We start from the raw sequence: 69,697 nt of genomic DNA, 5'->3' as shown, positions 1-69,697 counted from the left end.
AAGTTACCTACTACAGGACAGGCCCAGCAAAGAAAATAACAAAATGCCACTAGCCATCATCTTCAGCCCCCAACTAAAACCTCTCTAATGCATCATCAAGGATCTACAACCTATCCTGAAGGACGACCCATCATTCTCACAGATCTTGGGTGACAGGCCCGTCTTTGCTTACAGAGAGCCCGCCAATCTGAAGCAAATACTCACCAGCAACCACACGGCACACAACAAAAACACTAACCCAGGAACCTAACCTTGCAACAAAGCCCATTGCCAACTGCGACCACATATCTATTCAGTGGACACCATCATAGGACATAATCACATCAGCCACACTATCAGAGGCTCATTCACCTGCACATCTACCAACGTGATATATGCCATCATGTGCCAGCAATGCCCTCTGCCATGTACATTGGCCAAACTGGACAGTCTCTACATAAAAGAATAAATGGATACAAATCAGACGTCAAGAATTATAACATTCAAAAACCAGTTGGAGAACACTTCGATCTCTTTGGTCACTCGATTACAGACCTAAAAGTGGCAATTCTTCCATAAAAAAACTTCAGAAACAGACTCCAACGAGAGACTGCTCAATTGGAATTAATTTGCAAACTGGACACAATTAACTTAGGCTTGAATAAAGACTGGGAGTGGATGTGTCATTAAACAAAGTAAAACTATTTCCCCATATTTATTCCCTCCCCCCCCTCACTGTTCCTCACACGTTCTTGTCAACTGCTGGAAATGGCCCATCTTGATTATCACTACAAAAGGTTCCCCCCGCCCCTCCTGCTGGTAATAGCTCACCTTACCTGATCACTCTTGTTACAGTGTGTATGGTAACACACATTGTTTCATGTTCTCTGTGTATATAAAATCTCCCCACTGAATTTTGCACTACATGCATCCAATGAAGTGAGCTGTAGCTCACGAAAGCTTATGCTCAAATAAATTTGTTAGTCTCTAAGGTGCCACAAGTACTCCTTTTCTTTTTGCGGATACAAACTAACACGGCTGCTACTCTGAAACTCTGGTTAGTAGCTTTAGTCCTCTGGTTATTAGATGTGTAGATTGATAACACTTTATGATCATCTGGTGCCTTTTATCCAGAAGGATTTCAGTGCTTTACACATGGTATTATTTTATCCTTTGCTGAATTGCAGCCAGCCCTTGGATGTCACATGTCCATCAACCTTCACTACATGTGGGGTGAAGCGCAGAGTAATCTATCTATTTGAGACTGCTGTGTGGGCATGAGTGTATGCTTTCCTCCATTAGGCTTGTTTCATTCTTGTGAGCAAAACCCATAATTGGTGGTGTATTCTTGTATTGGGTTTTGTCACGTTTGTGATGGAGCACACTATGAAACCGAGTACAGCAGTGATAAACTTTCTGTTATTACTAGGGCCCTACCAAATTCACAGTCCATTCTGGTCAATTTCACGGCCACAGGATTTGAAAATAAGACAATTTCACATTTTCGGATGTTTACCCCTGAAATTTCAGGCTGTTGTAATAGTGGGGGCCCCAACCCAAAAGGGGATGGGGGAGTGTTGCAAGGCTGCTCTAGGGGCATTGCAGGATTGACACCCTCACTTCTGTGCTGCCTTCAGCAGGGATGGAGACCCCCTGCATCCAGACCTACCCCCACAGAGCCCCACCCTCTGCATCTGGATCTGTGCTGAGCTCCTCCTCCCTGCATCCAGACCCGTGCCCTGACTAGCCCCCTGCACCTGGACCATCCCAAATGAGCCCCCCATCCCGGTGAGCCCCCCAGCACCTGGAACCCCATGCTGAGTCCTCAGCACCCAGACTCCCCTGCTGACCCCCAACCACCTTCATCTGGACCCCCTGCACAGTCCCATTCCCCCTGCACCTGGAACCCTCACTTCTGAGTCCCGGCCTGCGACCAACACGCGCAAACTAGGGCCCGCGGGACCGGCCTGTCCAGCCTGCCTGAGCTCCCGGCCAAGGAGGCAAGCCCCGGCCCCTGCCCAGTCCGCCCATCTCCGCCCCATCCAATGCCCCCTGCTCCCTGACTCCCCCGTGACCCTCTGCCCCTTATCCAATCCTGCCCCCGCTCGCCGGAGCCGGTCCCGCCGCTGCAACGCTGCGCGGCAGGAGCAGCGGGCAGAGTGCGAGCGGCTGTGGGGGAGGGGCCGGGGTTCGCTCACCGGCCAGGAGCTCAGACGGACCGGACAGGACGTGGGCAAACTACGACCCACGGGCCACGTCGGGTCCGCAGGACCTGTCCAATCCCCGGCCCCTCCCCCGCTGCCTCCCCTCCCCCGTAGCCACGCTGCTCATGCTCCGTTCCGCTGCTCCTGCCAGAGAGCGTTGCAGCGGCGGGACCGGCTTCAGCGAGCGGGGGGCAGGATTGGATAAGGGGCAGGGGGTCGCGGGGAGAGTCAGGGAGCAGGGGGCGTTGGATGGGGTGGAGACTCGGGGGAAGGGCGGACAGGTGAGGGGGGGTTTCGGGGGGCGGTTGGGGCTGGGGTGTGGATAGGGGTCGGGGCAGTCAGGGGACAGGGAGTGGTTGGAGAGGCGTGGGAGTCCCGGGTGGCCTGTCAGGGGGTGGGGGTGTGTGGACAGGGGACAGGGAGCAAGGGGGGTTGGGTAGGGGGTTGGGTCCCGGGGGCAGTTATGGTGGGGGGGGTCACTAGAGGGGGCGGTCAGGAGACAAGGAGCAGGGGGGCTTAGATGGGGGGGTGGAGTCCTGGGGGCAGTTAGGGTTGGGGGGGTCTCCAGACGGGCGGTCAGGGGACAAGGAGCAGGGGGTGTTGGAGGGGTTGGGGATTCTGAGGGGGGCAGTCAGGGGGTGGGAAGTAGGAGGGGGTGGATAGGGAAGGGGGCCATGCTATTTGGGGAGGCCCAGCCTTCCCTACCCGGCCCTCCATACCATTTTACAACCCCATGTGGCCTTGGGCCAAAAAGTTTGCCCACCCCTGCCTTAGTGACACAGTGGGCCTGGCTAGTGGCTCTGAGAGTGAAGGAGCGGCCTGGCCAGTTGGAAACTGGTCCATGAGATCTCTGTGCTTCTCTGAGCCATGTGGCTCCTGATCATCGTCAGCTCTCAGACACGCCAGCATGACCCCCGGTCTGAGTCCTGTAGGCCGAGGAGAGCGCCAAGCCCCTGCTGTGCCCAGTGATTCTGCTGCAGAGAATGACAACCTCCGGCCTTCTCAATGTGGCTCTCCCCTCTCCTGCCTGGGAGCTGACCCATAAAGCACGCTTCCCTGGATTTGTATTAGGCGTGTTTTGTAGATTGTGAAACCGAGGCACAGAGAGGCCAAATGACGCTCCCAAAGTCACAGAGGGAGTTGGTGGCAGAGCTGAGCATGAAAACCTGGAGTCCTGGTCCCCTGCTCACCAGGGGAGATGGTGCTCCACAACCCCCGGTGTCTTATCTGGTTTGACCTACATGGTTCCAATGAAGGCCTGGCTGTTCACCTGCCTTTGTAGGGGCAATGTGCATGAAAGGCCAGGATTCCCTGAGCCTGGGAGGAATCTGTTACCCTGAGTAATGGTGGGGCAGAAGGGGATTGAAGGCCAGAGCCTGAGAGGTGAGAGTCGAGAGGCTGCTCCCCTGTGTCCACTGCTAACTCTCGCCTTGAGCGTGTTGCTTTGGGCCAGGTCTGGCAGAGTTGCAGCCAGTTCTGCACTCTGCAAGGGCTGGGCGAGCGACGGGTGTGTGATGCGATGAAAACCCTCATCTAAGCTGACAGTGCCCAGGAGACAGGCTCTGCAGCACCAACTGACTCCCGGGCAACCTCAGCTGAGTTGTTCCCCTCTGTCACATGGGGCCAGTCATCCCCCCAGGAGGGGCACTGGGGCTGAGTAGCTGGTTTGTGGTGGGCGTGGCATCTCTGATGAAAGGCCAAGTATTAATAACAGGTGCCCACCATATTGGCGAGCTGCCTGAGTGCCAGCGTCACAAGAGTGCTGCTGCCTAGCTCTGCTGTGGGTCCAGGGCCAGGAAACGTGCTAGGGAACGGGCACTCGTGCAGCCCGCGGAGCTAACCTAGGGGCAGCTGTGTGTGAGAAGCCCAGCTTGGCTGTGCCAGGCCCCCTGTGTCCTAGTGCATGTGCAGCAATGCGGATGCACTGACAGCCAGGTGAGAGCATAGCCTGGGTATTCGGGCTGCTGCTCACAGCTGGTGTGGACACGCTGCCTCCTTTGCTATGCGAGAGACATGCCTGGCACTTCCCAAGCCAGACGCCCTGCGGCAGCTCTCAGCAGGAGCTCTGCCTTTAGACCCTGCTGCAGCTGCATTTCCTGCTCCTGCTGCTGCTGTAAGGTCAGATGCTGGTTCCTGATGGGGAGCATCTGGCAGTGCCCGTTCTGCTGGTGCCAGTCACCAGGGCAAAGTGTACTTGGCAACGAATTGAAAAGAGAAAATGGCAGAATGAATGCCAAGCCTGATACCAGTGCTTCTGGGAATGCCAGCCTGGGCCCCCAACTCCAGCTAAGGAGAGTGGCAGATCTCCTGCCTTCAGAAGCCTGTCTGTGGCCAACTCCCGCTTCTGTCTGAACAGCGGCATGCAATGCTGTCAGCCCCTCTGGGGGTTCAGTCAGCGTCCATCTCACAGTTGTCTTGTGGCCGATCTGCCCAGTGTGGGGGCTGCTTCACTGGGGTGTTGAGTTCCTTCCTTTGCCCGGCACCAGCTCTCACTAAGGCTGTTGGCCCTCTGGAGCATCCTCCTTTGCATCTAGCTTGCAGCCGAAGGCACAGACCTTGTGCACAGGAGCAAGTTGACACCTCACTGCCTCCCACCGGGCATTGCCATCCTGTGCAGGGGTGAGGTCACTCCCTGAGCAGTTCTCCTCACAGGTCGCTGCTCCCCACTTGGAGTCTCTTTTTCACATTGCCCTTCTCAGCTAATGTGTTGTGTGTGGACACAGCCCCTAATGTGAACAAAGACCTGGACCCTGCAGCTCCAGGCCAGGCCATGATTGAAGAGATGCCATCAGTGTGGGGCTCGCACCAGCTGCTGGGCAAGAGGAACCCTGGCTTTGATCCCACCTGGCAGTTCCTGTGGCCCTAGACAGCAGCAGGGGCAGGTTCAGGAGGCTGGGTGTGCTGCACTTGTCAGACTCTGCACTGAGCTCTGGGAGCGGGCGGGGAGAGTGGGTGGGTGAGTGGGGGGGCGTGCAGGAGGGTATGTCTACACTGCAGTGAAACTCACAGCTGGCCTGGGTCAGCTGACTTGGGCTGAGGGGCTATAAAACTGCTGGCTGGGGGACCTGTGCTCTGCTTCCCTGCAGAGAGGTGTGGGAAATCTCCTCCTCCGTTGCTAGGTGTGACTGCCCTGGCTTTTGGGGCTCCCCTTGTGTTTTCAGATCCTCCACTGACATGGGTCAGTTTCAACCAGTCCTTAATGACCCATTCATTCAACTTCAGACAGCGTGACCCAACACCTCTTAAGAACGGTCATACAGGGTCAGACCAAAGGTCCATCCAGCCCATATCCTGTCTTCCAGCAGTGCAGAAGTGCTGGAACTAGGAGTGCTGGGGGTGTGGCAGAACCCTCTTGCCTGAAGTGGTTTCTCTCAGAAACTGCATTTAGTTTTGTTCAGTGGCTTTGAGCACCTCCACTATAAAAATGGTGCCAGTGCCCCTACAGCAATGGCCAGTGCCAGATGCTTCAGAGAGAATGACCAGAAGAAGGCAATTTCGAGTGATCCGTCCCCATCATCCAGTCCCAGGTTCTGGCATTTGGTGGTTTAGGGACACCCAGAGCATGAGGTTGCATCCCTGACCATCTTGGCTAATAGTCATTGATGGACCTGTCCTCCAGGAACTTCTCTCATTCTTTTTGAACCCAGCTGTATTTTTGGCCTTCACAACATCCCCTTCCAATGAGTTCAACAGCTTGTCTGCGCATTGTGTGAAGAAGTACTTCCTTATGGTAGTTTTAACGCGCTGCCTATTAATTTCACTGGGTGGTTCTTCTGATATGTGAAGAGAGAAATCACATTTCCTTCTTCATTCTTTTCACACCACTTGTGATTTTATAGACCTCCCGTCGTTGTCTATTTTTCCAGGCTGAAAAGTCCCAGTCTTTTTAATCTCCCCTCCTACGGGAAGCTGTTCTACCCCCTTCATCATTTTTCTTGCCCTTCTCGGTACCCTTTCCAACTCTAATATATCTTCTTTGAGATGGGTCAATCATCTGCACATAGTATACAACTTGTGGGCATACCATGGATCTATATAGAGACACTATGGCATCTTCTGTCTCATTATCTATCCCTTTCCTAATGGTTGCTAACATTCTGTTCGCTTTTTTGACTGCTGCTGCACATTGAGCAGATGCTTTCAGAGAACTATCCACAGTGACCCCAGGACCTTTCTTGAGTGGTAACAGCTCATCATTGATATGATAAACCCCCCACATTTTATATGTATTGTTGGGATTATGTTTTCCAATAAGCATTGCTTTGCACTTACCAACATGGAATTTCATCTGCCATTTTGTTGCCCAATCACCCAGTTGTCTGAGATTCCTTTGTAATTCTTCACAGTCTGCTTTGGACTTATCTGTCTTGAGTAAGTTTATATCATTTGCACATTTTGCCACATCACCTTTTACCCCTTTTCCAGATCATTTATGAATATGTTGAACATCACTAGTCCCAGTACAGATCCCTGGGGGACACCGCTATTTACCTCTCTCCATTCTGAATATTGACCATTTATTCCTATCCTTTGTTTCCTGACTTTTAAGTTACTGATCCATGAGAGGACTTTCCCTCTTACCCCATGACTGCTTACTTTGCTTAGAACCCTCACCAAAGGCTCCTTGTCAAAGACTTCCTGAAAGTCCAGGAACCTCATGCCCCATGAGCATTTTAACCCTTCTGGACCCATTGGGTAACAGTGTGTACTACAGAGGGAAACTGAGGCATGCAAAGGATTAATTAAAAATATTACAGAAAATTCCTACTTTATTACGCTCTGGTAGGTTTTAAACCTGATGCTGCAAATGGAAATGTGTCCAACTGTCTCTCAGGCATGGGCCATGCCCCTTGTGTGCTCCTTTCTCACCAATATCACACTTGTGACAGAGTGCTCCCAAGCAGGACACAGCTGGGCACCTGGGAACAGAGCTGAGCCTCCCCTGAGCACAGCCAAGGTCACTGACTCTCAGGAGAACTGGTGGCTTTCTTAAAGTCCCAGCTCGTGGAGTCATGTGAATTTGTGAAAATTCCAGTTTTTGCTTAGCCAATGAAGTCAGTGTCTAGCACTCATGGCTGGGGAGCACAGTCCAGCAGCTCCATGGAGGGATGAATAAAGAACCCAAACTGATCGGTTTTGTAATCCCATGATTTTGGGGGCCTCACTTCTGAGCTCTGAAGCTGGTGACGCTGCATAGATGGTGGGCTCTATGTGCCTATGAGCTCCAAAGTACGCTAGTAACAAGCAGCACAGAGATCTCCTCTGAAGTAGCTGTCACTGTTAATGAGGGGAGCTGCAAGGCTTAGCTGAGCCACTGGGTGGGAAAGGGTGGGTTGTGGGGTGGGATGCTGGGTGGGGCAGGGCAGGCTGGAGAGAGTGAGGTGGCAAGTGGGAAAGACTGACTGGGCGGGAGGGAGGGAAGGCTGGCTGAGGGTGGCAGGGAAGGCTTGTGGGGAAGGGGGTGGGGCGGCGGCAGCAGCAGGAGCTGGAAGGAGGGTGGCAGGCACTGGGTGGGAAATTGAGGGGGTGTTGATTGCAGGAGGCTGGGTTGGGGGAAGCAGGTGCTGGGTGGGAAATGTTGGGGGGCTGGGACATGGGGGACATGGGCGGTGGGCTAGGAGGGGCAATGGCTAGGCTGGGATTGGCAAATGCTGGGCAGGGAAGGCTGGGCTGGTGGGGTGGGGAAGGCCACGGGCACTTTGCTTGGCCTTTCCACACAGCATCTGTCTGTCCAGCCCTCTTATCAGGGCGTGGCCTCGCTTACTGATCAGTCTTCAGAGGCTGTTGCTGCAGTGCAAAGGCAATCAAGAGCTGGATTAACCTGACTGCTTCTGCCCCATGCCTCAGTGGGCACCCTGAATGAGAGCCAGCAGAGGGACCCTTGCGTCCTGAGCAAAGCTCCCTGCCAAGGGGTTCTCCCAGGCAGCCTTTCCTTCTGTGCCAGAGCTTTGGGGTGAGAGGAGATGGCTGCCCTGGCAGGAATCTGGGTCCCATTGATCCCATTGATCCAACACCCTTTGTCCCTTGGGTGGCTGTTAACAGCATCCCGGGCTCATCTGTGAGCCTGTGTGGGATAGAGGGTGGCTGCTGTTCATTGATCCCTCACCCTCGTTATCTGTAGCCTCTTCCTGGTAGATAAGGGGGCTACAGGGTGAGGGCAGGGCTGGGCCTGGAGCCTGAGCTTTGGCAGCCTGCCACCGACTGCCATGCCGGTGTTACGGTAACACCAGGACTCTGATTTGAACTCTGCTTCATGCTGTCACCTTGGGCCGGGAGCTTCGCCACCTGGCGTTCGCCTGAAGGTTGTGAGTGGTTTTATTTTAATGTTTTAGCCAAATCGGTGCAGCTGTTTGAGTCCCAAAAGGTGGGTCTCTACGCTGTGATGTGGAGAATGAACTCTGCGGGTGGGGCAAGGGCTCTGCCACTGGGGCAGCGGGGGCCTGCTCTCCAGGCCAGTTCTCTAAAGTCAGACTTTGTATCTTAAGAACATAAGAACGGCCACGCTGGGTCAGCCCAATGGTCCATCCAGCCCAGTATCCTGCCTTCTGACAGTGGCCGGTGCCAGATGCTTCAGAGGAAATGAACAGAACAGAGCAATGACCGCGTGATCCATCCCATCCTCCACTCCCAGCTTCTGGCAGTTAGAGGGTTAGGGCACCCATGGGCTGCCTCCCTGACCATCTTGGCTACAAAGCATTGTTGGGCATATTCTCCATGAAACCTTGGTGCTGCTTGTGCTCAGCGAGGCCTTGATTCTGCCTCTGAGCTCAGTGGGTGCTCTGTGGCTGATTCAAAGGGCACAGGGGCCAGCCCCAGACCCCTTCTCATGCTCACTGTGCTGCTCCTACCTGCAGGAGACAGGTGGCTGATTGGGGAAACCAGCTGGAAACCTTGCGATTGTAACACAGCAGGTGCTGCAGCTTCCAGTGCTTGGCAAGTCCAACTCCTCCACCGAGGTTTCCTGTGGTGAACTGCAGGCAGCAAATTCTGTGTGCGGTGGGAAGCGCTTGCTCTGTCGCTGGCTGGGGTGGAGCCCACCAGCATTGTGCTGCAGTTAGACGGTGGGGGCCTTGGCAGACGGAGCTGGCGACGTGCTGGCTGCGAGCGCTCATCCTAAACCAAGTCCAGGCAGAGCTAAATGAACGTAGCACCCGGGTTGCCGTATCCGTGCTCTGGAGATATTCCCATTACCCAGTGCTCCGTAGGATCTGACATGGCGACATTCACTGATGAGAGTCCAAGCGAACCTGTAACCTTGGTGGCGAAGCTTGTAGGGGAGAGGCAGGGAATTGCTGAAAGGGGGTGGCATGTCCACAGGTCTCACAGGACTGGGGCAGGGTATTGAGCAGACTCTGTGGTTGGTACCATGCACCACCTCCCTGCGTTAGCCCTGCCCATGTGCTGCCCAGAAAGGGGCTGGGTTGATAGAACACGCAGGGCTCACCGCATGTCCATCGTTGAGGCATTTCCTGGGCTGCCGTTGGGACCAAACCACAAATGAGGGTGGGGGTGAACCGGACAGTGGGTGGCCAGTGGAAGAGATGCCTGGGGGAGAAATGGGGCCAGGATGCAGAGGTGCAGGGTCCAGGAGCTGCCAGAGGTGGCAAGCTGAGATGGGACCCCCGGAGCAGGGCCCGCAGCACAGGGACATTGTCCAACTGGAGCAGGGGATGGGGAGCCCTGACATGGCAAGAGGGATGCAGAGATGCTGGCATGTCTGCAGCTCTGGGAGTGCATTGCTCTCTGCCTTGCCCACAGCTGACCTCGCCCAAGGAGCACAACTCCTGGGTGAGACCCTGGGGCCGTGGGGTGAAGGGTATGCCTGCAGAAGGAGCTACCAGCACATGACTGGTAAGCGTGGGCTGTCCATGGGCAGTGCCTTGTGGGGTGAGGGGATGGAAAGCTGGAGGAAGCCCCAGAGGCAAAGGGGTAACTGAGTGCAATCCCTGGAGAAATGCTCCCCAGTTCTGGGAACCCAGACACAGGGAGGGTGTGTAGTGGGGCGGGGAAGGCGGGGGGTGGGGGGTAGAACTTGCTGAGACCTGGGACTGCTGAGTTGGGCAAAGGAAGTGACTCTGTGGGTGGGGTGGGGTGGTTTGACAGCAAGGGGGATGCATGGGCTGTAGCCCCTCTGGGCACGGAGTGGGGGTTGGGTCTCTGCAGGCACCCACTGTTCTGTCCTGGCTCTGCAGCTCTCGGTTGAACCTGGGGGCTGCTTTTATCGGGTTCCTGCTGACCCTTCCCCCTCCCATGCAGCCGCTGCGCTCTGTGGGTCCACTAGCGCTGGAGGCCAGCGCAGGGAGGAGGCCAGCTGGTAGCTAACTGTGTAGGGCCTCCTTCCTGCAGCTCTGTGTTAAATGCTGGGGCTGGCAGGAACTTACCAGGAAACAGCAGAGAGAGGAGCAGGGGTGGGGAATAAGTGCACGGTGACGTCACCGCCGCTCTGCTGCATGGACTGGGTGCAGCCCAGTCGAACCCGGGAGCAGCTCACAGGGGAAGCTTTCCAAGGCGTTGGCACTGCATCCCATCACAGAGGCTGGGGCACAGGGAGACTGGTATTGTCCCCATGGCTGAGGGGTCTGCACTCTGCACAGTGCCGCGGCCGTGCAGCCCAGATCCCCAACCTGGGGGAGTGTGGGTCCCCCTGGGGCTGGCCGGCTGGCCCTGGGGCTGTGGCTCTCCTCCGATTTCCCCTCCTGGAGCCCTAGAGGTAGTGCCTTGGGGCTGAACTTTCTTGCACAATCTCCTGCGAGTGGAAGGGGGTGAGGGGTTCCCAGGAGTCAGTTCCCACAACTTCAGTTACCCAGGTTGAAAACATGACCCACGCCTGGGTTCCTCCTCCCAAAGCTTGCACACCAACCAGCCCCTGCTCCTCAGCCCTGGCTGCCAGACACATTGCTGGGCACTATCCTGATGCTTTCTTGCCTCTGCTGTGTCAATCCCTGGGACAGGGGAAGGGCTAAAATGGATTTCCCCAGTGGGCCCAGAGTCCAAGCTCCTTTCTCACCCTGAATAGCAGCTGGCCTGAGCACACGCATCCAGCATTGGAGCCAAGTTACTCCTGGGTGAACGGCCCTCCCTAGGGGACTGGTGCTGGCCCTGGCCCTCCAACAGCCTATCCCATGTGTTCCCTGGCCGGCCAGGGCTCTGTTGGCATCCCCTTCCCCTGAGACCACAGAGCTCTGCCTTGGCTGGCGAAGGTTAAGCTGTCCCTGTGTATTGCCGCTTTGCCTGCCCTGCCCGTGTGTCCAAGGTGCAGCAAGCGAGTTCCTGGTGAGGTCCTGGTGTGCAGCGAGAATGTCCTGCTGGAGCCATTTCAGCCCAGGGTCTGCGCCCGCACGGGGTGCTGGGGCAGGGCAGCATTGGCAGGAGAGGTTGCAGGGGCAGCACTGGCTATTGCTGCTCTTATGGAAGCCAACACAGCATGGGGGAGAACGTTACTAACGAGGGATTGGGGGGTGCGGGTGGGGTTGTCCCTCTTGGAGGGAATGAGTGAGTCTGTCTTATCACCCCCTCCTCTCAAGGAGCTGGCACCCCTCTTGGACATCCTTCCTCATCTGCCCCAGGCAACACACGGCCTGGGTGGCCTTAACTGGCCTCTCCCTGCGTACAATCTATCTCAGGGGTGGCCACCCTGTGGCTCCAGATCCACATGCGGCTCTTCAGAGGTTAATATGCGGCTCGTTGTATAGACACCAACTCCAGGGCTGGAGCTACTGGCGCCAACTTTCCAGTGTGCTACAGGGTGCTCACTGCTCAACTCCGGGCTCTGTCCCAGCCCCCAGCCCCACTCCACTCCTTCCCCCAAGGCCCCCGCCCCTTCCCCGGAGTCTGCTGCGTCCTTGCTCCTCCTCCCCGCTCCCCCCGCGAGCCTTCTGCACGCCACAAAACAGCGGATCGCGGCGGGCAGGAGGCACAGGGATGGAGAGTTAGGCGCTGATCGGCGGTGCTGCTGGCGGCTGGGAGACACTGGGGGCGGGGGGGGGGGAGCTGACGGGGGGCTGCTGACGTGTTACTGTGGCTCTTTGGCAAGGCACATTAGTAAATTCTGGCTCCTTCTCAGGTTGGTCACCCCCGGTCTATTTGCACAGGAGCTAGGAGGTTGCTCCCTAGCCAGGTGGAGAGAGGCACAGTTTTACACAAGCTGGCGCACGAACAATAGCAGTGTGGCCCCAGTGTGCGGGTGGCTGCCAGAGTACAATCCCGCTCACCCCCAGGGAACATACTCAGGTGGGAGTCAACCGGCTGCCGTGGCCGTGCTGCTATTGAAAGCAGGAGAACTCCTGTGTACCAGTTTGCCCATGCTGGGAGGCAGCCCCTGCGCCTCAGTACAGGCCTGACCCCCAGTGCCCAGCCCTGTCCTGAGCTGGAAATTGCCCACTTCCACAGTGCGAACTGGGACTCTCTCCTCCACACCCCACACTCTGCACGGCTGGCAGGGGCTTGGGGTCTGAGCCATGGTGCCTGTGTTCTTGGGCAAAGCATCTCCGGTCTGTGTCTGGTGATAGACAAGGTGGTGACTTGGAGGGCAGGTGCAGAGGGCCCATCTGCCCTGGAATGGGGTAGGGACACCACTGGCTTAGGAGGTGAGTGGGCAGGGTCTGGACTCTGCCTGGGACCTTTCTCCTTGGCAGATATCAAGCAGCAACACTCCTGCCCCGAACAGTGAGACTAGCATTGGTGGGGAGCCCCACAGGACCAGCTGCTCCCCAGGTGTGTCTGCAGTTCAGGTCAAGGGCAGTAGGGTGAGGATCAGTGAGGGAAGGGCCAGCCCCATGTTGCCCCTTGACCTGTGCTCCCAGCCAGGAGGTAACAGGCTGGCTGGGAGGGTGCTGTCTTGGGGAGGCGAGGTGGGGGGAATGGGGCCCTCTGTGAGGGAGGAAAACTATTGGGAGGGTGAGTAAGGAGATCTATGGTTCTGGGGGGTCATGGGAGCTGGGCATGGTGGACCCTGGCTTCCCCCAAAGGGCACAGCATAAAGGTCTCTGCTTGTTCTCAGGCACCTTTCTGGGACCAGGGCCGGGAGCAGACATGGGGCAGAGTGAGTCCGAGCCCCAGGATGAGCAGGAGGTAGGTGCTGTCTAGTTCCTTGCTGGGGCCCCTGGCAGTTTGTCCTCCGCAGCCTGGCAGTCGCTGGAGCAAGCAAGTTCCCAGCCTCTCAACCCATCGTGCTACCCCTACCACCCACGTTCAGAGAGCTCCCCCTTCTGGTGCTGTCCACTGACTGGACAAGGACCTGAAGAGACCCTCCCCACCAGCACCATTTCCTGGGGGCTGGGGACACTTCTCTAGTGCAGGGCACCTTGGCTGGCATCCCAGTCAGAGTCCTCCCCAGGACCTGCGCTTGCCCCAGCAAGGTGCCCCTCCCCTCTGACTTGGAAATGTTAAATCCAGCATCCAGGTCACGTTCCAGCTCCAAGGATCCCCCATTTCCCATGGGAACCTTCTTCCCAGATGTGGTCCTGGGTTTGGCAGAAGCCTCTCCAGAGCCCAGCAGCCCTCTGGGATGTGTCTGGGAAGGTGTAGCCTGCTGGGGCCTGCCCAGGACACAGTGTCCCAGGATTGCTGGAGACTTGCCCTTCACTTCAACGTCCTTTCTACTTATGTGCCCCTTGAACAGCTGTCAGCCTCACTCCAGTGGTGGCTGCATTTCAGTGGTGGGCCAGTGGTCCCTGCACACACTGCACACTCAGCAAAGCGTGTTGGGATGGAAGGTGCTATAGACAGACCCTTATGCCCAGATGCTGGGTGGAGCAGCCATAGGGCTGGGCCCATGGGCTTTGAGTAGATGGCCAGCCCTCTGTGGAGAAAGAGGTGGTTAGGGACTATTTAGAAAAGCTGGATGTGCACAAGTCCATGGGGCCGGACGAGTTGCATCCGAGAGTGCTAAAGGAATTGGCGAATGTGATTGCAGAGCCATTGGCCATTATCTTTGAAAACTCGTGGCAAACGGGGGAAGTCCCAGATGACTGGAAAAAGGCTAATGTAGTGCCAATCTTTAAAAAAGGGAAGAAGGAGGATCCTGGGAATTACAGGCCAGTCAGCCTCACCTCAGTCCCTGGAAAAATCATGGATCAGGTCCTCAAAGAATCAATCCTGAAGCACTTACATGAGAGGAAAGTGATCAGGAACAGTCAGCATGGATTCACCAAGGGAAGGTCATGCCTGACTAATCTAATCGCCTTCTATGATGAGATTACTGGTTCTGTGGATGAAGGGAAAGCAGTGGATGTATTGTTTCTTGACTTTAGCAAAGCTTTTGACACGGTCTCCCACAGTATTCTTGTCAGCAAGTTAAAGAAGTATGGGCTGGATGAATGCACTATAAGGTGGGTAGAAAGTTGGCTAGATTGTCGGGCTCAACGGGTAGTGATCAATGGCTCCATGTCTAGTTGGCAGCCGGTGTCAAGTGGAGTGCCCCAAGGGTCGGTCCTGGGGCCGGTTTTGTTCAATATCTTCATAAATGATCTGGTGGATGGTGTGGATTGCATTCTCAGCAAATTTGCGGATGATACTAAACTAGGAGGAGTGGTAGATACGCTGGAGGGCAGGGATAGGATACAGAGGGGCCTAGACAAATTGGAGGATTGGGCCAAAAGAAATCTGATGAGGTTCAATAAGGATAAGTGTAGACTAGACCGAATGGCTAGGCAGCAGTTCTGCGGAAAAGGACCTAGGGGTGACAGTGGACGAGAAGCTGGATATGAGTAAACAGTGTGCCCTTGTTGCCAAGAAGGCCAATGGCATTTTGGGATGTATACGTAGGGGCATTGCCAGCAGATCGAGGGACGTGATCATTCCCCTCTATTCGACATTGGTGAGGCCTCATCTGGAGTACTGTGTCCAGTTTTGGGCCCCACACTACAAGAAGGATGTGGATAAATTGGAGAGAGTCCAGCGAAGGGCAACAAAAATGATTAGGGGTCTGGAACACATGACTTATGAGGAGAGGCTGAGGGAACTGGGATTGTTTAGTCTGCAGAAGAGAAGAATGAGGGGGGATTTGATAGCTGCTTTCAACTACCTGAGAGGCGGTTCTAGAGAGGATGGTTCTAGACTATTCTCAGTGGTAGAAGAGGACAGGACAAAGAGTAATGGTCCAAAGTTGCAGTGGGGGAGGTTTAGGTTGGATATTAGGAAAAACTTTTTCACTAAGAGGGTGGTGAAACACTGGAATGCGTTACCTAGGGAGGTGGTAGAATCTCCTTCCTTAGAAGTTTTTAAGGTCAGGCTTGACAAAGCCCTGGCTGGGATGATTTAATTGGGGATTGGTCCTGCTTTGAGCAGGGGATTGGACTAGATGACCTCCTGAGTTCCCTTCCAACCCTGATATTCTATGATTCTCTGATTCTCTGATTCTATGATGGCAGAATCAGCCTGCCTGCTGGCGCTGAGGCTCTGTCTGCATCTCTCTCCACACAGGATGCAGCGCTCACAGCCGTGGTGCCCAACCTTAAGCTCTTTGTGGAAGATCGGCTCCAGACCAGCATGGTGAGGAGGGGGCCTGGGGGGTTATGCCTGGGAGTTGGGGCCAGGTGTGGTGTCTCCTGGAGGGATTGTGTTCCTGGGGGATATGGAGCAGTGTAGTGGTCCCTCCCGTGGCCAGTGGAAGTGCTGGCCCGCTGGTATAGCCCACGGTCCCAGGCCCAAGGCAGCACAGCTCCTGGTGGGATGGGAGGCTCTGGTACACCAGGAGGTGGGTGGAGGGGTTGATGGGGTCAGACACTGTTCTTGGACTGGGGGAGGGGCTGGGAAAGAATTTTCCCCTGGTTTGAGCTGTGGCGAGCCTGCTGGCTTCCAGTTCCTCTAGTGCTGCGTGTGGCTGCCCTGCCCCGCTCACACTGGTCCCTCCGCCAGCAGGGGTGGAGTGTGTGGCAGGCGGGAGTAGTTACTAGCTGAAGGGCAGGCTGCGGGGGGTTCTCCCTCCTCTCCCAAGACCTGGCCAGGGGCAGCCTTGCTGATGGAGCAGCCAACCCAGCTACTGTACAGCCCGGGCACCCTGCAGTGCAGCCTCCCTCCCTGTGGTGTGGCCCATGCGGTCGCAGCCTGTGCAGGTCAGGTGCTTGGCTTGTGGTGCTGCACTATGTGCTGGGACCGGTTGTTCCTAATTCACAGGGTCTGGGGTCTGAGCCGCGCCCTTTGCAGAGCATCCTGGGGTGAGCCCTATAATGCATCAGATCCCAGGGGTCACACTGTCTCCGCAGGGCAAGCCACACAGCCTCAGCACCTCTGAGCCTGGGCCTCTGGGCTCCAGCGTCCCCTGCTGCTAACAGTGAGCTCATGTTTGGGGACATTTTCCCTGTCAGGGATTGCTGCATAAGCTAGTACCTGCAGTGACACTGTGCGGCCTTTCCAGAGCAGGGGTAGTTACTAATCCCCTGCAGTAGGGTGTTGGGGATCCTTAGGTTAGCATGAGACAGGTGAGCATGGGACAGTTTGTCTTGGTGGGATCCAGGGCTGTGCCACATCCTGATCCTTTGAGCTCCATCCTCGTGGTCTCCCCATTTGGAGTCTCTTCTCCCAGAAGCACCCTGCAGCCATCTGTTCCCCTGCCCTCCCTTGGTCTCCGGCCAGGCTGCATGCCCACACCCAGCCTGCCTCGGCTTAACTGTGAACGGCCCAGTCCTTGGGGCTCTGTTGTCTCTTTGGGATCCTCCACCACAGGGGCAGGTGTGACAAAATGGGAATTTTTTGTAATATTTTTGAGTCCTGCTTGCCTCAGTTTCCCCTATATTTTGCATGGCTACCCAGTGGGGGAAAAGGATTGTTTGCTCTCAGGGCAGACAGAGAGACAAGAGGGAGGGGTGTGTGTGTCCTTGCTGTCTGAGCGGACTGAAGTGGTCATTAGACAGGACTGGCTGAGGCCGACCCATATCAGTGGAAAACCCCGGTCACCAGGTCATGGACAACTGGCAACCAGTGCCTCACCGCCTGTCAGCAGGAAAGCTGAGCAGAGACCCTGGCTTGAGACCAAAGGACTGGGTGGTGGGAGGTGGGGGGAAAAGAGTACGCTTCTGGAAGAGGCTGGGAGCTCTCACTGCTTGGCCCAAGGAAGGGAGTCAGAGACAGCTGGCATGGCGTTGCTCTGGGCTGGCGGGAACTGCCTGTGCTTTAAGGCTTATGGTGAAGCGGGCACTTCCCATGCTGGGTTCCAGCTGCCGAATCAACCCGCCTGGGTGAGTGTCTCTGGTGCAATGGTCCCTGCGGAGTGGACTCTGCCAGGAATCTCTCCGTTGGACTTGCTGAGCAGAGCTCAGGGGGTGAAGCCGGAGTGCTGCTGGCACCGCAGCAGTTCGGCCTCAGGAGGTGGTGAGGCTCCGTGGCCTGCCCTGGAGGAACCTTGGCAGCAGAGGTGACGCGTGGGGGTATCATGCCATACGCCCTGTGGGCTGCAGCACGGCCTCCCAGTCACTCACTGTGCCTTCTTCAGTGCCATGCAGGGCCACTTCCCAGCTCAGAGCCAGCTCCTGCCCGCCCCCCGCCCACCCTCCTCTGCCAGCCCCACCTTTGGCCGCAGGCTCCTGGTCCTGCCTGGCCTTTGTCCGCGGGATCCAGCTCCCCATGCTCTATTCCTGGCTCCGGGATGGACTCTGTGAGGTTGGACACTGGTGTTGGTGCAGCCCTGGCGCACACACGTGTCCACACAGCTGCAGGAGGTTAAATGCCAAGGCTTCCCCTTCTCTCTGGTGGGGGATCCCCACTTCGCTCCCAGCGGGGCGATGTGGCTTGCGATGCGCTTGGAGCCCCTCAGGGCTACACTGCTGGAGCAGGGCAAGCTGCTTGAGGGAGACACGCCCTGGGAGCCAGCCTCGGAGACCATCCCCGCTGCCCTGAGCCCTCCCGGATTTCTGCCGGGCAGAGGCAACGCCTTTCTGTAGCTTGGGCCGGGGCACAAATTAAAGGTTCTGGTGTGAACCCTGGTAGAAATCGCGGGGGGCGGGGGTGTACATGACTGCACGTGCCCCGCCCCCCATCTCTCCTGGGGGTCTCCACATTGAAGGGGTTCCTCCAAGAGAGTGGTCCAAAGCTGGGGGCCTAGCACTGATCCTGTGGCTCCCTGACAGTAGGATCGGTTCAGTTCATGTGAATGCTGGTCTCCAGGCAGGTGGCTTCTTGAGTCAGACGCTTTGTGCCTTCCCTTTCCCACTCACTGCATAGCAGGACAAAGCCCACAGGGAAACTGAGGCACACACTGCTCATAAAAATATTGCCTGAATTTCCACGTCCAAACAAGTGCTCCACAGGGTGAGGGCTACTCTCGCCTGCCCCATTCAGTCCTCCGGAGCATGGCTGGTGCTGCCTTGGACCCACCTGCGGCCTGTCTGGAAGCCGGGACTGGAACATGCCTCTTCCCATAGGTGCTGGGTGTCATGATTGGCGTTGGAGTTTCCATGTTGCTCATCGCCACCTTGACCCTGGTGCTGGTCCGTAGGCTGCGCCACAAGAGTAAGTGCCCATCCCTGCAGGGAGCAAATCTGATCCCTTTCGCAGCCATGGCTCAGGCACGCTGCTGCCCATCAGGCCATCTTGGGCTTAGTGTCTGCATGCCTGTATAGGCAGTGAGACCATAATAGCTGGAGCAGAGGGCTGGCAACCAGGACTCCTGGGTTCTCTCCTACTGACTCACTGCCCTGTGCCTCAGTTTCCCAACATACAAAGGGATTGTGAGGGGTATCCAGAGACTGGTTGGGAATGGCATAAACCTCCTGGGGTTCTTTGAGTGCAGCCCAGCTTCCTGGGGCTGGAGTGTGGGGGGGGAAGGCAAGACTCTACCATCTGTACCCGCAAGGCCTCTGCACCCCTCCCTGGGCTGGGAGGTGGGTTGCAATGGGGAGTGCAAGCAGGGAGTCAGATTGGTGGGGAAGGGGGCAGGCTCCAACCCTTGCTGGGATGGGGCCCTGGGTTCCCTGCACTGCTCGCCTTTCATGTCTTCCTCTCTCTCAGTGGTTCAGGCTCAGGAGATGCCCAAGTATCGATTCCGCAAGCAGGACAAAGTGCTGTTCTAAGGGCGGAAGATCATGCGCAAGGTATGGGGCTGGGGCAGAGCACCATGCGCTGGCCCAGGCTGGGGAGTCAGTGGGTGCTGGCAGTGAAAGCGTGGATGGCTCTGCCAGCTCCGGTGTAGTGCTCCAATCCCTGTCCCCTCCCTGCCCAGCTGAAGGGCGTCTCTGGGGGTAGTTCAATTTCACAGTTAGACACTGGTGTTGGACAGGGTGGTGGCTCCCGGCCAGTACGGCCAGGGGCTCTGAGCTGCAGATATTGTTCTGCCACAGGGTGTTGAGCCCTGGCCTTGGCCTGGTGCCCCTGTGAGCTGGCCCCATGGCACCGCCCCCAACCCTCTCCTCTCCTCCCACTGCAGCTGAGGAGTAAGAGCTCTAGCAGGTGAATCATTGCAGGTGGGCCTGATCTCCCGGTCATCTTCCCTGTCACAGAGCCACAGGGTCTAGCCTATGCCCCCCCCCACCCCATAACCAGTCCCTTGGGAGTGACCCCTTCAGTGTGATAGGTCCCAAGGACCACACAGTTACACAGGGTAGGCCCAAAACTTGGTCCTTAGATGCCAGCCCTGCCTGTCTGCAGGAAATTTGGCTGAGCCAGTGTGATGGGTTGGATCACAGAAACCCCCTTGGGGTTGCCAACTGATGTGCCAAGACTACTTCTGCCCCTGCTTTCCTGCCCTGGCAGCTTGGGACTTCAGTGCCCTACCCGGTTTGAGCCAGACCCACTAGCCTGCTGCAAACCTAGACCCAGGTCTGAACCACATCCCCTAACAGCTGTAGGCTCAACTGAAAACAGGTTAGGAAGTGTTCCTGTCTTTAACACTCAGATGCTCAACTCCCAACGGGGTCCAAACCCCAAATAAATCCGTTTTACCCTGTATAAAGCTTATACAGGGTAAACTCATAAATTATTCGCCCTCTCTAACACTGATAGAGAGATACGCACAGCTGTTTGCCCCCCGCCCCGCCCCGCCCCAGGTACTAATACATACTCCAGGTTAATTAATAAGTAAAAAGTGATTTTATTAAATACAGAAAGTAGGATTTAAGTGGTTCCAAGTAGTAACTGACAGAACAAAGTGAATTAGCAAGTAAAATAAAATAAAACATGCAAATCTATCTCTAATACAGTAATACAGCTGAATACAGATAAAATCTCACCCTCAGAGATGTTTCAATAAGTTTCTTTCACAGACTGGACGCCTTCCTAGTCTGGGCACAGTTCTTTCCCCAGTACAGCCCTTGTTCCAGCTCAGGTGGTAGCTAGGGGATTTCTCATGATTGCAGTCCCCTTTGTTTTGTTCCACCCCCTTATATGGCTTTGGCACAAGGCAGGAATCTTTTGTCTCTCTGGGTCGCTCCCCCTCTTCTAAATTGAAAAGCACCAAGTTTAAGATGGATTCCAGTAGCAGGTGACATGGTCACATTTCCTGTGAGACTCCAAGCCTTCATTCCTCCAGGCCTTCCTGTGAGTCAGGCTGGCCTGCAAACAGAGCCATCCACAGTCAACTGTCCTGGCTGATGGGAGCCATCAAGATTCCATTAATGGCTCACTCTTCGCATAATTACAATAGGCCCTCAGAGTTAGATTTCATATTTCTAGTTTCAGATACAAGAGTGATACATTTATACAAATAGGATGCCCACACTCAGTGGATTGTAAGCTTTGTAATGATACCTTACAAGAGACCTTTTGCATGAAGCATATTCCAGTTACATTATATTCCTACTCATTAGCATATTTTCATAAAATCATGGATAGTGCAACGTCCCAGCCAGACTCCTGCGGGAGGCCTGTGCTGTGCCCTTTGGGGCACTGTGCTCAGTGAGGCAGGAGCCTGTTCAAGCCAAGGGGACAGTTTATTACTCAGCTCAAGGGCTCTGAGAGATCCTAGCTTGGCACAGAGAAGAAAAAGTAGAGACCGAGTTCAGGCCTCCCTCAAGCCAAGCTGTTGTAGGAACCATTCCTTTCCCTGTCCCTTTGTCTGCCTCAGGTCAGCGCTGTGTGTCTGGGGACACGTCTACACTGCAATGAAAAACCCACCGCTGCGAGGCTGGGCCCGGGCCAATTGACTTGGGCTCACAGGGCTAAAAATTACAGTGTAGGCATTTGGGCCCAAGCTGGAGCCTGGGCTCTGAAACCCCACGAGGGTGGAGGGCCCCAGAGCACAGACTCCAGCCCGAAACATCTACACTGCAATTTTTAGCCCCGCAGCTTGAGTCAGCTGACCTGGGTCAGCTGGGGTTGGGCCATAGGTCTTTTCTTGCAGTGTAGTCATAGGCTCTCCCCCCAGCTCAGCTCTTCCCCCAGCCACCTGGTTTTGTTCTCCGGACCCAGCCACACTGTGCTCACCTGCCTCTGAACCAGGTGTCTGTCTCCAGGCACTGAGGGTCTGCTGCTCAGATATGTTGATTCCAGTCCAGAAAGTCCGAGCAACTCTGTCTCAGATCCCTGGCCAGCTCTCCCATGGCCTAGGGAGAGAATGAATTCTTTCCCCCAGCGGGTAGTGGTGCCAGGGTGCTAGGTGCAGACAGCTCATAAACACCTTCCAGAGCTTTGTCACACTAAGTAACAGCAGTGGGGTTAGCAGACAGGGCAGGGCATGTGGCTGTCTGCCCAGGCAGCCAGGAGCTGGGCCCTGCCTGGAGGGAGGGACAGGTTCAGCATGCGAGGGCCCAGGCACCTGCCCCAAGGGGACAGTCTGGCTGGTGACAGGGACCTATCCAGGCTCATGCTCCAAAGGTGGGGAGAGTGTTTTCAAAGCACTAACATCCCCAGCCTCTGCCAGCCCCTCTTCTCCCTGCTCCCCCCACCCACTTGGCTCTGCCTAGGGGCAAAGGGGGGGCAGTACTGGCCGAGACGCGGAGTGGGGGGTGTTCATGGGTCAGTTTGGGATGCAGGGGCGGGTCTCCTGGTGCTGGTTGTCGCTGCAGGAAGCAGTGAGGGTGAGCTGGGGCAGAGCTGGGAGTGGGGAGTGAACTCCAGCTGGGAGCAGTGGCGGGAGATGGGCTCCTGCGGGGGGCATGCTGCAGCCCAGCTGGGTCAAGTTGCCAGGACCTGGGGCACAGCAGCAGATAGCTCTGCCAGAGTCTGGGTCTGGGTCTGGGGAGGGTCCTGTGGGGTCACTAATCCCAGAGATGTGAGCAGAATCCCATCCCCACCACTGGGAGTCCTGTCAAGCAGCCCCCCACTGAGCTGCTTGCTGAGCAGATTGGGGTGAGGCAGTAGGGCTCTGGGCTTTCCCCAAGGCCTCTGCCCCAGGCCCATCATCTGACTGCCTGTGAGGATTCAGGGGGGCAGGGAACCAGGCACCAGGAGCTGGGAGGGCTGGCACTGGGGCAAGGTGACCTGCAGGAGAAGGCCAGTTCCATGAGGACTCCCGGACTGTGTCTCCTGCATGGCTCGCTGGCAGCACGTGGTTGGCTGAGTGCCGACTCTCCTCGCCCAGACTTCTGGCTCCAGCGGGTGCTGTCCATGGGAGTAGCTGGTGGCTTACCTGGGCTGTCTCTGTAGGTTTCCCAGTCCACCTTGTTGCCGGCACCCAGTGCCGAGAGGCTAAACAACAGCTGGAGTTGGTTTGCTACCCGGTGTGCTACACCCAATAATCACAACGGGGTGGAGAAGCAGAAAAGTTTATTTGCAGCTGCAAAAAGGTACAGGGAGAATAGAATCTCAAATCCTGCACACAGAGCAGGAAGTTACACTGGCTTTTATACATCCTTTTTCCCAGCATACCTATCCAATAGCAAGCTGCCCTAAGTATCCATATAGCCAGCCAATCCAGTTCCCAGCTAGTGCCCTTGTGCTCTGTAACATTTCTTAAACCATACATAAAGCTGCTTTATTTAGCATTGTTCTTCCATATCTGCCCTGTTTGGCCTTGCTTAGTTTTAGGCAGTTTGACTCTGCAACATATTGTTGCAGATCCTCAGCATAACTGCTGTGAGTGCCTCCAGGCGGGGGCGGGGGGGGGCAAGGACACTTGGGCCTAGTGCGAGGGGGCTTCATCGACACTCGTGGTCTTCCATCCCCTCGAGTTACCTAGTGGCCATGCCCCAGTGTCCCCAACAACTTCCTCCCTTGTGGACACAACCATCTCCAGCACCTCCCAGCCCCGCATGAAGAAGAAGCTCAAGATGTTGACCATTGCCAAAAAGTAAGTGGGTTCGCTCACCCTCCATGGTGTGAGACAACTGGGGCTGGCCCAGCCCTGCCATGAGGGGTAGTGGAGGCACCCATGGGCCCAGCCCTGCTGCGGGAGTGGGTCGTATGTTTCCCCCCTAAGCCATTAGCACTAACTCTGACCTCTCCTTGCCCTGCAAAGCAGCTGCACCCCATCCTGGACACCAGCCTTGAGAACCCACCCCCAGAGCAGTTGACCGGCACCAGACCAGCCTGCGGCTTGGTGCTGCTCAGCTCCCTGGCTGGGGCCCTTGGGCCTCAGGCCCCTGGCATGAGTGAGTGCCATGGCTCAGGAACAAGTCTTGCCTCCTTGATGCATGATGCAGATTCTTTCCTGCCCTGGGTGTGTGTGGGGGAATCTGCCCTTGCAGGTAACTCTCTGGTTGGCCCTGTCTATCCCCTACCCTGTCTGTCCCTGTGCCCAGGATCCTGTGCATCAAGAAGGAGCTGCCCTTCCTGCAGCTGAAGGAGTCGCCGCCTTCGGTGCTGGAAGCGGATCTGACTGAGTTTGATGTGGCCAACTCCCACTTGCCGTCCGAGGTGCTGTACATGTTGAAGAACGTCCGGTGAGTGCCCCCATGCCCCGGGGCCCCGAGCCCAGACTCAGCTGCAGCCACGTTTCCCCCTCCCCACAAGCAAGCTTGACTTAGGGTGGGCACCTCTGAGGTTCGAAATCCAGGAGAGCTGGGATGATCCTGAGCCCATGATCTGGCGAGCTGGCTATGTATAATGGAGCACTCTGTCCAACTGATTTCCCAGCGTGGTCCTGGGAAAACCGGGACAGGTGGCCTGGACACAGTGTGAGCCTGTCAGATCATCTAGTCCAGTGGGTCTCAACCTTTCTTCATGTTCAGATCTCTCTGGAAATTTTGAATGCAGGTGCAGACCCCTTGGGAAATCTTACATACAGCTGAATTCTGTTCAGTCTGTTTTTAACCTGTCCTTTGTGGACCCCTTAGGCATAATCTGTGGACCCCAGGGGTCTGCGGACCACAGATTGAGAACAACTGGTCTAAGTTGTGCAGGCTCCAGCCCAGGCAGACCATAGGTGGGAGAGTTGACAAGAATGCTCTGGAGCAGCAGGAATGGTGGCCCTGGTTCTCCAGTAGGGAGCACTCTTCCCTCTTGGCTGATACAGAGCTAGTGCTCCCCAGGGTAGGGCAGCTGGAGGCAGACTCTGTCGGGTGAGAGCAAATGCCCTTGTGGGCTTGTGGTGGGGACCCAGCATAGCGTTCGTCCTGAATGAGTCCCGGCAGTGTTGCTGTGGGGCTATTGCATCAGACAGACTCTTCCCCAGAAGTGGCTGTGTTTGGGGGCTGGGAGAGATCTCTGTCCCTAGGGGTGACAGCTTGTGGGCACTGGGATCCTGGAGCAGGGTAGTGTCACTGGAGACTTGACCATCTGGGGAGCTCCCACTCCCCCATGCATTGAGATGGGGGGTGGGGGTGTTGGGGACACTGGGGCATGGCCACTAGGTAACTCGAGGGGATGGAAGACCACGAATGTCGATGAAGCCCCCTCTCACTAGGCCCAAGTGTCCTTGACCCCCCCTCCCGCCTGGAGGCACTCGCAGCAGCTCTGCGTACTAGGCCCAAATGTCCTTGGCCCCCCCGCCTGGAGGCACTCACAGCAGTTATGCTGAGGATCTGCAACAATATGTTGCAGAGTCAAACTGCCTAAAACTAAGCAAGGCCAAACGGGGCAAATATGGAAGAACAATGCTGAATAAAGCAGCTTTATGTATGGTTTAAGAAATGATACAGAGCACAAGGGCACTAGCTGGGAACTGGATTGCCTGGTTATATGAATACTTAGGGCAGCTTGCTATTGGATAAGTATGCTGGGAAAAAGAATGTATAAAAACCTGTGTAACTTCCTGCTCTGCGTGCAGGATTTGAGATTTTATTCTTCCTGTACCTTTTTGCAGCTGCAAATAAACTTTTCTGCTTCTCCACCCCGTTGTGATTATTGGGTGTAGCACACCGGGTAGCAAACCAACTCCAGCTGTTGTTTAGCCTCTCGGCACTGGGTGCCGGCAACAGGGGGATGACTGACAGAGCCCGCACAGCCAGCTGGGCTCTGGGCAAGAGCTCTGGCCCATGTGATGAAGGAGCTTGGGCTGGGCCCCAAGGGCCCCTCATGACATGAGCCCCAAGTCCCTGCCATGAGTTGCTGAAGGCTTTGCTCCCTCTTCTGCCCACCATGACCCGCCCTTCCTTGCAGGGTGATGGGTCATTTTGAGAAGTCGCTGTTCCTGGAGCTCTGTAAGCACATGATCTTCCAGCAGTTCCAACAGGGTGAGTACGTCTTCTGGCCTGGCCAGCCTGACACCAGCATCTACGTGGTGCAGGATGGCAAGATGAAGCTCTTCCTGACCCAGCAGGTGAGGGGGGCATGTCCCAGCCCACCCTGCCATGTCCATCGGCTGGAGGCACCTCACTGCTCAGCAGCCACCAGCAACCCCTCCTGCCCCAAGACAGCTGGGGAAGCTGGTTGTGGCCCCAGTGCTCTGCACCGCTTGGCTGGGTAGTCCCCTGCACCTGGGGACACCTTGGGGCAGAGGGGCATGTGGGACACAATGGCTGAGGCCATCTGTCAAGCAGCTCTGCCCTTCGGGATCACTGTGGCTGTCGGCATGGAGGCTCCCCTGGGGCTGCCTCCCTTCCAGGGAGGGGCTCATGGAGGAGGCCTCCACAGAACCTGGTGCCAAGTGAGTTTTGGTGGCAGGGATGGCAAGGTTGGGTGATCGGGCTCCCTAAGGAGGGTATTGCTGTGTTACAGGATAGGAAGGAGACCCTGGTGAAGGAGGTGTTTCCTGGGGACACCGTGCACAGCCTGCGCAGCATTCTTGATGTCATCACGGAACCAGCCCTGCCCCTCCACCTCCTCTTGGCCAGCTGGCCCCATCCCACCCCCCTGCCCCTCTAGTGAGATGCAGGTAGGAGTTTTGCACTATAGGTCCATTTTCCCGCTCTTTTAGTTCTCCTGGAAGTTGTAAACAAGTTCCAGTCAGAACCAGTTTTCCTAAGGAGTTTCCCAGAAGGGCTTCCCGCCTTTTCTAAGGGGTTTCCTGGGCAAGCCTATAAAAGGCTGCCCTGGACACAGCCTCGGGGCTGTCCATCTGAGTGGCAGCCAGGGATGGTCACGGGTCACAGGTCTTACTTGCAGCCTCATCTGTAAAGAGAAGAGAGAGAAGGAGAAGAAACAACACTGACTGTCAGAGAGACACATGTTTATCTTCAACTTATTGCTTCGAACCACTGATTGAGGCAAGGGTGGCGAATAACTATTTAATTTAACATGCAATTGCTTTGGAAGATATCCATGTAGCAATAGCTTTTCTGATACCTGCAAGCATGCTCTATTTGACTTGTTGAATCCAAATCTGTTGGAACTTAAGTGCTATAGAAAGAGCCTCCTCATCACTTTAATACCATACGATTTTCTTTCTACTAAATTCCTGGAGCTGCCCCTTCTGAATGCCCCTTACGTTTTTGGGCTATAAACATTACTTGTTGGGCTGGTTAGAAAATGGGGGCGGGGGGGGGGGAATTCACAAAGTGTTTAATTTTCATCAACATTTTCCAACCAAAAATGATGATCTCAATTCTCTGGGCTTGTGATAGATCTGTTATAAAAATTATCAGAAAGTGTCATGTTTTCTCAAGTGACTTGCTAACATATTTTGCCACCAGGATAAATATGGAATAATTCTAATGAATTACCACAGATTTACATTGGTGTAACTGAAATTATGCATTCAATATCCTGTTTCAGGTTAGTAAAAATAAAAGAATGCTGTGGGTTTTGTGGAAGTCTACAAGATACAGATTTATAAAAACAACATGAAAACAGGTAGTTATGCTGGGGAAAGGAGAAGCCTTATTGAAGCTGGTGGGCATACCAGTTGTCCTTTATTCAGGATCAATGTAAAAACAATCAAGCTCTTTTGTGGAATAGATGGCTGACATAATAGAAGCCACCATCAAGTAAAGCTGGAATAGGAGTTGAGCCATACAGTGGAAGGGGCTTTCACTGGGGTCTGAATGCAAATGCAGGGGGATGGGGTTCGGGGCGGGGGGAGGAAGAGAGGGAGTGTGACACTACAGAAGCACAAAGGAGCCCCAGAGAAGTATTTGTAGTGTGATCTCAGAAAAAGCTGAGAGAGAGAGAGAGCTTTAGGGTAGACTGCTGGATAGAAAGAGGCTTGGAATTGTGAGCCAAGAAACTATTCCTGCTGTCGTTAGGGAAATAGAACTTTGTGTACATTCTTTGTAAATAAACAGGATTGCGTCAAAAAAAATACCTGACTCCATCATCCATTTTTCCCCCAAGTGGGAAAGCTGGATATGAGTCAACAATGTGCCCTTGTTGCCAAGAAGGCCAATGGCATTTTGGGATGTATAAGTAGGGGCATAGCCAGCAGATCGAGGGACGTGATCGTTCCCCTCTATTCAACATCGGTGAGGCCTCATCTGGAGTACTGTGTCCAGTTTTGGGCCCCACACTACAAGAAGGATGTGGAAAAATTGGAAAGAGTCCAGCGGAGGGCAACAAAAATGATTAGGGAACTGGAACACATGACTTATGAGGAGAGGCTGAGGGAACTGGGACTGGTTAGTCTGCGGAAGAGAAGAATGAGGGGGGATTTGATAGCTGCTTTCAACTACCTGAAAGGGGGTTCCAAAGAGGATGGATCTAGACTGTTCTCAGTGGTGGTAGATGACAGAACGAGGAGTAATGGTCTCAAGTTGCAGGGGGGAGGTTTAGGTTGGATATTAGGAAAAACTTTTTCACTAGGAGGGTGGTGAAACACTGAAATGCGTTACCTAGGGAGGTGGTAGAATCTCCTTCCTTAGAAGTTTTTAAGGTCAGGCTTGACAAAGCCGTGGCTGGGATGATTTAGTTGGGGATTGGTCCTGCTTTGAGCAGGGGATTGGACTAGATGACCTCCTGAGGTCCCTTCCAACCCTGATAGTCTATGATTCTATGATTATATGACATCAGATTTAAAGCCATTTGAGGAAACATGATTCCCTATAAATATAGAAGGGGATTAATTAGTATTAAACTGCAAAGATCAGATTCTCAGGTGGGGTAAATTGGCAAAGGTTCCTTGACTTTAATGAAATGATATGACTTACATTAGCTGAGGGGTTGGCCCTGATAACAAATATAAAATTATCATAGAGCAAGCCAAAGTCAAGGAAATGTAATACAGCTACAGCATGAACAATACTATTCCATCTGCTGGAAGACACAGAAAATAAAAACAACTGGAAGTTGTTCGATACTCCCTCGGGACCAGATTTATTCTTCTTTACACAGATTTGGGCCCTAGTCGGGGAGCGTAACCGAGGAGCAGAATTTGGCCCTAATATGGGTTCAGTCTCTCATTTAGGCCTGTCTTTTTATCAGTAAAGAAGCAAAATCCCAGAAAACCAGACCAAAAAATTATTATATTGGAGAGAACAGTCATCTGTCTGTTTTAAAGGTGTCTTGCAAAGGAAAAGAAAATTGGTTTTTATGTAAAAAAAGGCCCAACGTGTGGGTTCCTTTTTAAACAAATAAATAAATCAGTCTGCTGCTTTCTTTACAATGGAAATTCAGGTCAGATCTTCCCAGTTTTTCTTGGAGGAGCTATGGATGACTAGTAGGTATTGATTTCACAGATACTAAGGAAGTGAAACATGACTGAATAAAAATCACTTCCCCTCATAATTACAGTGTTTAAAACTTCCTTGTTGGTTTCTGTTAAGATGCATTTGATTCAAATGGCTAACAAACAACTGGAAGAATCAACTCCTAACCCCTTCAATTTATAGCTGAAAGCTCCCAATCCATAATGATACTCTGAAATCCATAATTCTGATTCCTCTAAAGGAGAGCTCCAACAAAACAGGGAAGACATTCTTGACACTTCTCAAGTGAAAAAACAAGTAGAATCCCTTCCCTTCCTTTCATTAAAAAAAAATCCCCATAAACCTTCTTGTACGTTGCAAGAAAGCAGAAAAAGAAACAACTCCCCTAGATTGTTTTTTTCTTCTACAGATGGCACAAAGGCCGAGCAGGCCCATCAGCTTTGGTGCCCCTCTTGCCCCCCAACATTCAGAAGTCACTAGTCAGGCCTCAAAATCATGAGATTTGCTTTAAAAATCACAAGATTTTAATATTTCTTTGCATTCTGGCATGGCTGTGTTTGGGAGGAGCGAGGTCTGGGGCTTCTCCGCCACGCCGAGGGTGGACACTTTATCTAACGAAAGCGAAGATTCTTCATTACTGATCCCATTCCAACTCACCCACCCACCCACTGCTGGGCTCACCATGCAATGATGGGTGTTGGCAACGCTGGCCATTTAAGGGTTAAAGTGTGACAGGGTGTTGGTCTACCCTGGCACTAGAGGGGCAGCAGGAAGAGCAGCAACCCCACAATTGAGTTGCTTTGGAAATTTGGGTGTGTGTGTGTGGAACCCTTATGTTTTCACCTCTTGCAAAAATTTTTCAAAAGTCCAAAATGAGTGTGTGTGTGTGTGTATGTGTGTGGGTTTTTTTCATCCCCTCCCATCCACTTTCCAGTGGCAAATGAGAAAAGGACAAAGGGCAGAGAAATGGGGGAGGGAGGGGTAATTTTTCGAAGGCTGTTTTTAAATTGCTCATCAAAAACCAGAAACGTTTAGAAAGAAGCAAATTTTTTCTACAACACTGTCAAGAAAAAGGCCAATTTACCAACAAAAAAGCTCAGGCTTTAGTTTAAAGAGGAGCGAAAGAAGCAGGGCTGAAATAGGTACAGAATATAATGAAAGGAGGGGGTGCTCCTATTTGTCCCCCCCTTCACCTGCCCCAGTGTTGCAAGAGCAATGGGACGCTCTGTGAAAGCAAATGTCAAGGGAAGTTACATAATTAGCCAGGGGAACTCACTGCCACTAGATGTCACTGACATTGCGAGCCTGGCAGGATTCAGACAAGGATGGTGGGGGGTGGGGGAGCAAGGGTGTCAGGACAGAATTTAGAAAAGAGGGCACAAGGCCACTGCTGACTGTCAGGATGAGGGGGATATGCCCCCCTTCCCTCCCTCTCCCAACTGGTTATGTCATCATTAGCCACTAGGAGGGGGTTCTTGCACCTTCCTCTGAACTAGCTGGTGCTGGGGTGGCTGGCCCCATTGATCTGATATGGGGAAGGAGGCAGCAGGGAGAGGGTGGGGTACTGGGCTAGATGGGTCCTGTGATGCTAGCAGACCAGGTGCCAGCTCATGCCCAGGCCCTTAGGCCTCACTGAACACTGACAAATGCAGAGCTTGACCCAGCCTGTGTGTTAGCCCTGTGAAAACAGCTGCTGATCAGCGTGTGTGGAGTGTTTCGACTTGTGGAATTGCTTGCAGGATTGATCTCTCCCATAACCTCTGTAGCCCGTGGTATAAAGTTAGAATGAATGTTTGCATCGTAAACCTCTGTAACTGCTCTACACCACTGAGTTTGCAAGGCAGCTTACATCCACCTAACACTGCGTCTACACTAAAATTTGGTTCCCGCTGATGTAACTCACCTGCTTTGCCGACTTAATCATGCCACTTCCCCCAGTCAGCGTAGTTAGGTCAATGCAGTGTCAGTGTACATACTGCGTTGCTTTCATCGACTGTCCCGCAATGCCCCACACTGACAGTACAATCGATACCACACACCACAGACACAAGGAGCCAGGTGTACGCACACACAAGTGCTGTAACTACTGTGGCGGCTGCACGCAGAGCGATTTGATTTTGTAGTGTAGCCATGGCCTGTGTAACTCCCCCAACAGGGGAGAAGCATGAATTAGTGTAAAGTGCTGGGCCTGCCCATTGAAACCAAATGAGCCATTGTGAAACATCCTTACTGATTGCCTCTGTTGTTAGATATTTCACTGCGTGTGTGTGTGTTCTCCCTGTGTGCTGCCCCAGCTCTGCGCAGACAGCCAGCACAGCAGACCTTGAGTGAACCGCCCAATGACCACAAGTTCCGTTAAGGGACGAAGGCACGCGGCCAGGTTTATTGTTGACAAGGCATGGTAATAGCACCTGGCAGACTCTATGAGGATACTAAGACATGTATGCCTGTGACAATGGATGCAGCTCAGTGAATGGCAGGACTTTCCATTTCCCCCTTGGCTGGACCAACACATTCTCTCAGAGATACCCTGATACAAACAAGCTGCCCCTCTGACTTAGATACTGCCCTCTGACCTGGCTAGTTATTGTCCACTTTTTTGTACATGTTGGTTTGATTAAAACATTTTTATTTATTATGTTGCTATTTGACCTTATCTTTTAGGAGGGCTCAGTGTGTTCCTGTTATCCTTGGGGAATGCTTTTGTGCCATTCTTGATATTGTGGTTTTTGTACCACGCTTCTGGAATGTGTTTGTGTGAGTCCTTTGTGCCGAGCACTGTCCAGGACTACGCGTTTCTGCACGATCAGCGCTGGGCTCGCCAGATTCTGGGAACGTGCAAGTGGGCAGGGCCTGACGTTTGCTCACAGCAGGGAGAGGGGATACTGGGCTGGATAGGCCCTGTAGGAACCAGCCAGGCTGAGTTTCCTGCAGGGCAGAGGGAGGTGAGTGGGCCTCGTTAGATGCAGCCTGGGGGGCTGGCTGTGGTGAGGGTGGTCTCGGGCTTTGGGGGGTTCTCTCCAACAGGCTGTCTCTGTGACTGATGCTGATTGCACTACGCTGCCCCCTTCTTAAAGCCCAGCCCAGCCCAGCAGCTGGAGCCCACCCAGTAATTAGGAAATGAGATTTAATTTCAGGCAACGAAATGCCACGAAAGTGGCGGGTGAGCCGGCTTTGGACTGTGCGGTAAGATGATAAGCAGCATCACAAGGGCTGGTTGCATAATTGTGAACTTGGCTCAGGCCGGTCGCCTTCCCCACCCCCCTGCCCAGCCCTGGAGGTTGGAGGCCGACTCTGGGGAGGGCTGGGGGACGAGATGCTGGGTCCCTGCCCGGGAGAAGGGGTGTGCGCTGGGCATCATTCTGGGATCGCTCAGCCCCCAGCATGGCCAGGCCCAGGGCAGGGGGCACGGGGCTGCAGTCCATACCCACAAGGGATGGGCAGGTTGGGGACAGGGCTAGCTCAGCCTGGGTTTGGTGAACTCCGATCTTTAGACAATATTTTCTCTAGGGCTCATTGGATGCACCCGTGCTGCCTACAGGGGGCACTGCCGCTGCATGGGGGTATCACCCACCCGCACCTCCTGCCTCCCACTGCCCCACCTCAAATCACCCCCTGGCCCCTCCACCCATGCACTGTATACAGCTTGCAGTTACTGTAAACCTCTCCCCCTCCCTGCTACCCCCACTGCCTCCCCCCCGCCCTGCTGTAAGCCCCCCAAGTCACCCTGCTCTGCCCCAAATAATCTCCCTCCAGCAGGGTCTGCATGCAGGTCTCTGCAGGATGAGCTCTTCTGCAAGCCTGGTGCAGCTTCACCTGTCCCTGGGTCCCAGCTCCGCCCTAGTCATGATCCCCCCAATCCAGGCCTAAAGGTCTTGGGGGCCCTGGCACAGCTGGCACTGGGAGACAGGGGCATCTTGGCACCCCATTCCCACCAGCCCCCAGGGCTGGAACCAGCACAGTGATCAGCTCCCCCAGGCCCACTGCATGGGCTGATGCATGCAGCCCTCTCCAGCTGCCCTCACCAGGGCCTGGGGCAGAGCATGGCAGAGCCAGGGCAGAGGGGCTGGGCCTGTCTGCTGGACCCACCCTCCCGCCTAGCACCAACCAGGACCATGGCCGGCTGTCTCAGGCCTGCACCCCCCTCATGCTTCTGGGGGCAGGCTGAGGGGTACAGCATGTGTGGCTGGGGTCCCCCTTGCTCAAGGTGCAGGCCTGGGGTGCACACGGAGCCCCAGTGGCAGCCCAGCTGTAAGGACAGCCATGGTGGGAGCTGGCGAGCCCACAGTTGGGCAGGTGTCTCTGCTGGAGCATTTTAATTCCGCGCTCCCAATCCGCCGCCCACCTGCCTGGTAGCCACGCAGCAATTATCCAAATGGCTGTTAATTGCGGCTGATAATTCCCCACGGGGATCAGGGATGGAAAGCTGCGCAGCTGAGCAGATTGGGGCTGGGCCCGAGCAGCAGATCCGAGGTGCCAAGGTCTCTCACCCCATCCACAGCAGGCACACAGCGCTGGCAGTGCTCGTTTGCCCAGCAGGGAGAGAGGAGCTGGCCCAGGGGGCAGGGGAAACAGGGCCTGCTGGGCTCTAAGGGACTGACCTGTTCCAGGGCACATTCCCCAGCAGGCTGCGTGTGCAATTATTAGCAGGAGTATGAGGGGAGAGAAGGATGGGCAGAGCAGGGGGGGGGGGCTGGGAGGCAGGACTCCTGGGTTCTGTGCTGAGCTCTGGGAGGGGAGTAGGGTCTAGGGGTTAGATCAGGGGCTGGGAGGCAGGACTCCTGGGTTCCATGCCCAGCTCTGCTCCCAAATCCATGTGAGTCACTCCCGCTCTGGGTGTCTGTTATTGAGGTTTTGTGTTACACGGGTGCTGCTGGGCATTTTCCAAGCCCCCTGGGGGGCTGGGATCGTCTTTTGCCAAGCCTGGGGCACTCTGAGGCTGGCAGGTGCTGGGAAGCCATGGCAGGGCGAGATGGGTAGGGGCACAGGAGGGGTGCAATGCAGAGTCTGGGCTGCAGGGGGCGCATAGGCTGAGAGTGCCTGACCTGGCTGGTCCCCTCGTGCTGCGGAGAGGAACTGCATTTTCTGCCTCTGCCTGTCTCCCACCCAGGGCAGCCCCCAGCTGGGCTGGGAAGCAGCCGCCTGCCCTCCCGTGAACCAGCCAGGGGCACTGGGCTTGAAGGGGTGCTAGCCTAATGTGGCCTAGGCCAGGCCCAGATGATCACAAACAGGGCGCACCCAGCCAGGCCATCCCTGCGCCAAACCTGGCTCAGCCCAGGCCCCAACCCATGGCTGCATGGCCAAGTCAGTGCCCTCCAGCCCCCCGCCCTCCCCAACTGCCTGCAATAGCTGTGCTGCTCTCCCCCCACCCCCGCCGCACTGGCCTGGCTGGGATACTGCAGGTCAGGGTGGGAGGGGTCAGAGGCAACCAGAGCAGTGACTCTGTGCATCACGAAAATCTCCCAGGACCTGGGTAAGGTGGGTTTGGTCCTTGGCCCAGCACAGCTCACAGGCCTGAAGCCTCCCTCCCACCTCATGGGGTGCGCGACCCTGTGCGGCTAGCTGAGTGCCCCCTGAGCACCAAGGGAGCAGGGGATGGGCTGGGAGAGGGCAGGAGGGGTCACAGCCTGCGAGCAGGTTGAGAGGAGAAGTTAGACAACCCCTAACCCTCATGAGTGATGGGTCTGACCCCCCACCACGGTCACCCCTGGTCTGGGCCCTGATCCCCCATACTCCTCCGGGATCTGGGGCAGGTTCTTGACCTGGCACTGGTCTCTCACTGTCTCCAGCTGGTGGGGGGTGGGGTTGCTGATGGCGCTAACCCCCATGCCCAGTGACTACAGAGGCAGGACGAGTCTCCGAGCTGAGCCGGGGGAGCAGAGTGCGGGATGGGTAGGAGAATGGGGCTCTCTCACAGCCCCTCCTTGTCTCCTTTCACCCTCCAACGAGGGGGGGGGTTGGGGACACTGCCACTGCACCCCCAGCTGTTGGCACAGGCTAGAGGGTGCCAGAGGGGAGGCCTGGCCTGGCTGGCAGGACGAGCCTACACAGCTGCTCACACAATGCAGGTGCCAGAGCAGGAACAGGGCCCCATGGACTGGGGGCCAGCAGCAGCCAGGGTGGCGGGACCCTGGGGCAGCTCTAGGCACAGGAGGATGGAGGAGGTGGGGGTTGGGGCAAAGGCCAGGCCCTAGAGGGGGACCAAGGAGGCAGGTGTTCTGTCCCGCATCTGAGCGGGAAGCAGGGGCTAGTGGTTAGAGCAGGGACTGGGACGCAGAGGGCTGGCTTCCAGCGCTGATTCTGGGAGGGGCAGGGGCTGGGTGGGTATGGTTCCCTGTGGGGGCCAGCCTGGGGGCTGGGCCCTGGTGCTCGCTCAGTGCCTGCCCCAACCCCACACTTGATGGGGACCCCATAGCTGGCTTGTGGGGACTCCTGAGGCTCCCTCCTGGTCCCTCTGGCACATGGACCAGAGGCAGAACAAGGCAGTAGGAGCAGGGGGCCACAGGGAACTGTGTAGGTTCTGGGGCACGGCTGGGTGAGCCAGCACTGCACCAGCAGGGGGCGACTACAGGCCAGAGCAGAGCTGCCCCCAGGCCCTAGTCCAACAGTGACCCCGGGTGCGGGGAGGCAGCGCTGGCTTGGTGACTCGGAGCCAGGACACCTGGGACCTGCAGCAGGGCCGGAGGGGGAGTTGGGGAGATCCCGCTCCCTGGGCCCTCAGCCACCTGCCCCACCCTGTGCCCTCCCTTCCCCCGCCTGTGAACAGCAGCAGAGACCTTGGCCAGCCTTTGGCAATGCACTTCATTGGCCCAGGCACATGCCCAGCAGGGCAGTAGCCGGGGGCAGGGCCAGCACTGACTTTGTGATCATGGGCGGGGGGGGGGGCCTCAGAGCTGCGAACAAACAAACTCTCCCCCTGCGCCCCCCACCCCTTGGAGGTCACTCCCGGTAAAGGAGGTCACTGCCTTTACCTGGGATCACTCCTGCCAGCGCTTGCCCCAGTACAGCCCTGCTGGCGGGCAAGAGGGAGAGGATCTCTAGGGCCCATGGGATTCAGGGGGTGAGGCTTGACTCAGGGCTTGATCAGACCCAAGGGGGCCGGAGCTGGCTGCCTCAGATGGAGCTGGGGCTCCAGGTGCCCAGGGCGTGGCTCTAATACCCAGGGAAAGGCAGTGGGGAGGTGTCTGCCACTGGGCAGGGGCATTTGATCCAGGCCCATCAGGTGGCGAGCCCACTCTGCCCTGCTGCTAGGGTGACCAGACAGCAAGTATGAAAAATTGGGACGAGGGGTGGGGCGTAATAAGAGCCTATATGAGAAAAAGCTCCAAATATCAGGACTGTCCCTATAAAATCGGGACATCTGGTCACCCTACCTGCTGCTGACCAACCCTGGACGCGCCTCCTACGCAGTCCTGGCTCCACCCCCACTTACTTGGGCACTCTGACTGCAACTCCTGCTAGGACCCCTCCCCCCTTCGGGAGCCGAGGTCCCCACTGGGGAACAGGGCCAAGAGGCCAGGGTGCCAGGCTGTGATGGGAGGGGTGCAGGGAGCCAGGGCTGGGCCAGCACCCCAAGGCGGTGAATGGGGATGATATGGGGGCAGAAGGGGGGGGTTCTCTTTAACCCTTTGCAGACTGGACAGACACAGCCTGGGGCTCAGTGGCTGGGTCACATCCCCCCCCAAAGCCAGATACTGGTAGCAGCCTCTGTGCGCCCCCCATCACTGGCAGAGGGGTGACAGGAGGGGGAGGGAGAGGGGCTGTGCTTTGGGTCCCAGGCAGGGGAGGTAGGAGTGGCTGAAGCTGGTAGATAATCATAGAATCATAGAATCATAGATATCAGGGTTGGAAGGGACCCCAGAAGGTCATCTAGTCCAACCCCCTGCTCGAAGCAGGACCAATTCCCAGTTAAATCATCCCAGCCAGGGCTTTGTCAAGCCTGACCTTAAAAACCTCTAAGGAAGGAGATTCTACCACCTCCCTAGGTAACGCATTCCAGTGTTTCACCACCCTCTTAGTGAAAAAGTTTTTCCTAATATCCAATCTAAACCTCCCCCATTGCAACTTGAGACCATTACTCCTCGTTCTGTCATCTGCTACCATTGAGAACAGTCTAGAGCCATCCTCTTTGGAACCCCCTTTCAGGTAGTTGAAAGCAGCTATCAAATCCCCCCTCATTCTTCTCTTCTGCAGACTAAACAATCCCAGCTCCCTCAGCCTCTCCTCATAAGTCATGTGCTCTAGACCCCTAATCATTTTTGTTGCCCTTCGCTGGACTCTCTCCAATTTTTCCACATCCTTCTTGTAGTGTGGGGCCCAAAACTGGACACAGTACTCCAGATGAGGCCTCACCAGTGTCGAATAGAGGGGAACGATCACGTCCCTCGATCTGCTGGCTATGCCCCTACTTATACATCCCAAAATGCCATTGGCCTTCTTGGCAACAAGGGCACACTGCTGACTCATATCCAGCTTCTCGTCCACTGTCACCCCTAGGTCCTTTTCCGCAGAACTGCTGCCTAGCCATTCGGTCCCTAGTCTGTAGCGGTGCATTGGATTCTTCCGTCCTAAGTGCAGGACCCTGCACTTATCCTTATTGAACCTCATCAGATTTCTTTTGGCCCAATCCTCCAATTTGTCTAGGTCCTTCTGTATCCTATCCCTGCCCTCCAGCGTATCTACCACTCCTCCCAGTTTAGTATCATCTGCAAATTTGCTGAGAGTGCAATCCACACCATCCTCCAGATCATTTATGAAGATACTGAACAAAACCGGCCCCAGGACCGACCCCTGGGGCACTCCACTTGACACCGGCTGCCAACTAGACATGGAGCCATTGATCACTACCCGTTGAGCCCGACAATCTAGCCAGCTTTCTAGCCACCTTATAGTGCATTCATCCATCCCATACTTCCTTAACTTGCTGACAAGAATACTGTGGGAGACCGTGTCAAAAGCTTTGCTAAAGTCAAGAAACAATACATCCACTGCTTTCCCTTCATCCACAGAACCAGTAATCTCATCATAAAAGGCAATTAGATTAGTCAGGCATGACCTTCCCTTGGTGAATCCATGCTGACTGTTCCTGATCACTTTCCTCTCATGTAAGTGCTTCAGGATTGATTCTTTGAGGACCTGCTCCATGATTTTTCCAGGGACTGAGGTGAGGCTGACTGGCCTGTAGTTCCCAGGATCCTCCTTCTTCCCTTTTTTAAAGATTGGCACTACATTAGCCTTTTTCCAGTCATCCGGGACTTCCCCCGTTCGCCACGAGTTTTCAAAGATAATGGCCAAGGGCTCTGCAATCACAGCCGCCAATTCCTTCAGCACTCTCGGATGCAACTCGTCCGGCCCCATGGACTTGTGCACGTCCAGCTTTTCTAAATAGTCCCTAACCACCTCTATCTCCACAGAGGGCTGGCCATCTCTTCCCCATTTTGTGATGCCCAGCGCAGCAGTCTGCGAGCTGACTTTGTTAGTGAAAACAGAGGCAAAAAAAGCATTGAGTACATTAGCTTTTTCCACATCCTCTGTCACTAGGTTGCCTCCCTCATTCAGTAAGGGGCCCACACTTTCCTTGGCTTTCTTCTTGTTGCCAACATACCTGAAGAAACCCTTCTTGTTACTCTTGACATCTCTTGCTAGCTGCAGCTCCAGGTGCGATTTGGCCCTCCTGATATCTTTCCTACATGCCCGAGCAATATTTTTATACTCTTCCCTGGTCATATGTCCAACCTTCCACTTCTTGTAAGCTTCTTTTTTATGTTTAAGATCCGCTAGGATTTCACCATTAAGCCAAGCTGGTCGCCTGCCATATTTACTATTCTTTCGACTCATCGGGATGGTTTGTCTGACTCTCCCCCTACCCCATCGGGGGCAGGGTGGCCATGGGGCACAAAGGGTAATGGCCCTAGAGGCTGTGCCAGAGGGAGGAAGCCTGGCCTGCACCCTGCCCGAACAGCCAAGCAGCCTGGGGGTCCTCCCCCCGCCCAAGAACTGACACCGCAGCCAAGAGTAGGGGGGAAGGTGCCTTGTTGAGAAGAGCAGGTGGAGCTGGGGGCAGCAAGCTGTGGGGGGCAGAGTCTCTGGGGGGAGGGGGCTGCTTATAGGCCTCCTCGGGGTCCAGCTGATTGAGGGTTTGGACGTCATCCAGGAAGCGCTTGGGGGTCAGGATGTGACTGGAACCTGGGGGAGAGAGAGGTGGTTGGCAGCGGTGGGCACAGTGGGGCAGGTATGTGGCTGGCATCACCATCACCCCCATCCTTGCAGCTGGACCCTGCTCTAGTGCAGGGGGGGAGGGACTGTCTCCTACCCCCCGTGGCCTGGCACCGCACCCCTCGTGCCGCTGTACCCTGCACAGCCAGGCAAGAATCCATGCGCTGATAGTGTTCCTCACCCTTGGGTCTTCGAGGGGTGTGTGCAGGGGGTGAGCCATATCCCTATGGGAGTTACTGGGGGTGTCTGACTGGGCCCCCACACATGGTCCCTGGACAATGAGAGGCCTGGGGAGCCAGAGGCCAGGAGATCAGGCGGCTAGGTACAGGCCATGTGGGGCAAGCACATCTGTTCCCAGGCCCCCGGGTGTGGAGGACAGAAGGTAGCTTGGGAGCCCTGTGGGTGCTGGGCAGGCAGTTCTAGGGTCTCCCCCTCCCAAGGGGTCCCAACTCTCCCTGACCTGGGCATTCCAGCCGCCCTTCCCCCCAGGACTCGCCCCACTCACCGATCACCACCTCCCACTTGCCCTTGGTGGCCGGGGTCACTTCGTAGGTGCAGCGCATCTCAGACATGGACACCCCACCCAGCACGTAAATGATGAGGCGCGGGCCCGTCCGGTACTCGGCCGCTGGCTTGTTCTTGTGCCAATGCCCAAAGCGGGCGCTGGGGGGAGAGAGGGGCAGTGTGGATACCAGGGGCTCGCTGAGGGAATGCCAGATGGAAGGGCAGGGCCTGGAGGAGGCTGGGAGGCAGGCCCTGCCCAAGGGAGTGGGACAGGAGTCCCAAAGCAGGCAAGAGGGAATAGGGGAGGGTGGCACCTGCACTGGGCTGGGGGTGCTGCCTAAAGCTCGGCCAGTCCCTTTCCTCCATCCTGGGCCCTGGTGTGTTGAGGGACTGCTGGGGCGCGGGGTACATGGTAAGAGGGGTCCAGGGCTCCAGGCTCTTGGACATCCCCTCCCCCGTAGAGGGCAGGCTCCTGGCCACACACTCCCAGGCACAGAGGCTCCTACATCCTGGGGTGTGTGTGTCAGGGCTCTGCCACCCACAGCCCAGCCAGGCTCAGCCTTACCTGACAGCAGCCTGGGAGCTGGTGGTAGGGACCGGGTCCGACACGAAGGGGACAGTAGCCTGGGAGCTGGTGGTAGGGACCGGGTCCGACACAAAGGGCCACAGATTCTTGTCCAGTTTGTCCTCAATGATGTCCTGGCAGGGGGTGGGGGGGTGGAGGGAGGACAGATCAGCAGGGGCCAAGCAGCAGGAACCTCGGATCTGGTGGCCAAGCCAGGCCCCATTGGGGTGGAGGGGATGGGACGGCTCCTCACTGAATGATTGACAGTCCCTGGGGGGAGCAGCCTGGGGCCCCCTTTCCAGGGTGGGGCATGGGGAGCCAGCAAAGAACATGCTGACTCCTCCAGTGATGCCCCCCCATCTCCCCACATCCCCCTCAGCTGCTCAGTGCCCTGCTGTGAACTCCCCACCCATCCACCATTATGAGGAGGGCGGAGACCTCCTGCAGCCAGATCCAGGGCCCCTCATTTGGGGGGTGGGGGGGGGGAGGCAGGGGGCTGCCCTCAGTGCCCCTTTCCTGCTGCGGGCAGATCCAGGCCCTGCCTCTTGCTCCATGAGGTGTGTCCCAGGCACGCAGGAGGCCCAGGATATGATACATCCTAATGCTACATAATAGGGGCTTTTACATTAGTCTGCTGCATTGACTTGTACAGGGAAGCTTAAGGCCTGCCAAGCTGTGGCTGGCGCAGAGAGGGGGCACCCCGATTGGATTAGGCATGGGATTGAGGCTACCGCAACTGCCTGCCCCAAAATCCCGCAGGAGAAACCATCACGACGCTGGAACAGGGGCCTGGGAGCCTCCCACCTGTGATCTGCCAGGGACAGGAGCTCCGGTCAGGGGGTTAATTCTTGGCCTGGAGGAGCCCCAAGCCAGTAGGTTGAAGGCAACTAAGTGTGCCCCCCCCCACCCCCTTGCGGAGTGCCCCACAGGACAGGGTGATGAGGGGCTCAGCCCCCAGCAAGGGTTAGGGGATGGAGTGACCATGTCACCTCTCACAAGCTAAGCAGGTTTGGGCCCAGGCAGTGCTTGGATAGGAGACCTCTAAGGAAAAGCTACTGGGTGCTGGGGGGTGCGAGTGAGTCAGCAGAGGGTGCTCTATAACCCTAGTGCGGCGCTTGGGGGCACTGTACTGCAGGGAGCGGGCGGGGGGGGTCTGCAGGGGGCGTGACCAGTACTGTGCTGCAGGAGTTCATCCTTTAGATGAGCGTCAAACAGCTGCTCCTCACTGGAGGTTAGACCAAGGACCCTGCCAGCCATTCAGATTCCAGTGCCAGTCATGAGTGTGCTGCCTGGATCCCCTGCACTTCCAGCCCCACACACTGATCACCTCCTGCCCTAGACTCTCGGGCAGCGCTGCTGGGCGGCTGTTAATAGCTGCCTGCCATTCCTTAGGAAGAATTCAGCCACGGTGAGGGACCGCTGTATAAACTGCCCATGGCCCACCCAGGAGGTGGCAGCATCTCAGCACCGGGTAAGACAACTCCCCTGCACTCGTGTCTATGATTTAAGACCCCTAAGGATGGCAGCAGGAGAGGACTCTCTGATGAGCCCCTCACATGGATAGACCCCTGTGCAGATACAAAAGTGTGGATGTGCATCAGCCCGCGATCCACAAGCCGCCTTTTACCTGTATCCGCATCCTCACCGGCAGCAGCTAGCGAGGGTGGGGAAGGGGTCTTGCAGGGAAGGGGCAGCGTGGAGGGGTTGGGGGCTGGGGAAAAGGGCAGCGTGGAGGGGGCGGGGTCTCGAGGTGAAGGGGCAGTGTGGAGGGAGTGGGGGCTTGGGGGAACGGGTGTCTCATCACGTGCCGCTCCTGGGGGGTCACGAGCGACAGTACACAGCAGCAGCAGAGCATGTTGCATCACAGTGGGGTGGAGGGGTGGGGCACCGGGGCCCCACCCACTCCAGTCCCAAATCCTGCTGCCCAGGAGCTGGTGGGGACACTGGTGCTGCTTGAGCTGCTGGACAGGAAGCAGCGCGGCGGGGCAAGTGGGTGCTGGACAGCCCCGACTCCGACCTGTTGCCCAGCCACTGGCTGTGGGCCAGCGGCCCCGAGCGCGCTGCATCCCCCAGGCTGCCTGAGCCGGACACCACGGGCCAGGTGCTGCTGGGGAGTAGAGCCCTGCACGGTTGTATTTGTAGCCGATCCACTATCCACAGAAATGGTGCGCAGACATGCAGGGCTCTACACATGGTTGACCCCAAACCAACCCCCCGCCTTGGGCCCAGCCTGCCAGTTGCAACCCCACCCCCAAGGCCAGGAAGCAGATGGCCCGGTACCTCCATGATGTCCTTGAGCATGGGGGTCCAGCGGGAGATCTGGTAGCTGGACTCCAGCCGCACCTTCCTCTCCGGTCGCAGCTGCCCGCTCTGGGGGAGGAAGGGAGAGGGGGTGAGAGGCAGCAGGGAGGAGGTGTGGGGTGGGAACGGGAGCAGACAGGGAGAGCGCGGCCTACCTGAGTTGCGCCAGCCAGGCTGGCAGGGGAGAGGCAGAGAAAAGAACAGAATGGATCACTGAGCGAAAGAGAGAGAGAGAGAGAGAGAGGAGGGGAGAGAGACTGATGGGAGAACAGAGCTGCTTCCCCCCATTCGCCGCATGGCCACCCCAAGCAGTGGTCACCAGCTCCAGCTCGCTGGCGATCTGAGGTCCTGACTCCCAGTATCCTCTGCCGGGGCAGAAGAAGTCACCGCAGATGGGGAGTAACTCGGGGGTCACCCTCATATGGGGAGGGCGTCACCCCACTGTACAGGGACAGAGGCCACCTCTGTGCTGGGAGTAGGTCACTGCCATAGGGGGGCACCTCCAGGATGGCCTGGGCTCCCCTGTGCAGCACAGATCTGCCCCCTGGCATGGGTTCAGTTGCTGGCCCCTGCCCCAGTCCCTTACCCCAGGCGTGAGAGAGATGCCTAGGAACTGCATGTTGTGGATGATGTCTCTCTGCTGCTGGATGTTGGCATGCTGGATCAGCTTGGTGAGGTTCTCCTTGTCCACACCTGCACGGGGAGAGACAGGTCAGCGCTAGCACCCCTGGGACGCACCCATAGCCCAGGCACATGAGTCCGTGGCCCCAGGAGTCCTAGTTCCTCGATCAAATCCTGAGATCCTGCTCTTCCCACCCCTCTCAGAGCTGGGGGTAAACCCAGGAGTCCTGGCTCCCAGCCCCCCTCTAACCCACTAGACCCCACTGCCCTCCCAGAGCTGAGGATAGAACCCAGGAGTCCTGGCTCCCAGCACCATCCGCTCTAACCCACTGAACCCCACACAGTTAATGATCGAATTAGGTTCTTACTGCTCCTCCCTCAACAGGTTCTCTCGGGCGCTGGGGTCAGGGGTCTCTCTAGTTCCCCCTGGCAGTGCAATGGGAGTCCCCGTCCCCCTGATCTGGGCTCCCCCTTCTGCGGCCAGTCAGGTGCAGAGTCAGAGCCGAGGCCTGGCTCTTAAAGGCTGTGAGGCCTTGAGCTGGAGGGAGGGCAACGTGCCCCACCCCTGCCCCCCCAAACCATTTACTGCTGCTTAGTGCAGATGGGGAGGCCTGGCAACTCCACAGCACCCCCTGGCCAGGAAACTGGGCAGCCAGGCAGCCAGAGGAGCCGCATGAGGGCACCCTGGCCTGAGCAATGGGCACAGGGGCAGTGCCTGAGCTGGGTTACAGGAAGGGCCCCGGAGCAGGGCCCTGCCCCACCGAGCCAGCATGGGGCAGGAACTGATGGGGGAAGAGGGACTGTGCCAAGTGTCAGGGTCAGGGATGTTCCCCAGGCCCTGGTGAGTTTGGGGAAGGGGCTGGATGCAGCAAGAAGCAGGGAGCTGGTGCAGGGATGACACAAGGGGTGGGCAGGGGACTGGTCGCAGGAGGCTCAGAGACAGAACATGGTATCTGACCAGCCTGCAGGAAGGGAGGGATGTCCCCCCTCCCTGCAGAGAACGGGCCAGGGGACTGCTCCAGGTGTGTTTCTCTCCATCCCCCCTCCCTGCACAGAATGGGCTTGGGGGAGCGTGGAGGGCGGACACTGCTCGGAAGGCAGCAGCAGGGAGCAAAGGCCGCCAGATCCGACCCCAGGGGGCAGTGCAGAGCATGGGTGCAGCGCACTGGCAGGCTTGCAGGCACCGAGAGGCGGGCAGAGGGGAGACAGGGCTATAGAGCCAGGCTGGACACAGGCCCTGGGAAGCTGCTGGCCGGGAGGCGCCCTGCATAGCAGGAGGGCTTGCCAGTCTGAGCAGTGCTATTCCCCACCAGCCCCACAGGCCTGGGCCCCACCTCCAGGAGCACTGCCTGCAGCAGCAGGCCCCGCTGTGCTCCCCCTGCAGGCCTGTGGGGTTACCATTCTTCAGGAGAGCTGCTGGGAGACTGTGCACCTGTGACCAACTGGGAATGTTTGTAATATCTTTTATGAATCTGATGCGTGCCTCAGTTTCCCTATATATTTCCTGGCTTCTCTGGCAGGGGGTGAAGGGGAAGGATTCTCGGGGAAGGTAAGAGTCATGGGGGGCGGGAGGGGGGGTGTCACCTCCCTGTCTTGGTGAAATGAAGAAAATCCAACACAGATCAGCCTGGGGGCCAGAAAGACCGTGCCGGCTCCAATGGCTCCTGGCTGGATGCTCCCAGCAGGGAACTGGAGCAGGGCCCCCAGCTGGAGAACACAGGGTTGGGAAGGTTTGAGCTGGGGGATGAGTGCAGGAAGCTGGGAGCTCTCGCCTGAGAACTGACCAAGGTCAGGCCGAGGCCTGGTCTACACGAGGCAGTTGGGTCGGTGCCACTGCATCGCTCGGGGGTATGGGAAGGGCGGCGTCACTGAAGCGGAGCAGCTGAAGTGGTTTACATGTAGACAGGCCCTGAGTGAGAGACCCGGAGCTGAAAACAGGTTTCTCTGCAGCTCGGCCGGGCTCTGGGCTGACCAGAACGGCCTCTTGCTTTAACCTTCAGTGGGCTGGGCTGCCCGGGCTGGGGTCCAGGTGCCTAAGAAACCCGACTGTTCTGACAACGCTGGGTGAGTGGCCCTGTCACCCGGGCTGAGGAGCGTCGGGCCCTGCGGAGTGGACGGGTCTCTACCAGGATCTGTCCCAGCTGGACTCGCTGGGCGGGGCTCACAGGGTGAAGCCTAGCGGTTCAGTCTCAGGTGGTGGGGAGGCCATGTGGCCTGTCCTGGAGGAAGAGAGAGACCTGTTGGGGTCTGGCACAGCAAAGGGCTTCCTCCCAGAGATTTCCACAGCTGGGACCCTGGCACCGACCCTGTGGATCCATGACCGCACCATTCCTCTCTACTTTCCCATCCACCGAGACAGTGTTGCCTAGTGGATAGAGCCCTGGACTGGGACGGGAGACCCGGGTTCTATTCCCAGCTGGGTGACCTTGGGCAAGTCACCTCCCCTATTTACGCCTCAGTTTCCACATCTGTAAAATGGGGATAATGCTACCAGTCTCGGGCAGGGGGGCCCCCTCTGGGATAGCTGGCTGCCATGGCACAGACGCTCTGTAACTCACAGCTGGCAGCACAGGCCTGCCTCCAGAGGGGAGTCTGGCACACACCTGGCTGCCCAAACCATCTATCCAGGGAAGGGATTGACAGCATGCTTGTTAACCACCGGAGCTACTTGCTGCAGCAGAGCTGGCTCCAGCCTGCAGCCCCAGTCTGATCTGTGCTATTCTCAAGAGCTGATAACAGCGCTGGGGAGGGAAAATCCTGCTCTGTGCACACCCTGCTGCTGTTACTCCTGTTGAGTCCCCCCAGGGATATTCCTGAGGCTCTTGCCAAGCCTCCCTGTCACGGGTGTAAGCACTATCCCCATGTTACAGGGGGGAAACTGAGGCATGGAGCAGCGTGCCAGGAGTAGGTGGCAGAGGCAGGAATAGGAGCCAGGAGTCCTGCCTGCCCAGCCCCCTTCAATAGAATCCAGACAGCATGCCCACTGCAGGGCCGGGAGTGCTGACTCAAGCCCCTGCTCTCAATGCAATGCTGGCTCCATGCAGCATATTCCCGGCTGGCCAGTCCAATGTGCCCCTGCCTTGCCAGCTGGCGCAGAAAGAACCCCAGGGTCTCTTGTAGCATGGCCTCTAGCAGTCAGGTCTCCAAAGCCACCCAGCCTGCGGTCCCGGCACCATGGGCCTTGTCTGCACTAGTCCCTCTTGCCTTGATGTTTCCCAGCTGCCAGCCCTGAGGCGTAGCTGGGACAGGCAGTGCTGTGGCACCCACCAGTGCACTAACCACCCCTCTGCTCTGGGCAGAGTGGGGTGATCCGGTGGTTACACCAGCCCCCATCTGCACTCAGGGATCCCTCCAGCAGAGCCGAACTGGCAAAGGGTGTGAGCAGAGTCCCGGAAGGGTGGGGGGTGGGGGCTGAGCATAGCAACCCATCCAGGCTGGGTAGGGCTAGAGAGGAATGATGGCGCCAGCTCTGGGTTCATGTCCCTGCTCTACCACAGACTCTCTGTGTGACCTTGGGTGAGTCATCCAGCCCCTCTGGGCCTCCATCCCCCTCTGCAATGGGGTGACAGCCCTGCCCAGCACCACGTGCATGGGGGGGCAGGATGCAGCAATGATAGTGCTACAGTGGTGGGGGCCAGATACTTCTCCAAGAGAGGCGCTCCCCCGTCAGCCTCAACCCATTTACCCAGAGGCTGTGGAGACCTGCCAGGCTGGTGGGTGGTGGCCGGTCCGACGTTCTGCTCCCGAGCGTGGCTGAAAATCGGGCCATGTACTGAGGTGGGACAGTTGGGGTAGCATCAGGGGCTGTACGTCCCCACCCCACCCACTCCCGACTGTCTGTGCTACCCAGCAAAGAGCAGACGCAGCCCCTTGCCGAGGTGCTCCTGCGTGGGCTTGGGTACCACTGGGGCTGCTGGAGCCGGTTTCAGAGCCGTTTGCCATGAGAGCGCAGGGCTGGTCTCCTATCGCCACCTGCTGCGCAAAGAGGGCAGTGCATGCTGATCAGGCAGGAAGTGGGGGCTGGGCCAGCCCCCCCACGGTGTGGGTCTGAGATGCTGACCATTTGAGTGGTCTCTGTCCCACTGGATGCTGGGGGGCCACACAGGCTGGGACTGGGGAGCTAGAGCTTCATATGGGGTCCCAGCTCAGATGCAAGGTGGGGCATAGGGATAATGTCCTGTCGTCCCCCTCTGGGACCTTGTATCAAAGAATCTCTGGGCCTGGTGTTGGTTAATGATAGACTAGCCAGGCCCTTCTGGTGTAATTTCCCCCCCCCCCCCCCCCATCCCCACACAGCATATGGAGCAGGGGGCAGTCAGGGAGCTGCCTTGTAAGGGGCATGCTCCCATTGGTGGAGAGGCACGAGCAGAGAGCATGCTTGGGGGAGGGGGTCATTGCTATTTGCATGAGGGGCAGGTAGCCCGTCCCTGCAGGGGGCGTTGCAGTGCAGCTGGTCAGGGCAGGACCCCAGGGCACGTCCCAGCTAGCTTGGGGCGTGTCTCTTGCCTTCCCCCTGGGGTTGGGGCTGGGCCACAGAGAGGGCGGGTAGTGAAGTTTCAGGCCACCAGGGACCATTGGATTGTGCCATGTAAGCCAGGCCAGGAACCCTCTGCCAGAGCAGGGGGTGACGGGTTTCTCTCCCCTTTGCCCCAGGGCCCCGACAAAGCCCGTTCTCAGCTGCTGATTGTGGACCGAAGCTTTGACCTGGTGTCCCCACTGCTGCCCGAGCTCACCTTCCAGGCTATGGCCTACGACCTGCTCAGCATCGAGAAAGACACCTACAAGTAGGGCCTGGCTGCCAGCAGGGGGCGCCCCGCACCCCTCCTCAGGCGGGCTGGGGGGGATGTGGCCCAGGCACCTTCACTGCTCCGCAGCCCCCACGCTCGGGCGAGGGGTGCCACAGCCTGACCCCATCTCCCCCCTACAGGTATGAGATGACGGGCATCAGCGACTCGCAGGAGAAAGTGGCGCTGCTGGACGAAGACGACGAACTCTGGCCACATGCACATCGCTGACGTCTCCAAGTGAGCGCGCTCAGCCTTGACCCCTGACGCACCCCTCCATGCCCCGCCGATCCACCGGACATGCCCCTCCATGCCCCACCCAGGGCCAGGACCCATCCCCCCCGGACACACCACTCCGTGCCCCACCCAATGCCAGGACACCCCTGGACACACCCCTCTGTGCCCTGCCTAGTGCCGGGTCTCGCTACCCCCCCCACCTTCGGCACACCTCTCCCCTCCCCACCCAATGCTGGGACCCCCTACCCCCACTTTGGCACAGCCCTCTCCTCCCCGCCCGCTGCCAGGACTCCCCCCTTGGACACACCTCTCACACCCAGTGCCAGGACAGCCCACCCCGTTGACACACCCCTCCCCCTCTTTTCCGGTGCCGGGACTTCCCCCATCCTCCCCTTCAGACACACCCCTCCCCTTTCCTTCCCACCCAGTGCTGGAACCCCACTACCCCTTGGATACACTCCTCTCCCACCCAGTGCAGGGACACCCACCCCCCGCAACACACCCCTCTCCTGCTCAGTGCCAGGGCCCCCCCTCCCCCTCCCACCCAGTGCTGGAGCTTGTCCCTCAGACATACTCCTCTCTGAGTGCTGAGACCCCCTGGACCCAGCCCCTCTCCCCAAAGGACCCCTGAGCGCTCCCTTCCAGAGCCACTGTCCACATCTCCTCTTGGGGATCTGCCTGGACACTGTCTTCCCCTGATCCCAGGGTCTCCCCATGCACCTTACAGCTCCCTTGAGTGAGTCCCTCACCGACCTCCTGTTGGGCCTGCCGCTGCCCCCAGGCCCCCCCAGCAGGGCGCCAGGAGCCCCCAGAGGTGCACTGAACTCTGCCTTGGGGTAACTTAGGAAGAGGGCCTCCCCCAGCCTGTCTGAGGCTCTTGAGGCAGAGAACCCTGGTGCCTGTGGGGCGGGGGCTCCATCCCCTGTAGCTTAGGACAGGGTACCCCCTACCTCCAAGACAGTGCTTGGCTCCGTCCTGACCCCTCTCCCTGCTGCAGGAAGGTGACGGAGCTGCTGTGCACCTTCTATGAGAGCAAGAGGCTGACCACGGACAAGGTGCGGCAGGTGTTGGGGGCAGCGATTGGGGAGTTCAGGCCGGAGGGACAGGGGGACCCATCCCACTGCCACTGATGGGGAGGGGAGGCTTCCCTGCTGCCCCAGGAGGGGTTGGCGGGGGCGGGGGGGCTGTCCCATTGCTCCCAGGGTTTGCCTGTAAAGGGCTTAGAGGTGTATGTGGAGTCCCCTGCCCCCAGCCACAGCTCTGAAGCTCCCCACAGTGGGGGAGGGCAGAGGCCCATGGGGCGGGGTCAGACAGCAGGATCGGGACCGCGCAGGGAGAGCTGCAGGGAGCCAACACTGGCATCTCCCTGGCCCGCTGCTGCTTTACACCTTGAGGGGCGCTCGGGTTGCAGGGCTCCCATCTCATTCCAGCTGGCCTGGAAAGGGCAGGTCTAACCTAAGCCGCAGCCAGGCATGGCCTGAGTGACCCGCCCTGCTGCCTCTGCCCTGCAGGGGGCTCCAAGCGCTGGGAGCGGCCGGGATCTCACCACCGCCTCCCTCCAGGCCAACATCAACGACCTGTCCCAGATCCTGAAGAAGATGCCCCAGTATCAGAAGGAGCTGAACAGGGTAACGGGGCTGGGGCTTTTAGTGGGCAGGGGGCAGGCCATTCAGTGGGGCTGATGGGAGGGGCAGGGTGCTCTGTGGGGCTGGTGAGGGACAGTAGGGACTCTCCTGGGGAGCAGGGCACTCTGGGGTACTCTGCTTTACTGCCTGATGAGAGCTGCTGACCTGTCCCGTTGGGCAGAGCCATTTTCCCCCCAGGTGCTGTGTGGCACCATGGGCAGCAGCCTGCCTGTCAGTGCCCAGAGCTGCCACATTAGCCCCACCAAGGACAGCCCTTGGGTAAAGCCCGTGCCTTGCTGCTGCAGCTCTCGGGAGAGGGCCTTGGTGGGCTTCCAAACCAGCCTGTTGGAGCCACTCCTGGTGCCACTGAGCCAACAGAAAGCTCCTGGCCACTGGCACAGGTACCCCGACACCTGCTGATCTCCAAGCCCCCAACCTCGTGGTGACTAACAGAGAAGCCGTGGTCTGTTTTGGAAGCTGCTCCCTCCTCCTGATCCTCCCCTCCAGCTGCCCCACTCCACCCCAGAGGTGGCTGCACATCAATCCCTATATGGCAGCCCTATATGGTGGCTGGGCAAAACAATCCCTATATGCTCGGCTTCTACAGCCAATTGGGGCTGCCCCTGGCCTTCCTTGTGGGTTCGGAGGTGCAGGTGCTCTGGACCAGCCAGTGATACGGTAAACTCCCCCTGTGCCCCGGTCTCTCCCCGCAGTACTCCACGCATCTGAACCTGGCCGAGCACTGCATGCGGCACTTCAAAAGAACAGTGGAGAAGCTGTGCAGCTTGGAGCAGTTGGGTCTGTGGGCAGAGCCTGGCTGGTGGGCAGAGTCTGGCTCATGGACTCAGCCTGGAGAGAGGGGTCTCAGACCCGCAGGCTCGCTGGAGCCAGGGTCAGCCCCCCCATGCAGCACCGGGGGTGCAGAAGGAGGACATGGGGCTCGGGTTACTCCCTGGGGGCCAGTTGCTCACCCCAGAGGGAGCTGACCCCAGGGAGGAGGGGGCCCTGGCACGGGATAGGTGAGCTGTGGGTCAGGGGGCCGTCACATCTCCCATCCTGCTGCGGGGGCGGGAGGAAGCAGAGTGGCCTGACCTGGGCCTTGTGTGTGCGCCCCCTTCCCCCCGCCCCCAGGACCTGGCTATGGGGACGGATGTGGACGGGAAGAAGATCAAGGACCCAATGAAGATCATCGTGCCTGTCCTGCTGGACCCCAGCGTGCAGGCCTATGACAAGATCCGCATCATCCATTCCAGCTGTGCGGGTGTTGTATTTCCACTAATCCCACCTCCCAGGCACCCAGGAGATCCAAGGGCTTAATTAGCTGTATTGTAAAGTTTGAGCTGGTGTTCTGAGGAAAAACTGCAGAGCTGGCATTGCTGGGCAAAGTCATGTAAAACCCGCTGTCGCTCATTTTTCTCTCCCTCAGTCTTTGCAGGAGGAATCTTTTTGTTTGTTTGTGTCTAAACGTCAGAATTGAGAAGCTTCCACCCAGCTGGTAAACTTATCGTGCTCCCCGCCCCCCGCCCCCCGCAAACCATTTCACCAGTAGCTGCTTTTTTCTCCCTTTTCCTTTCTCCGCTAGCACTTTTTCGATCCTGCAAATCTTGTCTTGTTTGGGATTTACTTTTTGTAAATCTTCAGGGTAAAAAGATCCAGTAACTGTCTCATCCTCGTAATCTTTTAATCGGTATACAGGTCTCTGGCTCCTGGTTAAGGCTTCATCCACTATAAATATCTCATTGGTAAACATCTGTTCACAACCTTTTTCAAAAGCTCCTTTGGTTTTAGATAGTCTCACGTGGTCGCCTTTTCTAAAAGGGGCAACAACCGGTTTTATTTTAAAACCGTCTCTATCAACCGGTTTCCATATCTTCAGAGAATTGGAAGGGTTAACATCAGCGGGTCTGGTACGTAGAGTTCTGTAAAAGCTCTGGTTGTAACTCTTCATAAAGTCAGGTAACAGGTCAATGTGGCGAAAGGCGTTATGGGCTGTAAAATATCGCCACATCCTCCACATCTTTTTCAAGTTCTGTTAAAATCGCTCCACAACCCCTGCTTTGACTTCATTTTCAGTAACAAAAAGCGTTAACGCTGTGCCGTTTCAACAATCTGCTAAAAGGCTTGTTTCAAAATTCTTTCCACCGATTAGTTTGTCATTTTTGAGGCACGCGACCTTGGCAAGAAATAGCTTTAAAGGCCTTGGATACCTCACCGCTCATCTTGTCTTTTAGGCCTAAGGCCCAGGCATATTTGGATAGAATGTCTATCACTGTTAAGATGTACTTAAAACCGCTGTTGTGTTTGGAGAACCGGTGCATATGGATCAAATCTGCCTGCCATTGCGCGTCCACATCTGAAACAACGGTCCTGGTTCTTTTAAAACGTATTCGAGCTGGTTTGTGTAAAGTGTAAGCATCCTGGTGTGAAAGCCAAGCTCTTACCTGTCTTCTATTTAAAGTTTTATGATGCTTTTTGGCCACTTGAAAAAGAAGATTGACCCCGTCAAAGCCCCCAACTTTCCTGGGGGTTTAACAGATTTTCTTTAACAGAGCCGTCTGTGGAGACATGACTGTTCCTGGGACCGTCTTTTACGAATACAAGTATGGAGGGGGACACGTTCATTCTGACACATTTAAATAAGTTTTATTAATCGCCTGGTTTAACACAATCTTTTACAGCCGCCTGAAACAAAGGACGCCATGATCCCTACCATGAGGGGTCTGAGCTGGTTCATTCTTCCATTTTTGTCCTTTTCTGGATTTTCCTCTTGAGATCTGGGTCTCAGACAGGAGCAAAAACAGCTGATGCGCGATGGATTTACTCCCACAGGGCTACCGATGTGTAACTTCTCAAAGGCCTCTAGAAAGGCATCGTCGAGCTGTTGAGAGATTTTCAGACAAAAAACAGTGTAAGCACCCCACTGCCTGTTTTTAGATTTATGCAATGCCAGGTCGATTCCTAACCCCATTACACCTCCATGATCGACCGTCGCTTCTTAATCATTCATTTACCTGAGCGCCGTCTTTCCCGTTCACCTTGTGACTCCCCCAAGCCACAATCGCCTTCTGACTTTAGGGCATGGACAATGAGAGGCTGTCACACTCATCGGGGTGCCTCACAAAGGTTTGGATTTTGGGGTCGGGTTCCGACGTATCCATCAACAGTTGAGTCAAAGGGCCCTCCTCGGAATTGTCACTACCATAGCGCTTTCTCCACACAACTCCAAAGGTCCTCGGAGCTAAAACAAAATCTGAAGGTCTCACGGGGGTGGTAAAGGAGTCCATGTTTCCTCTCAGCCTTTCCACAATTTCTAAAACATGTCTTCTTGGTAAGAGATGGCTTCCTGTGCCCAGCACTGGGACTTATGGGGTGATGGTGCTGCACTCTGATTGGCAGAGGGCGTTGGGAGGAGTTCTTAGAGGGGTTACATGAGCCTCTTCTGGACGGTTCACCCAATCCGAGAACCTGCCCCATTTTGGTCAAATCTCTTCTCAGGGCGGTCCTCTGCAGCCGAAACCCATTGCGATTGGTAGAAGGTGGTGGGAGGAGTTCTTAGAGGGGTCACACGAAGCACTTCCAGATGGGTCACCCCACCCCGGAACTCCCCCCAGTTGGTCAAATCTCCTCTCGGGGTGGTCCCCAGTGGCTGAAACCCCTCCTGATTGGTAGAGGGCAGTGGGAGGAATTCTTAGAGGGGTCACACAAACCACTTCCAGATAGATCACCCCACCCCGGAACTCCCCATGATTAGTCAAACCTCCTCTCGGGGTGGTCCCCAGTGGCTCAAACCCCTACTGATTGGTAGACGGTGGTGGGAGGTATTCTTAGAGGGGTCACACGAACCACTTCCAGACAGGTCACCCTCCCCCGGAGCGAGGGGGATCACTCCCAGTTCAATGGGACAGGCCCACACTAGCTTGGACAGCGCTTGTATGCTAAAATTAGAATGTAGCTAAAGCAGCACGAGCAGTGGGAGGAGCTAGCCACCTTGAGAATCGACTTTGGGGTTTGGATGGGATCATACTTGGGGTGGTTAAACCTCCTGCTGCTCCTGCCATCGCAGCTACTCTCTATTTTTAGCACTCAGGGCTAGTGCGGGTATGTCTCATCAAGCTGGGAATTAGACCCCCAGCTCCAAGTGTAAACATGCCCTACGAGACAGTGTCCCAGCCTCTACTACTAAATGACTGCACCATGCTTTCCCTGCAACAATCCCAAAGCACTTTATAGCAAGTCATGATTTCATCTGACCACCACACTGGAGAGGTAGGGATATTAACCTCCCCATTTATGTATGGGAAGCTGAGGCACAGAGAGATTAGTGGCAGCTCAGTGCTGCACAGTGGGATTTTTTTCTCTCTCCCTCAGTGGGAATACCAAAAGGGACACTGGGCATCATCTCTCACCAGCTAACTTGGCTGCAACTGTCCGGATCTCTTCCCAGCTGCTAAAGAAGTACGTGATGGTGCTTTTGTACAAGTTCTCCAGCAGCTCGGCATTCTCTTAGGCCTAGAGGAAATCAGGGACACATGAGCTCTCTCTGGCTAGAAGTGCCCTTGGACTGCCAGCACATGCTTTTACGAGCCACAAGTAAATCAGAGAAAGAACAGGTGACTGGGTGGACGTGGGAAAAATGGGGATCTGTGGCAGATTTACATTTCCCGTCACCCTCAGTCATATATCCCACTCTGAGTGTTATTTCCATTACCCATCACACATCCCCCCCCACACCTCTACACCACCACATGCCACTCCAGTCAAGAATCTCAGACACTTCAACAGCTCACTCACAAGGTGTCTGCAAATGTCCACCTGGAGCTCTTCAGGCTTCAGCTCGGCTGTGCCATCAAGATGTTCATTCACGGCAGTTTGGAGCCTCTTCAGTCCCAAAAACGGAACACAGAGGTGAAACGTAGCTCTGCATTCCTGAAAAAAAGAAAGCGTGTCACACCATTTAATTGTTCCCTACTGAGTGCTATGGTCATTCAAAGGGAACTCATCTGCTTGACTGCTCATCTATTCCAGGATAAAAAGGGATTCATCTGGATGTAATTGGCAGAAAACATGCAGGAATGACTAATAGAGGGGAGAGCTTCCACTGCAACCTGGAGGTAGCATCAATGTCTTTTTGGAACGGATCTACCTATGAAAGCTGCTTCACCAGGTCTCTCTTCTGTTCTGGGGAGGCAGGGGCCTGGGGTGCAGAGACAGACAGGAATAGAGAGCTGTTGGGCTCAGACCCATGACCTATCCTGGATTCTGGTGAGGCAGCCATGGACCAACCTGGCGGGAACTGACTCAGCAGGAGGGCAATGAACTGAGGGGAGAATTTGGGCCTCCACAGCAGGCAGGAATAGCAGAGCTCCCCTGGCATTGGCAGGAAGATTCCTTTGGCTTAGTAAATAAGTCACTCTCGGTCTTACCACTGAAACCCTGGGGTTCGGGTCTTGCAGGTGCAGCAGAAGTGTGACCCAGCTCTGTCTAACCTGGTCGGTGAAACAGCCCTTCCATTTTCTTTTGGTCAGGCAGGCCAGGATGCCAAATAGGACAAAGGACAATAAACGAAGAGCATCGTCCTCCTACAGCCAAGAAAGCCCCACAAGTTAGTAACTAAGGGGCAATCACATCACGTACCGCGCACAGCCATCTCTTCTATGCTAAAGTCGAGGGATTCCAACTACAGCTAGTCGGAAACACTTTCATGAACTAATTTTTTATTCGAATTTGCTGATTCATCAAACTATTTTAGCGACAGTTCCATTTGGATGAAATTCCTCCAGAAGCCAGGCAGGGGTCCTTAGAAACCTGCCTGCTGTCTTACCAGTGCACCCATTTAGCTCCTTGGAAGCCCATCTAGCAGGCTGGCTGGGATCGTGGGCTTCCAAACCCCCAGCGTCTGGGACCCTGGTTCTCAAATTTGCAACTCCTTGGCACTTCTAGCTCCCACAGTTTCCTGGGTTACCAGCACCGGGATAGTCTGAGAGCAGACTGCCTGGACCCAAGGCTTTCAATAGAGCTCGGTTGAGAATAGTAATTCTGTTTCACAAAGAGTTTTGAAGTTTGGGGAGAGGGATTCCCACAAATAGGAACAAAACCAAAATTTGAAATCTCAAAATTCTCTGCAAAACGGAATCATTCCAACTCTCTCACGTAAAAATGGTATAGAGCAGGCCCAACACTCTCTATTGTACCTTGGAACCCCCTTTTCATGGTTATCTAGCTACCTAATCTAGTATTCAGACTTTCTTTGAGGTTCTCAGTGGCAAGAAAGAAGAACAGAAGGGGGAGACTGTGGGAGCAGGGATGTCATCCCCATCCTCCTAATGTTCTCCTCCTCCGTAAAACACCTCTCTTCCCTGGGGCCGAAACATCTCTTCACTCTGACATGAGCAATGCCCAGGCAGTAAATGGAGTCTAATCAAGATCGGTTGAACTGGGGCTGGAGAGTTCTGGTCACATACGTTGTCAAAGGAGGTCCGGATCTGTTGGGTGAGGTCTCTGAAGGAAGAACCTATGTCCTTCTCTTTCAGCTCCTTCAGGACTTTGGCCACTGCTTTCATGCTCTCGCCAATGACTTCAGAACTGAAAGGGTCACTTAAGGCCCTGATCAGTATGACCATAAGAAACTTCTTGTGCTTTTTCACCTGGACAAACATACGACATTAAAGAACACTTATCACTGATCACACTTCTAATACGTTTTCTTTAGCAGTTATGAAGCTGTGGGAATTTCATCTCCCCCTCCCACCCCCCGGAGACCTATAGCTATATTTCAGACCAGGTTCGAGCTACAATGAGCCAAACTTGGGGCCATAATACACCTGTGTCATTCTATTATTAGATTCCTAGTTACTTAGATTCCAAGGCCAAAAGGAACCCTTGTGATGATCCGGTCTGACCTTCTGCATAACATTGAACTTCCCCGAAATAGTCGCTGTTGGAACTAGAGTGTATCTTTTAGAAAAACGTTCAATCTTGATTTTAAAATTGCTAGTGACAGAGAATCCACTACAACCCTTGGTAAATTGTTCCAATGGTTCATTAAAATTACCATTAAAAATCAATGCCTTATTACCAGTCTGAATTAGTCTAGCTTCATTTTCCCCCATTGAATCTTCTTATCCCTTTGTTTGCTAATGGGAAGAACCCATTCTCAAAATGTGTTCCCCATGTGAGTAGTTCTAGACTGTCCTCAAGTCACTCCTTAACCTTCTCTTTGTAAAGCTAAATAGATTGAGCTCCTTGAGTCTATCACTAGAGGTATCTTTTCCAATCCTTTGAGAATTCTTGGGACTCTTCTCTGAATCCTCTCTAATTTATCAGCATCCTTCTTGAATTGTGGACACCTGATCTGGACACAGCATTCCAGCAGTGCTCACATGAGTGTCATATTCAGAGGGAAAAGAACTTCTTTACTCTTAGTCAAGATTCCTCTCTTTATGCCTCTAAGGATCATTTCAGCCCTTTTGGCCACAACTTCGCATTGGGACACCTTATGTTCAACTGATTCTCTGCCATGACTCAAGTGGTTTTCAGCATCATTGCTTCTTGGGGTAGAGTCTCTCATCCTGTAAGTATGGCCTGCATTTTTTGTTCCTAGATGGAGACATTTACACATGGTCATATTAAAGTGCACAGATTGTTTGCTTTTGCCCAGCTTAGCAAAGGATCCAGCTTGCTCTGTATTGACTTGAAAGAGGTTACTGGGGTATGTGAGAGAGCAGAATTTGGCCTAGTGCATTGTGTGCAGCCTCTGTAAACTCCGAACAACTATTTCCCTTGGTTTCTCTAGTTATGCTGCATTCTAGTCAGTATTCTCTCTTACCTTCTCAGGCGCCCCATAGACTAAATTTCCCAGGCCTCTTACAGCCATCTGCCAGACAATGCTGTTCCTATCATGGGACTTTTCTTCCAAGATGTGTAAGACTGGCTTAAGGAACTTCTTCTCCCTGAGCAGGGGATCACTCATTAGCTAAAAGAAAATCAACCTGTCCATTAGCCCCAGTATGATCATTAAGATTGGGAATAGAATTTGAGCAGACATGTCATACGCTAAAAACAACAAGGAGTCCTCCTACAGCTCCAGTCTTGAGGATACAGACAAATATGGCTACCCTCTGATACTTGGCACATAATACACTGTAACTTTAGTATTTCACACAAATGAGAAAGGTCTACAAAACATGGAGCTTTCCTTTTGGGCACTAGAATAGGGATCCACTCACCTCTTGAGAGCCTCTTAGTGGCTGGGTATGGTATCACAGTCCTTTTCTCACCCCTGGTGCACCCTGCCAGCCGTCCTCAGTGAGTCTTCTGTGGCTCAGGCCTCTGGCTGAGTCCCAAAGTCCAAATGAACCCCTTCTGGGGTAGTTAAGAACAGCCCCATTGCCCTCACTAGGGTCTCCAGCCCCAACTCTGGGTCCTTTACATTCTGCCCTTTGTTCAAGCTCTCCATTAGCATTGTCCCCTCCATGGGGCTTATGCCACTGTCGGTGGTAGGGCAACCTGGGCCTGCCCCTAACTCTGGGTTCCAAACCATGGATCCTCTAAACAGGAGCTAGGCACTGCTTGATTTCAGTTCATTGTCGCTTCTTCCTACCGGCCACTTTTAGCTTCACCCTCACCTCAGGGTTAAAGTTCTTCGGGACTCTCTTCCTGAAAACACAGCTTAAGTAAAGGCTGCCAGAATCAAACTCTGGCTGTCCCCTGAATTTCTGTGGCCAGACAGCAGCGCCCTTTCTTGCCCCTCCAGTTCCTGCCAGGAACTGACCTGTTAAAGCCCTTCAGCTCCTTTTAGCCGAGCCTGATGGGCTCGGATTGGCTGCTTTCATGAGGCCTCTCTAGACAGACCCAGACTGGGGGCTCTTTTCCTGGGGCAGGGTGTAGTAGGACCACGGGGACTCTTGTAAGGAGCCTTAAAGCCCAGGTACAGCCCATCGCAGGCACAGAGAAGTTGTTTTTCTTAGAACCAGATAAGCCCCGAAGATAGTTGCTTAGCATAAGTGGGAAATATGATGCAGATGTTGGAGGAAGACTGTGGAAAGGGAGGATGCTCCAGCAGGTATCCCCACACTAGCCTAGGACTTAGGAGACCCAGGTTCCATTTCCTGCTCCCTCAAAGACTTCCTGTGTGACCTTGGGCAAGTCACTTAGCCCTTCTGTGCATCAGTTCCCTGCCTGTAAAATAGGAAACATAGTGCCTCCCTACCTCGCAGGAGTGTGGTGGGGATACAGACATTAAAGAGTTTGGAGGTACTCAGATACTAGAGTAATGAGAACCTAAGATAGACATTAATGTAGTTGTAGGTTGCTTGGTTGGTAGTATTAGGACACTCGGTTCATTCAGAAGATGTGCTGAGCTAAACCAAAATCAGGAGCTGTTGGTTAGGATCAGCGCTAGGACTTGGCAGAAGAGGTCCACTCATCCAAACTCTGTCCGTATCTCTCTCAGCCAGCACCTGTGGTTGTGTAGCTAGTATAGGCAATGACGGCAATAAAAACCACAGAGAGAGAAGGACTCAGAAAGGTATCGTGAAGTTCCTGGTGAGGTTTCCATATAAAGGAGGACCTATTCTACTGTCTAAAATGACAATTACTCCTATGAACTGAACTATACAACTCCCGAAAGAAAGGCAGACAACAGTCTAACGGTGAAACTGCTCTTCAGAGCCCTGTGTCTTACCTGGGCAAGGAAAGCTGTGCTGGTGACTCGGTGGTTTTCTGAGGGGGAATTCACCCAGGGGAGGAGGCTCTGTATGATCTCAGGTGTTATGAGTCCAGATCTTAGCAGAAGACTGGAAGACAAAAGAAACCGCTCATGGGCTAGATTGCACACTTCAAAAACTCAGCTGCTCTGAGCATACAGCTCTGATATCTAGGAGTGGGAGCTGTGTGTTTCCACCCAGGACACCCCCGCACCCCCCGCCCACAAAGCTATAAACGGGAGGTTCCCTCTCAGCCACTCTATTGGCTACTGATTCCCAAGGATAAAATGATGCCTCCTAGATCTCTTACCTCACCAGCAGATACACTCCCTCATGGTGAGTCTTGGGGTTTTCCACAAGAGTCCAAGTCCTCTGCTTCCTGAGCGCTCTCACCAGTCTCTCATTTCCACCCTTGAAAAGCACAACTTCTAATGCTTTGATAGAAAGCCTGGGGAAAGAAAGGCACAGAACTGCAGCAATCAGGAGGAAGGTGCAGCTTGAACAGAGAGTCAGGAAGCCCCGGTTACTTCTCAGGTCTGCTGTTCAATCAGCAGTTCATCCATTGGCAATGTCCTGGACACCAGTGTCCCTGGAAGGACTTGATGCTGGGAGGTAAGTTTCAGTCTCATACATCTCATAGGACTAGTTTTGCTAGGGACAAAATTTTGCAATCCTTTTTCTCTTTCTGCAAGGAGTATGGGCACTAGCAGAGTACAGTGATATGGAAAAGATACATAGAGTGTGGTGATCACTAATGGACATTTTGGGCTCATATCTCCAGATATGAGGTGACAGAGTGCTGAGGGTTTGCACTTGAGTCAGCACTCTGGTCACTATTCGTACTAATTCGGTTCCTCACAGAAGGCCTAATTGGATAGAGGTGTACCTGATTATGAGGTCAGATTGGGGCTAGTGAGTCAAGGAACCAATCATTCCATTAACAGGGAAAATGTATAAAAGGACATGGGCAGGAGCCCTTTGAGGGGAAGAGACAGAGAAAGAAACTTGGGTGACCAGATGTCCCGATATTTGGGGCTTTATCTTATACAGGTGCCTATTCCCTCTCCCCCCGCCCCCCGTCCTGATTTTTCACACTTGCACACTGTCTGGTCACCCTAAGAGAAACAGAAAGACAAAAAGCTAGGAGAGCCTGACAAAGTGAGGTCTCTGAGTGGAAACACCTTACCCCCCCACCTGACTTTTGGAGAAGAGTTTAGAAAGTTGAGATACAATATAAAGGTGCTATGTATTGGTAGGGGGATTAAATAGACTATACGTTGGTGTTTACAAGCAAAAAAGTCTCAACGCGGTCTATGTTTGTGGAAGATGTGGGGGTGCAACACCCCTCTCTGTCACAGCTGGGGGCTCATCAGGGATTTCCCTGTTATCTATGCAAATGGAGAGCCTGTTGGAGAAGCCGGTGTAGAGGTTTGGCAGTCCAGGTGATGGAGGGAAAACTGAAATGTGTGATGAAGCAGCAAAGAGAAGTGTAGAACAGGGGTTCTCAACCTTTCTGTTTCTGAGCCTCCCTCCACCCTCAACATGCTAGAAATACTCCATGGCCCAGTTCCAGGCCTCTGCCCTGCCAGGCATCAGAGTTTGGGGCTCCTGGCTCCAAATTTTAACCCCACAGGGTGCAGGGGCTTGGGGCTTTAGTGCAGGTGCTGGGCTCAAGGCTTCAGCTTTCTGCCCTGAGCCCCAGCTAGTCTAAAGCCAACCCTGCTTGGCAGACCCCCTCAAACCGGCCTGGTTGAGAACTGCTGGTGTAGAACAGGGATCTCCAAACGTTTGGCTCACGCACCCCCAGGGTGACCTGCCGCAGACGCGCCACCGATGGAAGACCTGCCACAGGCGGGCCGCCAGAGGGGAGCACCAGCCATGGACGTGCAGAGCTGCTGCCGAAGGAAAAAAATGGCGGAGTGCAGTCTGGCGGCGCTACTGCTGCCACTCACCCCCCGGGATCATCCTGCGCACCCCAGTTTGGAGACCACTGGTGTAGAAGAGCCGACAGACCTTCCAACAATCCCAGCAGGCAGAAAAACAGCCCTTCCTTGCCTGGTAGGTTTAACAGCAAAAGAGTCGGCAGGAATTTATATGGGAGCAAGCCCAGGTCTGGCAACAACTCCTCCAAAGTTTGGTGAGTCCTGTGACAGGAAATGGAAACCAGGCACAGGAGATCAGACTGTAAAATGGGACCTGCGAACAAGCCCGATGTGTTTTTGGTTACTCTTCAAGGAGGAGCAGTGAGACCTACTAGGGACAGAACAAGGTGGGCCCTTCAACTGACACCCTATTTAACCAGGGAAGCACATATAGGGCTTTTAGTGATGAACAGGCAAGAGATTATGACATGATTAAGGCAGCCATGCTGGACGAGGTGGGGCCTGTCCACAGAAAAGTACTGCCAGAAATGTAGAGTTGAAAGATGGATTGAGGGATTATGCCTCTGTGCATTTGGACAGAAATTAAAAGACTGGGTCACTCATTAGTAAGGCCAGATACTCAGACTGTGGGGAGATCATGGACTGCATGATTCTGGAAGTTTCTTCAGAGTCTCCCTGAGCATACCTGAGTATGGGTTCTGTGGCGCCAGCCAGTTCATCTGGACCCCACAGTTAAAGTGAGAGGAATTTGCAGAGGCGGACATTCCCAGAGTGAGTCAGTGGTTTAAGGGACTAGATCTGAGAAGGACTAGAGTGCCTACAGCTGGGAAGGGCAGCAAGAAGAAGAGGGAGGAGTCAGTGCGTCCGCATTGCTGCCCATGCACTAGGACACAGGGGGCCTGGCACAGCCAAGCTGGGGTCCTCACACCCAGCCGCCCCTAGGTTAGCTCCGCGGGCTGCACGAGTGCCCTTTCCCTAGCACGTTTCCTGGCCCTGGACCCACAGCAGAGCTAGGCAGGAGCACTCTTGTGACTCTGGCACTCAGGCAGCTCGCCAGTATGGTGGGCACCTGTTATTAATACTTGGCCTTTCATCAGAGACACCACGCCCACCACAAACCAGTTACTCAGCCCCAGTGCCCCTACTGGGGGGATGACTGGCCCCATGTGACAGAGGGGAGCAACTCAGCTGAGGTTGCCCGGGAGTCAGTTGGTGCTGCAGAGCCTGTCTCCTGGGCACTGTCAGCTTAGATGAGGGTTTTCATCGCATCACACACCCGTCGCTCGCCCAGCCCTTGCAGAGTGCAGAACTAGGTGCAGCTCTGCCAGACCTGGCCCAAAGCAACACGCTCAAGGGGGAGAGTTAGCAGTGGACACAGGGGAGCAGCCTCTCGACTCTCACCTCTCAGGTTCTGGCCTTCAATCCCCTTCTGCCCCACCATTACTCAGGGTAACAGATTCCTCCCAGGCTCAGGGAATCCTGGCCTTTCATGCACATTGCCGTACAAAGGCAGATGAACAGCCCGGCCTTCACTGGAACCATGTAGGTCAAACCAGATAAGACACCGGGGGTTGTGGAGCACCATCTCCCCTGGTGGGCAGGGGACCAGGACTCCAGCTTTTCATGCTCAGCTCTGCCACCAACTCCCTCTGTGACTTTGGGAGAGTCATTTGGCCTCTCTGTGCCTCAGTTTCACAGTCTACAAAACACGCCTAATACAAATCCGGGGAAGCGTGCTTTATGGGTCAGGTCCCAGGCAGGAGAGGGGAGAGCCGCATTGAGAAGGCCAGAGGTTGTCGTTCTCTGCAGCAGAATCACGGGGCACAGCGGGGGCTTAGCGCTCTCCTCGGCCTACAGGACTCAGAGCGGGGGTCATGCTGGCGTGTCTGAGAGCTGACGATGATCAGGAGCCACATGGCTCAGAGAAGCACAGAGATCTCATGGACCAGTTTCCAACTGGCCAGGCTGCGCCTTCACTCTCAGAGCCATGAGCCATGTGTCACTAAGGCAGTGGTGGGCAAACTTATTGGCCCGAGGGCCACATGGGGTTGTAAAACGGTATGGAGGGCCGGGTAGGGAAGACTGGGCCTCCCCAAATAGCATGGCCCTCACCCCTATCCACCCCCTCCCACTTCCCCCCCCCGACTGCCCCCCTCAGAATCCCCGACCCATCCAACCCCCTGCTCCCTGTCCCCTGACCGCCCCCTCCGGAGACCCCCCCACCCTAACTGCCCCTGGGGCCCCAACCCCTACCCAACCCCCCCTGCTCCCTGTCCCCTGACCGCCCCCTCCGGAGACCTCCGCACTCAAACTGCCCCCGGGACCCCAACACCCCCCCCCCCCGTCCCCTATCCACACCCCGGGGGAGGGGAGGCAGCGGGGGAGGGGCCAGGGATTGGACAGAACGGTCCTGCGGGCTGGACGTCGTTTGCCCACGTCCTGTCCGGCCGCCTGAGCTCCCGGCCGGGGAGCGAACCCCGGCCCCTCCCCGGCAGCCGCTCGCACTCTGCCCGCTGCTCCTGCCGCGGAGCGTTGCAGCGGCGGGACCGGCTCTGGCGAGTGGGGGGCGGGATTGGATGAGGGGCAGGGGTTTGCGGAGAGAGTCAGGGAGCCGGGGGCGTTGGATGGGGTGGAGATGGGGGGAGGGCGGTCGGGGGAGGGGCCGGGGCTCGCCTCCTTGGCCGGCAGCTCAGACGGGCCGGACAGGCCGGTCCCACGGGCCCTAGTTTGCGCGTGTTGGTCGCAGGCCGGGACTCAGAAGTGAGGGTTCCGGGTGCAGGGGGAATGGGACTGTGCAGGGGGCCCAGATGAAGGTGGTTGGGGGTCAGCAGGGGAGTCTGGGTGCTGAGGATTCAGCATGGGGTTCCAGGTGCTGGGGGGTTCAGTGGGATGGGGGGCTCATTTGGGATAGTCCAGGTGCAGGGGGCTAGTCAGGGCATGGGTCTGGATGCAGGGAGGAGGAGCTCAGCACAGATCCAGACGCAGGGGGGGCTCTGTGGGGGTAGGTCTGGATGCAGGGGGTCTCCATCCCTGCTGAAGGCAGCACAGAAGTGAGGGTGTCAATCCTGCAATGCCCCTAGAGCAGCCTTGCAACACTCCCCCATCCCCTTTTGGGTTGGGGCCCCCACTATTACAACAGCCTGAAATTTCAGGGGTAAACTTCCAAAAATGTGAAATTGTCTTATTTTCAAATCCTATGGCTGTGAAATTGACCAGAATGGACTGTGAATTTGGTAGGGCCCTAGTCATAACAGAAAGTTTATCGCTGCTGTACTCAGTCTCATAGTGTGCTCCATCGCAAACGTGACAAAACCCAATACAAGAATACACCACCAATTATGGGTTTTGCTCACAAGAGTGAAACAAGCCTAATCGAGGAAAGCATACACTCATGCCCACACAGCAGTCTCAAATAGATAGATTACTCTGCGCTTCACCCCACATGTAGTGAAGGTTGACGGACATGTTCCATCCAAGGGCTGGCTGCAATTCAGCAAAGGATAAAATAATACCATGTGTAAAGCACTGAAATCCTTCTGGATAAAAGGCACCAGATGATCATAAAGTGTTATCAGTAGTCACAACCACACATCTAATAACCAGAGGACTAAACCTACTAACCAGAGTTTGCTTCAAATAATTCCTTTCCTACTCAGTGGAGTCCAAGGGCTGTGTTATGGTGGGAACGCCAAATCCCACCCCCTTTACTTCACTACTGGTGGAGGAGAAGGGCTTCCTGCTCAGGTGTTGTCCCTGAATGTTATTTGAGACTCACGCATTTTTCTGTTAGACTTGGCTACAAAGTGCCTCTTTAATTTGATGGTTTCCAGTCTGCTGAGAAGAATGGAAAGCGTCTTCTCTCCAAGACACAAACCCATCCCTGCTGTCTAGTTAGAGGGAACCAATACCATTCTCTCCATCCGTCCATCCCCATTCTCTCCCATCCCTATCAGCTGCTTCTTCCCTTCTCTCTGAGTTTTCTTTTTCAGGCTATAGATACATTACAGCTCAGTGCAGATGGGCAGAGTCCCTGCGTGTTTCTGGAGAGGCTCAGCCCTGGCACTGTGTCAGGGTCGGGTGCAGCCTCACCTCTGAGTCCATGTCTCAGGGGAGGCGGGGGGCTTCAGGGTGATCTCCCACCTCCATACAGCCAGTGCGCGACTCTTGCCCCTGTTGCTGCACCCGCCCTGCAAAGATGTGGGGATGACACAAGCAGTTGTGGGGAAGCCGTGGGAGCCTTGGCCAGGACTGCCATTTAGGGAGGGTGGAGGGGCACCCCCATCTCGAGTTCCATACCAGAGGTCTGTTCGTGGCACATAGTCGGAGCTCTTACCTGCTGCGCCATGCAGGTGCCCTCCTCCAGCTCCTGCGGTCTATTTCCTCCACTGCACTAGGGTGTCTGGGGGTGGGCAGGCAAGGAAGAGGTCAGTCGAGGGGTGGGGGTGGGGAAGCACAGGGGCCCTGGGGATGGGGGAGGGAGAGAAGCAGAGAGTCCCCAGTGGTGGGACAGCTTCAGAAAAATCTAGAGAAATTCTGCTCCTAGGTTTGATACTGTTTTATCATCTATTTAGTATGAGCATTTAATTGCATGTCATGGCTTGGGCTTTTTGGCAAGCAGCATATGGAATGCTTAAACCTTGATTATGTATCTTAGATTATCCTTACAATTGGATGTCTCTGAAGACCTTAGATTGAACTGCTACTGTACATAATAGAGCCATGATAAGTGCATATTTTGCTCCACTTTCCACATTTTAAAATGTGTCTAGATTAGGAAAAATTGTCAGGGTTAGGTAAACCTCCTGTAGATGCAAGGGTGTAGTTTGTGGGGTGGGAGGGTTGCCCCTCCTCCCCAAACTGCAGGCCTCGACAGTTGTGGAATTTGCACACCCCCCTCCCCCCATGCTGAGTCCTGTTGGCCTGACTGAAGCTGGCCCCCCAAATGTAGAAGTCAAACTATGCCTATGTGTAGACCTTTTACCTCCAGTGAGCTGGTTGACGTTGATTGCCGGGTACTCCTAGAATTAACCCACTAAAAATTCTACCAATGTTACCAGCAAATGAAAAGGATATCATTTCAATCCCATGGTATTCTTATATTCTAGCATTGATTAAAAATCCTTTTGTTTCAGATCAGCCCAAATGAAATGGAAAGATTTTCAGATTTCCCATTGTCAAACAAAACATTGAAAGGTAAGTACACCAACAGTTCTTCGGAAAGTATTTGAATAAACGACCAATTTTCATCAGTCTTCTTCATTGGCTGTTTCAGGAGGTTTTGTTTTTAAATATCAGAGTTCCAAGATAATGTTGCCACCTGCAGGATTTTTCCTTATGGGAAAATGTATCATTATCCAAGGCAAAAAGTAAGAATCTTTTTTTTTCTCTCCCAAATACTAGGTTTGCAAGAAGCACAGTATCGCTTGGTTACTGAGATACAGAGGCAGACCATAGGCTTGTCGTTGCAAGGTAAAGATGTACTTGGAGCTGCAAAGACTGGATCAGGCAAAACCTTGGCATTTATTATCCCAGCAAGTAATTGACCTTCTCATTGGAAGCTTGAGCTTATGTAAAGTGAAGGTATTGGACAGTAAACAGGATATTTTGGTTCACCTGGGCTAGGAGGAGACGTATAATTGGACTGTAATATTTGTTCACGTAAAGCTATGAGAGACTGACGTATGTATTGCTGTCTGAGGTTTTGTAAGATGGCCTGGGTATATTTTTGTCTCTAGAAATGTTTTGACACTTTGATATCTTGTTCTGACATTTTTATTAAGACTGATTTTTTTTAAAAAAAGTTTTTTCTTGATAGTCCTTTACCCATATAGTTGTCTGCTAAAATTATATAAAACTGAATGTCTGTATGGAATAAGTGTAAAATTGATCAAGGAACCTCTTTACAATTAATCTTCACTAAATATGTAATACATTGTTCATTGTAGGTTAGGCTAGAGTTCATGAAAATGGTTTGCAAAATAGACTGAAAATTGGCTCACAACCAATATTCCTTATAGGATAAAAGTTCCTAGTGGTTCAGCTGGAAAGTTAGGCTTTGCATTTCTTTTCTTTAGTATTCTAGAAAGGGATTTTTCAAGTTGGCATCTAAATTGTTTCCTCAATCAATGGTGATCAGGTTGGGAGGGCTTAATTTGGTTTTAAATTATGAGATTAGTGATGAGCATTCAATGTAGATTATTAGTTTAGGGCCCAATCCACTTCCATGATAGTCAATGACAAAAGAGTGGGAACAGAAATGGGTATTTAGGCAAGCTCTCAGAAACCGGAATGTGCTTTATGCTAGATCTCATTCATGCTGATTCGGAAATAAATGTCTACGTTTTGGAAGGGGGTGGGGGGGAAACAATCTTCTGCATACTGTAGAAAGGAAAATGAGGTTGCTTAATTTATATCAGTAATTGAGAACTAGAGCTCTTGAAACAATTGTATGCATTTTGAGGTCCACGCATTTAAAGGGATTTGTAGAGAAGGGGCCTAGTGATAACTGGGACTTAGTGTCATCTAGAAGGAGGCTAGAAAACAAGTTTTGTTCTCCTGTGTGGCTGTGGAAATCACCATGAGTAGGGGTATCACGTCAGCTCTGGTGAAATCCTTTTGTTGTACAGCTGAACACAACAATTTGACAGCGTGTGAATCTGTAATAGCAGAAGTGGACCTGCCTCATGGCTGCAGTACCTTTAGTTGGAGTGCTCTGTTTCAGCCATGGTACTGCCTTGTCGGTGTGAGCCCAGTACTGCTAAGGGCATTCTACACCCAACAATGAAATATTCTGTGCACAATATTTTAAAATTCTGCAAATTTTATTTGTTAATTAAATGTGGAGGCTCCAGCATGGCATTGGAGAGCACAAGCCACTGGCTGCACAGAGGTGGGAGATCATTGTGCAGCCGCCCCATCCCCCCCCCCCCCCGCCCCCAGGGGACAGGGACTCACCGGTGAGGCTGCACCCAACCCTGACACAATGCAAGGATCGGGTCTGCCCCAGAAACACCCCAGAGTCCTGCCCCACCATGCCAGGTGCACCAGGTGTGGACAGAGAGGCTCACAAGGCGGGATCCGAGTGTGGAACGAATCCAGCTGTGGGGTGAGGGAGTTCTGTGTGGGGCAGTCTGGGAGCTGGCGGCTCAGTGGGTGATCTGGATGCCCAGGAGCTTGTTGGGGGTTCTGGCTGCAAAGGTAATGGGATTCTGCATTGGGGGTCCAGGTGAAGGTAGTTGGGGCTCAGTGGGGGGGAGGGGGTTGAGTTGCGGGGAGATTGAGCTCAGCAGGGGGGTCTGACTGTGAGGGGATGTCCAGATGCTGGAGGAGTGGGGATCAGTGAGTTAGATACAATTGTTGTTATTGGGTCTCTGCATGAGAATAAAATATATGCATAGACTGTAACCCAGTTCTTCCTCTCCTTGAACTTGAGCCTGCTGTGGTGTCATTATCCTGGGTTTGTGGCATCACACTATTGTCATGGAAAAGCAAATGGAGTAAATTCAGCATTATTGCGTAACGGCAGCTTCTAGCAGGACTCCTGAGAGTTTTCTCAGTATTAAGTGACTTGCCTGAAATGTGTCAGGCTGTGTGTGCCCGCTTTTTTCCCCACAAGTACGACGGGATGATTTGTCTCACACAGGTGCTCTTGGGAATGCTTCTAAAGCACTCTGGAGACTAAAGCAGCTGTACTAGTGTTCTTAAAAAGGGTAAAGGAAATGGGATTTAATTCTAATCCTGCTGAGATCACTTTCCAGTGTACAAAGGGGGCCTTTTCAGAGAGCCTCTTTTAAATGAGACGTTTTCTGCGGTCGGGTAGTGGTAGAGGTACCGTGAATAGAGCTTAGCTGAATATTGGGGATAGAAGGCCTGTTTCTTGGTTGAGAAGCTGTACCCTCTGCTATACGGACTGACTACCCCTTGACTTCACCACACCTTTGTCGGGATCTCCTTTCAGCTGAATTCTGCCAGGGCCTGTATTTAAGGCTTTGCTGAAGTTTCAAGGGAAGGCTGATAAGAACCAGCCTTCAGCTATTTTTGCTGGCAGAGTGGTGATTTGAAGAGAGCACTTTCCTTCTGTAGGAAAAGCTTTACAGGCAGTGGCGTAGCTAGGACAGGGAAACTGGGCGGGCAATGATGGGGCGGTTGGGGATAGGGAGACCGGCCTCCCCCACCATCTCTAGCCGTCCTTTACTGCTCAGCAGGCACCTGACCATGAGGCTGCCTGGGGGAGGTGGGGGTGAACCTTGT

At 55.0% G+C, this 69,697-nt stretch overlaps 1 protein-coding gene and 2 long non-coding RNA genes across 3 annotated transcripts; 2 read left to right on the top strand and 1 right to left on the bottom strand.

Moving 5' to 3' along the window:
* The first annotated feature begins 13,177 nt into the window (after positions 1-13,177).
* On the top strand, positions 13,178-18,626 carry LOC122463423. Its single transcript, XR_006286778.1, has 3 exons — positions 13,178-13,253; positions 15,606-15,674; positions 18,542-18,626. It is a non-coding gene; the product is annotated as an uncharacterized LOC122463423 (long non-coding RNA).
* Positions 18,627-49,249: 30,623 nt separating this feature from the next.
* On the top strand, positions 49,250-50,626 carry LOC122463376. Its single transcript, XR_006286660.1, has 3 exons — positions 49,250-49,290; positions 49,798-49,863; positions 50,574-50,626. It is a non-coding gene; the product is annotated as an uncharacterized LOC122463376 (long non-coding RNA).
* A 3,629-nt stretch (positions 50,627-54,255) lies between these two features.
* Positions 54,256-60,038, bottom strand: LOC119564790 (protein maestro-like). The gene is made up of 7 exons (XM_043533164.1): positions 59,875-60,038; positions 59,543-59,654; positions 57,686-57,832; positions 56,322-56,504; positions 55,347-55,439; positions 54,652-54,786; positions 54,256-54,360 (listed from the first exon to the last, which is right to left on the bottom strand). Exons 3-7 carry the CDS (start codon positions 57,827-57,829, stop codon positions 54,256-54,258), a joined length of 660 nt encoding a protein of 219 aa, XP_043389099.1. The 5' UTR covers positions 57,830-57,832; positions 59,543-59,654; positions 59,875-60,038.
* Between the last annotated feature and the right edge of the window lie 9,659 nt (positions 60,039-69,697).

Source organism: Chelonia mydas, chromosome 20 (genome assembly GCF_015237465.2).
Source record: "Chelonia mydas isolate rCheMyd1 chromosome 20, rCheMyd1.pri.v2, whole genome shotgun sequence".
In the NCBI taxonomy this organism is placed as follows: Eukaryota; Metazoa; Chordata; order Testudines; family Cheloniidae; genus Chelonia; species Chelonia mydas.
This window is presented reverse-complemented; position numbering and strand designations above follow the sequence as displayed.

Bases quoted from the DNA above. Each gene is read 5' to 3' on its own strand.
- LOC119564790 (XM_043533164.1), bottom strand. From the start codon at position 57,829: ATGAGTGATCCCCTGCTCAGGGAGAAGAAGTTCCTTAAGCCAGTCTTA. The intron at 55,440-56,321 runs GTATGTGACCAG...TCTTGGCTGTAG, and splicing joins TCCGGACCTCCTTTGACAAC to GAGGACGATGCTCTTCGTTT. The intron at 54,787-55,346 runs GTTAGACAGAGC...TCTTTTTTTCAG, and splicing joins AGGGCTGTTTCACCGACCAG to GAATGCAGAGCTACGTTTCA.